Source organism: Arachis ipaensis, chromosome B2 (genome assembly GCF_059453495.1).
Source record: "Arachis ipaensis isolate K30076 ecotype BB chromosome B2, ASM5945349v1, whole genome shotgun sequence".
Classification (NCBI taxonomy): domain Eukaryota; kingdom Viridiplantae; phylum Streptophyta; class Magnoliopsida; order Fabales; family Fabaceae; genus Arachis; species Arachis ipaensis.
Window position 1 is genome coordinate 63,157,750 of NC_142437.1, and position 72,089 is coordinate 63,229,838.

The window sequence follows — 72,089 nt, forward strand, 5'->3', positions numbered from 1 at the left end:
CATTCTTCTCATCATTGTTAGAGACATCAAATTGATACTGGCCCCTAAGTCACACAAGGCCTTCTCCACCATGACTTCTCCTATGATGCAGGGGATTTGGAAACTGCCTGGATCCTTCAATTTCTGAGGCAATTTGTGCTGAATGATGGCACTGCATTCTTCAGTTAACAACACAGTTTCCTCATTTCTCCAGCTTCTCTTCTTGGTCATTAATTCCTTTAAGAATTTTGCATAGAGTGGCATTTGCTCTATTGCCTCAGCAAACGGAATGTTGATTTGAAGCTTCTTAAAAATCTCCAAGAATCTGGAGAATTGGCCATCCTTTTCACTTTTCATCAAACGTTGAGGATATGGTGCTTTAGGTGTATAAGGCTTCAGGACCTCTTTTTCTTTTTCTTTTGTTGCAGACGGTGTAAAAGATTGTCCTTGTTCCTTGTCTCTCGCATTTTCCTTTGCTTCATCCTCTGTGGTTTCCTTTGAGATCTCCTTTAGATTCTTTCCACTTCTGAGGGTTATGGCCTTACATTCTTCCCTTGCAATAGCCTTGGCAGCATGAGAAACGCTTGGCCCAGGGGTTTGCTTAGACAAATACACAATTTGATTTTCTAGCTTCTGGATGGCAGCTCCTTGGTTTTGCAGGTTAGAGTTTACTTCTTCCTTAAAGGCTTTCAATTCGGTTATGTCTTGACTCATGGTTGCTAGCATTCCCTCTATCCTGTTTAATTGATCTTGAAATTGTTGGTTCGGATTAGGTTGGGTAGGTTGATTATTTTGGCCATGATATGATGGTTGGGAGTAAGTGTTTTGTGTGGCTTGGTATGATCTTTGGTTGGAGTTTTGGTATGTGGACTTGTTATGTTGGTTTTGCTAGTTTCCCCACCCAAAGTTTGGGTGGTTTTTCCATCCTGGGTTGTAAGTGTTGGAATGTGGATCATATGATTGCCTTTGTTGGTTTCCCACATAGTTGGCCTCTTCCCAATCACCTCCTTCAGTGCTTACTTCCTCTTGATCTTGTGTGTGTATTGCAGCCACTTGCTTTGTTTCTAATTTCCTGGTGAGCTCTGCTAGTTGCTTGGCAAACACCTTGTTTTGGGCTAAAATTGTATCAACATGGCTCAGCTCCATGACTCCCTTAGTGTTGTGTCTCTCTGAAGCATAGTAGTACTCATTCTCAGCCACTGTCTCAATCACTTCAATGGCTTCTTCCACAGTCTTTTTCCTGTTCAATGAACCTCCTGATGAATGGTCTACAGCCTTCCTTGATTCATAAGAAAGTCCATCATAGAAAATATGCAATTGCACCCAGTCATGGAACATGTCTGGTGGGCATTTCCTTGTTAAATCCTTGAATCTCTCCCATGCCTCGTAGAGAGTTTCACCATCTTGTTGTCTAAACGTCTGAACCTCAGATCGAAGCCTATTGACCTTTTGTGGGGGGTAGAAACGTGCTAGAAACTTGCTTTCCACCTCATCCCAGGTTGTTAGGCTCCCCCTTGGGAATGATTCCAGCCACTTAGCTGCCTTGTCCCTAAGTGAAAATGGGAACAAGAGCAGTTTATAGGTATCTTCCTGGACTCCATTGGACTTCACAGTGTCGCAAATTCTCAGAAATTTTGTGAGATGTTGGTTTGGATCTTCATTAGCACTCCCACCAAATGAACAATGATTCTCCACAAGTGATATTAGCTGTGGTTTGAGTTCAAAATTGTTGGCCTGAATGGGTGGTTTCTGAATGCTGCTACCACAATTCCCAGAGGTTGGGTTTATGTATGAACTAAGAACCCTCCTCTCGGGAATGGCATTGTTTCCATCAGCTCTCTCATGGTTGTGAACTTCTCTATCCATGTTGAGATCTAGAGCTTCCTCAAAATTGTCCTCAGATTCTCCTTCAGATTCCTCTTCTCTCAGTACTCTCTTCCCTCTTGCTTCCCTTCTAAGTCTATGAAGGGTCCTCTCTGGTTCAGTATATGGAGGGGTTGATGTCTCTTCTCTCCTACCTGTCATACAAGAACACAGCACAGGCAACAAACAAGTGAAATACTCTTGGTTAATGGAAGAGTATGGTTAGAGTAGTTGAGGAATTAATTCAAATAGTTAGTGAGTCAGTGAGTTAGTTGCTTGAATTTAAAGGCATAAAGAAAGAAAGCATGTAACAGAGTGCAGAAATTAAAACTCAACAAGTAACTTGAACTGAATTAACAAAGCAAGAAAAATGCTCAATCTAGTTAACTTCCAATTTGAGAATTGTCAATCGAAAACCAATCCCCGGCAACGGCGCCATAAACTTGATGCGCATAAACTTGTTATGCTACGATTTAGGAAATTGCACAATCGGCAAAATTCCTTCTGGCAAGTGCACCGGTTATCGTCAAGTAAAAACTCACAATAGAGTGAGGTCGAATCCCACAAGGATTGGTTGAATGAGCAATTCGGATTAGAAGTGTGTCTAGTTGAGCGGAATCAAGAATTAGATGAGAGTTGCGGAATGTAAAATTGGCGGGAAACGTAAATGGCAAGAAATTGAAATTGCGGAATCTTAAATTGCATGAATTAAAGAGCGAGAAGCTAAATTGCTGAAATTAAAAGGGAATACGGGTGATTGCATGAATTGAATTGCAGAATGTAAAGAGAAAGTGGAAATCGGAGATGGGGAATTCATTGGGTTTTAGGAGATATTGAGATCTCCGAATCAAAACATTTTTATCTCTTCCTCAACCAATGCGTTCATTGAATTTTTGCTTGGCAATCTTATATGATTGGATCCCAATCCCTTGGTTCACCAATTCTCTCTAAAAACAAACAAATTTCCAATCCCTTGGCTTAAATGTTCATAAGAAGAGATGATGCTCGATCACTGATTATACCACACAGTTTCATGAACCACAATTTGGTAGGATTACATGTCACAATATCCATCCAAACCCCAATCCAATTCACTGTGAGAAAGCTTCTCTAGCATGAATCCTCCATTCCTTTCCCAAGGTTCCGAAGGATTCCAATTATGGGTAGTTTCTTTCCCAAGACAACTACCCAATGGAATTAGATCGAGAAGCTTTCTAACAAAATTCAAGAGAAAAGATTGAAGAAGAAGATAAAACTATTATTGATTCATTGAATTACAATAGAGCTCCCTAACCCAATGAAAGGGGGTTTAGTGAGTCATAGCTCTGAATTCAATTACAAAAGTATGAAAACTTCCAAAATGAAAAGGTAAAAAAAAGTGCCTCTAACTTAAATTCTATCCTATTTATACACTTTCTTCATTGAGCTTCTGTTGTGTTTCTTGGGCTTTGAGGCCTCTCCCTGCTTTCTTTTTGCTTTGGGTTTATGATCCATAATCTTGATGAGGCTGCTGATCCAAATTCTGTAACATTCATTGAGCCAACTTAGTGATAATCAAGTAATGACACATGACTCAACAAATTGAAATTCCAGACTCATCAATCCTTCAGGCCCAATCCCATAAACCATGATATTCAATTGGGTTTCATACCAGAGTAAGTTTAAGTTAATGTTTGTGCTCAAATGCTAACTTAAACTGCAATATTTTTGGCCCAGAAACCTTTTCCAAGAGTGGCGTTTAAGTTGCAGTTTAAGCTTAAACTGCAGCTTAAACGCCAGACACTTCCAGTGATGCCTTTTGTGGAAGCACGTTTAAGCTTCAGTTTAAGGTTAAACTGAAGCTTAAACGTGGAGATAGGAAAAGCAGCCCTGGAGGTCGAACACGTTTAAGCTCCAGTTTAAGGTTAAACTGGAGCTTAAACGTGGAAATAGAGAAAGCCATCCTGGAGGTCGAACACGTTTAAGCTCCAGTTTAAGGTTAAACTGGAGCTTAAACGTGGAAGCGGAGAAAGCAACCCCTGGAGGTCGAACACGTTTAAGCTCCAGTTTAGGGTTAAACTGGAGCTTAAACGTGGAAATGGAGAAAGCAACCCTGGAGGAGAAAACTTGGTCGAACACGTTTAAGCTCCAGTTTAAGGTTAAACTGGAGCTTAAACGTGGAAATGGCTCCCTGGTGCATTTTCCATTTCTGGCGTTTAACTTCCAGTTTAAGGTTAAACTGGAGGTTAAACGCCACTTTCACCCTTTCCTCAGCTTTTATGATTTTGGCCGTTTAAGTTCCAGTTTAAGCTTAAACTGGAACTTAAACTCCACATGTGATATTCAAGCTTCCTTTATTGATTTTTGTTGCTTCCTTGCCTAGCCTCTTCTTTCCTGAAATCATCCAAACAACTGCATCAAAGTCTTGCAAATTTTCATGAGAATCTTCCATTCATAGCATTCAAGTAATATAACTAAAAACTCATGAAATTTGCATAAAAATCATACTGTTTGGATGGTTCATTGCTTTTTTATTCTTTTAACCATTCTTGGTTACTTTAAGCTCAAGAAAGTGCATAAAACAACTAAAACTAACAGAAAAATGCTAGTGAAACTAGCCTAAGATGCCTTGGCATCACAACACCAAACTTAATACTTGCTTGTCCCTAAGCAAGTCCTGAGTTATTTGAGAAGTATGAAACAGAAAGCAATTACATTGGCTATATTAGCAAGCATTTGAAGTTCATCAGAAGGGTTTTATGCAGAAAGTTGCAGCATCACTTTTTCATTCTTATCAGGTAAGATTATCACTTTTTCATTGCATCCATCAAACACTGCTATGGCCTCTTGTTATTCTTATGTCCTTGGCACTTTTCTCTTCTTTGTTTTTCTTTTCTTTTTCTTAGAGCTCCTTTGCTCCTTGTTTGCTTAGTGTCATGTGTTGCACAAGCCTTTGGCATTTTCTTTTTCTTATCAGTGCACTACACATATCCACTCCAGGCATTTTAGTTCACATTTCTTCTTGAGACATTGGTGTCCAACACCTCTTTATGTGACTAAATGTTTTGTATTTAGGTTGCTCTTGATAATGGACTTTTGGTTGATAATCCCGGGTTAGTTAACCCAAGTTACCAAGTGTTGAAACACTCCTCAGAACCTATTCATCCAAGCATATCCTTAATACATAAACACCACAGACATTTGTCTCAGAAGTTCAAACCATTGGTGCCTAGCTTATTTTCTCAATTTTTTTGCTTTTTGGTTGCCCTTTTTTTTCAGTGGCTTTTTCTTCTTCTTTTTCTTTCTTTTTCATGGCCAAAGACATTTATTCCTCAAGATCCATAGACAGTTTTCAAATTCTACACAAAAAATGATAATTCTACACTTTATTTCCAGTGATCTTACTAAACAATCAAGCATGCATACCACCACTTAATTCTACTTGATTTGTCACTAATTGAGCCAAGTTACTTTTGTTCAAACTTTTCTTTTATTTTTGGAAACAGAACAAGCATGGCAAGCATTTGTTTAAGAAGGTGAAGTTATATCCAAACATCTAGGCATTCACTTTATTCAAAGCATTAAACAGACAAACATACTAGAAACTTTACATTCCAGAAAGATTCAACAATTTCAGTTTATACCAGAACAAGCATGCTTTTGTTTGCCCTTTTTAAAGAATTGTCAAGGAACAGCACCAACTTGTGAAATTTCTTGTTTTCTCTTTGTTGCCAGGAACAATTTGATTTCTCCTTCTTCTCCTAGTTGTTGCTTCATGTTCTTTCTAAGATCCTTGTTTCCTTTCCTGCAAAGAGTGATGAAGTTGCTTGCTTCTCAAGCACTTGAGTGGTTAGCTCAACTATGTATGGACAAGTGTCTGAGTCTTAAGTTGGTGTGTGAACACCAAACTTAGTCTCCTACTTACTTCTCTGTTCTTTGAATCCTTGAGTTCTCCTTGGAATGAAGTTGCTACTAAGGATTTTAAGCATTTCTGTGATTGCTTAGAATGGTTGTTCCTTTCATATAATTCAAAGGTTGTTGTGTTCAGTTGATCTTTATGGTGGAACACCAAACTTAGAGTCACACATTCCCCTTTGAATTATTGATCCACGAATTCATTGTTTGGTGTGAAACACCAAACTTAATTCTTTGCAATGCACAGAAACTACTTCACCCTTTTTATTGAAACAAATAAAAGAAACAGCAAAGGGATATTACCTCAGGTTGGGTTGCCTCCCAACAAGCGCTTCTTTAACGTCATTAGCTTGACGGTTGTCTTCCTCAGTTGAGGTGATATTTAACCTTGTCTTTCTCCTCCACATCTCCCAAGTAATGTTTGAGTCTTTGACCGTTCACAGTGAAGGTTCGTTGTGACTTTTCTTCCATGATTTCTACTTGTCCATATTGGGAGACCTTGGTGACAAGGAATGGTCCAGACCACCTTGATTTTAGCTTCCCTGGGAATAGCTTCAGCCTAGAATTGTAGAGCAATACTTTTTGTCCTTCTTCAAATTTCCTTGGGGCTATGTTGCTGTCATGCTTCTTCTTTGCTCTTTCTTTGTAAATTTTGGCATTCTCATAAGCTTCAGCTCTGAATTCTTCCAACTCTTGAATTTGCAACATCCTTCTTTCTCCAGCAGCTTTGCTGTCCAAGTTCAAAAGTTTCAAGGCCCAGTATGCCTTGTGCTCCAACTCCAGTGGCAAATGGCAAGCTTTTCCATATACTAGTTGGTAAGGAGACATTCCAATTGGTGTTTTGAAAGCTGTCCTATATGCCCAAAGAGCATCATCTAGCTTAATCGACCAGTCCTTTCTTGAAGTTCCCACAGTCTTTTCCAGGATTCTTTTGAGTTCCCTATTAGATATTTCGGCTTGCCCACTTGTCTGTGGATGGTATGGTGTGGCTACCTTGTGTTTGACTCCATATTTTAGAAGCAATGTCTCTAATGGTTTGTTGCAGAAGTGGCTTCCTCCATCACTGATGATTGTTCTTGGAACCCCAAAACGGCAAAAAATGTGTTTTCTGAGGAAGTTCATGACTACCTTATTATCATTGGTTGGAGTTGCTATTGCTTCAACCCATTTGGAGACATAATCTACTGCCACAAGAATGTAGTTATTTGAGTATGAGGTGGGAAAGGGTCCCATGAAATCTATCCCCCAAACATCAAACAATTCAAGTTCCAGAATGAATTGTTGTGGCATTTCATTTCTTCTTGGCAGGTTCCCCGCTTTCTGGCATTCATGGCAGTGCTTCACTAGTTCCTTTGCATCTTTGAAGATAGTGGGCCAATAAAAACCACACTGCAACACCTTAGCTGCTGTTCTTTCTCCTGCAAAATGTCCTCCATAAGTGGAGCCATGGCAGTCCCATAAGACTTCCCTTCCTTCTTCCTCTTTCACTCTCTCTGGCATGCTTGGCATGGTTGTTTCAGCAGCGTTGATGTCACTAACTTCAATATTCTTGGTGAACTCCTCCTCTGCCACTTCCTTTGTTGTTTCCTCAAAGGTTTCTTGTATTGCAATGTCCACTACATCCACCCTCATGCATTCCTTTAGTGATTCTGATGGATAGCTCATTGCCTTGAATACGTTAAACACCAATTTCTCGTCATGTAGTCTAAGAGTGAGTTCACCCTTTTGTACATCTATGATGGCTCCAGCAGTAGCCAGGAAGGGTCTTCCCAGAATTATTGATGCTTTGGCTTCTTCCTCCATATCTAACACCACAAAATCAGCAGGAAATATAAAATCTCCCACTTTCACCAACAAATCCTCAACTATCCCATGAGGGAATTTAAAAGTTCGATCTGCCAATTGGAGGGCCATTCTTGTTGGTTTGGTTTCCTCAATCTTCATTCTTCTCATCATTGTTAGAGACATCAAATTGATACTGGCCCCTAAGTCACACAAGGCCTTCTCCACCATGACTTCTCCTATGATGCAGGGGATTTGGAAACTGCCTGGATCCTTCAATTTCTGAGGCAATTTGTGCTGAATGATGGCACTGCATTCTTCAGTTAACAACACAGTTTCCTCATTTCGCCAGCTTCTCTTCTTGGTCATTAATTCCTTTAAGAATTTTGCATAGAGTGGCATTTGCTCTATTGCCTCAGCAAACGGAATGTTGATTTGAAGCTTCTTAAAAATCTCCAAGAATCTGGAGAATTGGCCATCCTTTTCACTTTTCATCAAACGTTGAGGATATGGTGCTTTAGGTGTATAAGGCTTCAGGACCTCTTTTTCTTTTTCTTTTGTTGCAGACGGTGTAAAAGATTGTCCTTGTTCCTTGTCTCTCACATTTTCCTTTGCTTCATCCTCTGTGGTTTCCTTTGAGATCTCCTTTAGATTCTTTCCACTTCTGAGGGTTATGGCCTTACATTCTTCCCTTGCAATAGCCTTGGCAGCATGAGAAACGCTTGGCCCAGGGGTTTGCTTAGACAAATACACAATTTGATTTTCTAGCTTCTGGATGGCAGCTCCTTGGTTTTGCAGGTTAGAGTTTACTTCTTCCTTAAAGGCTTTCAATTCGGTTATGTCTTGACTCATGGTTGCTAGCATTCCCTCTATCCTGTTTAATTGATCTTGAAATTGTTGGTTCGGATTAGGTTGGGTAGGTTGATTATTTTGGCCATGATATGATGGTTGGGAGTAAGTGTTTTGTGTGGCTTGGTATGATCTTTAGTTGGAGTTTTGGTATGTGGACTTGTTATGTTGGTTTTGCTGGTTTCCCCACCCAAAGTTTGGGTGGTTTTTCCATCCTGGGTTGTAAGTGTTGGAATGTGGATCATATGATTGCCTTTGTTGGTTTCCCACATAGTTGGCCTCTTCCCAATCACCTCCTTCAGTGCTTACTTCCTCTTGATCTTGTGTGTGTATTGCAGCCACTTGCTTTGTTTCTAATTTCCTGGTGAGCTCTGCTAGTTGCTTGGCAAACACCTTGTTTTGGGCTAAAATTGTATCAACATGGCTCAGCTCCATGACTCCCTTAGTGTTGTGTCTCTCTGAAGCATAGTAGTACTCATTCTCAGCCACTGTCTCAATCACTTCAATGGCTTCTTCCACAGTATTTTTCCTGTTCAATGAACCTCCTGATGAATGGTCTACAGCCTTCCTTGATTCATAAGAAAGTCCATCATAGAAAATATGCAATTGCACCCAGTCATGGAACATGTCTGGTGGGCATTTCCTTGTTAAATCCTTGAATCTCTCCCATGCCTCGTAGAGAGTTTCACCATCTTGTTAAATCCTTGAATCTCTCAGATCGAAGCCTATTGACCTTTTGTGGGGGGTAGAAACGTGCCAGAAACTTGCTTTCCACCTCATCCCAGGTTGTTAGGCTCTCCCTTGGGAATGATTCCAGCCACTTAGCTGCCTTGTCCCTAAGTGAAAATGGGAACAAGAGCAGTTTATAGGTATCTTCCTGGACTCCATTGGACTTCACAGTGTCGCAAATTCTCAGAAATTTTGTGAGATGTTGGTTTGGATCTTCATTAGCACTCCCACCAAATGAACAATGATTCTCCACAAGTGATATTAGCTGTGGTTTGAGTTCAAAATTGTTGGCCTGAATGGGTGGTTTCTGAATGCTGCTACCACAATTCCCAGAGGTTGGGTTTATGTATGAACTAAGAACCCTCCTCTCAGGAATGGCATTGTTTCCATCAGCTCTCTCATGGTTGTGAACTTCTCTATCCATGTTGAGATCTAGAGCTTCCTCAAAATTGTCCTCAGATTCTCCTTCAGATTCCTCTTCTCTCAGTACTCTCTTCCCTCTTGCTTCCCTTCTAAGTCTATGAAGGGTCCTCTCTGGTTCAGTATATGGAGGGGTTGATGTCTCTTCTCTCCTACCTGTCATACAAGAACACAGCACAGGCAACAAACAAGTGAAATACTCTTGGTTAATGGAAGAGTATGGTTAGAGTAGTTGAGGAATTAATTCAAATAGTTAGTGAGTCAGTGAGTTAGTTGCTTGAATTTAAAGGCATAAAGAAAGAAAGCATGTAACAGAGTGCAGAAATTAAAATTCAACAAGTAACTTGAACTGAATTAACAAAGCAAGAAAAATGCTCAATCTAGTTAACTTCCAATTTGAGAATTGTCAATCAAAAACCAATCCCCGGAAACGGCGCCATAAACTTGATGCGCATAAACTTGTTATGCTACGATTTAGGAAATTGCACAATCGGCAAAATTCCTTCCGGCAAGTGCACCGGTTATCGTCAAGTAAAAACTCACAATAGAGTGAGGTCGAATCCCACAAGGATTGGTTCAATGAGCAATTCGGATTAGAAGTGTGTCTAGTTGAGCGGAATCAAGAATTAGATGAGAGTTGCGGAATGTAAAATTGGCGGGAAACGTAAATGGCAAGAAATTGAAATTGCGGAATCTTAAATTGCATGAATTAAAGAGCGAGAAGCTAAATTGCTGAAATTAAAAGGGAATAGGGGTGATTGCATGAATTGAATTGCAGAATGTAAAGAGAAAGTGGAAATCGGAGATGGGGAATTCATTGGGTTTTAGGAGATATTGAGATCTCCGAATCAAAACATTTTTATCTCTTCCTCAACCAATGCGTTCATTGAATTTTTGCTTGGCAATCTTATATGATTGGATCCCAATCCCTTGGTTCACCAATTCTCTCTAAAAACAAACAAATTTCCAATCCCTTGGCTTAAATGTTCATAAGAAGAGATGATGCTCGATCACTGATTATACCACACAGTTTCATGAACCACAATTTGGTAGGATTACATGTCACAATATCCATCCAAACCCCAATCCAATTCACTGTGAGAAAGCTTCTCTAGCATGAATCCTCCATTCCTTTCCCAAGGTTCCGAAGGATTCCAATTATGGGTAGTTTCTTTCCCAAGACAACTACCCAATGGAATTAGATCGAGAAGCTTTCTAACAAAATTCAAGAGAAAAGATTGAAGAAGAAGATAAAACTATTATTGATTCATTGAATTACAATAGAGCTCCCTAACCCAATGAAAGGGGGTTTAGTGAGTCATAGCTCTGAATTCAATTACAAAAGTATGAAAACTTCCAAAATGAAAAGGTAAAAAAAAGTGCCTCTAACTTAAATTCTATCCTATTTATACACTTTCTTCATTGAGCTTCTGTTGTGTTTCTTGGGCTTTGAGGCCTCTCCCTGCTTTCTTTTTGCTTTGGGTTTATGATCCATAATCTTGATGAGGCTGCTGATCCAAATTCTGTAACATTCATTGAGCCAACTTAGTGATAATCAAGTAATGACACATGACTCAACAAATTGAAATTCCAGACTCATCAATCCTTCAGGCCCAATCCCATAAACCATGATATTCAATTGGGTTTCATACCAGAGTAAGTTTAAGTTAATGTTTGTGCTCAAATGCTAACTTAAACTGCAATATTTTTGGCCCAGAAACCTTTTCCAAGAGTGGCGTTTAAGTTGCAGTTTAAGCTTAAACTGCAGCTTAAACGCCAGACACTTCCAGTGATGCCTTTTGTGGAAGCACGTTTAAGCTTCAGTTTAAGAAGCAGCCCTGGAGGTCGAACACGTTTAAGCTCCAGTTTAAGGTTAAACTGGAGCTTAAACGTGGAAATAGAGAAAGCCATCCTGGAGGTCGAACACGTTTAAGCTCCAGTTTAAGGTTAAACTGGAGCTTAAACGTGGAAGCGGAGAAAGCAACCCCTGGAGGTCGAACACGTTTAAGCTCCAGTTTAGGGTTAAACTGGAGCTTAAACGTGGAAATGGAGAAAGCAACCCTGGAGGAGAAAACTTGGTCGAACACGTTTAAGCTCCAGTTTAAGGTTAAATTGGAGCTTAAACGTGGAAATGGCTCCCTGGTGCATTTTCCATTTCTGGCGTTTAACTTCCAGTTTAAGGTTAAACTGGAGGTTAAACGCCACTTTCACCCTTTCCTCAGCTTTTATGATTTTGGCCGTTTAAGTTCCAGTTTAAGCTTAAACTGGAACTTAAACTCCACATGTGATATTCAAGCTTCCTTTATTGATTTTTGTTGCTTCCTTGCCTAGCCTCTTCTTTCCTGAAATCATCCAAACAACTGCATCAAAGTCTTGCAAATTTTCATGAGAATCTTCCATTCATAGCATTCAAGTAATATAACTAAAAACTCATGAAATTTGCATAAAAATCATACTGTTTGGATGGTTCATTGCTTTGTTATTCTTTTAACCATTCTTGGTTACTTTAAGCTCAAGAAAGTGCATAAAACAACTAAAACTAACAGAAAAATGCTAGTGAAACTAGCCTAAGATGCCTTGGCATCAGTGAGCATCTTTTCTATCTTTTCCTAGTGAATTTGCATTTGAATTACTATGTTTAATCAAGATTTGATTACTTTTAGCCACCATGAATGCTACTTTGAGTTGTGTGTAATTTCTGTTTATTTCAGGGAGTATTCGGATGGATTTGATGGAGTTTTGTAGCAGAAAAGGAAGAAAGCGAATGATGTTGTCAACCCCGACCTTCTTGCATTCAAATTGGAATAACTTGAGCTACAGAGTTCTAATTGACGTGATTTCAGTGGAATTGGAAAGCTAACTTCCAGAGCTTTCCAACAATATATAATTATGCACACTTCTTTCTAAAGTTTGGCGCCACACTCAAGTTTTCATGGAGAAATTTAATGCTAGCTGGTTGAAGCCAAACTTGAGAAACCTCAAGTTTGGCGCCAACCAAGAAGGAGTGAAGATTGCATTGCTGATTGGCCGAAACCAAACTCGAGAAAACTCAAGTTTGGCACCAAGCAAAGAGGAGTGAAGGTTGCACACGTACCACTTCACGCCAAACTTGAGGAGGCGCCACAATCAAGACTTCCAAGGAATGCATGCTGACCACTCCACGCCAAACTTGAAGAAGCTCAAGTTTGGCGCCAACATTGAATACTTAAAAGGGAAGCTTTTGGTTCTTTTCAAGCCAAACTTGGATTTTTCAAAGTTTGGCGCCACACATAGCAAAAGTGGTGGTCCCCATTCCTCTTTCAAGGCTGCACGAGATACATCAAATTTATCTTGATTTAAATTTTATTTTATTTTAAAATAGGAAAAGATATTATTTAGTTTTAGGAAATATAATTTACATTAATTAGGATTAGATATAAAAAGAAAAATAATCAAACCTTCGGGCTAATCTCTTCTCACCTACCTCATTCCGTAATTTTATAGTTTTCAGAATCCTAGTTTTCTCTCTGAACCATGAGCAACTAAACCTCCACTGTTAAGGTTAGGAGCTCTGTCTATTGTATGGATAGATACTATTATTTTTCTATTTTAATTCATGTATTGATTTTTATTTCAAGAATTGTTTTTGTTCTTTATCTTATGAATTTGGGTGGAACGGAAGTATGACCCTTGTTCTAATTGAGTTCTTATATAACTTGGAAAAGCTCTTTACTTGAACAACAGCTTGAATTTGGGTAATTAGGGTTTTTGTGGCATATAAACTAGAATTGAACTTCACCTTCTAATTGAATTAAGTGACCAAGGAATTGGCGGTTGATGAAGGTTAGAGGAGACTAAAAAGGTCTAAGGAATTAGGGTTTAGTACATATAGTTTGCCATGAATTGAATCTTGCATGATTAAAATAGTTGGTAAGAAAAGTCAATCCGGAAGATAGATATCTCTGAAACCTTAACTATTTCCTCCATATATTATTCTTATCAATTTACTGCTTGCTTTTCTGATTCTCTGAATTACTGTTTGATGCATTTGAACTTTCAAAACTCTTTTCTTCTTGTCTGACTAAGCCAATCACTCAATCATTGTTGCTTGATCCATCAATCCTCGTGGGATCGACCCTCATTCACTTGAGGTACTACTTGGTACGACCCGGTGCACTTGCCGGTTAGTTTGTGGATTGTAAATTCCGCACCAGACGACTGGTATATTTTGAATTACACATTGTATTTGCTATCAGTATGAGTCTCTAAACCTCCTAGGTTGAGGGGAGGAGCTCTGCTGAGTTTTATGGATTAATAAAGTATTACTATTTTATCTTCAATCCATGTTTGATTCTCTATTCTAAGATGTATCTTCGTTCTTCATCCTTATGAATGCGTTGAACTAGTATAAGGTTATCTCATTCTATATGGGTTCAAAGTGAGTCTTTCATCGGACAATGATGAACCACTATCTTGATTATACATCTCTTAGACAGCTAATCCACGACTTCGTTGGGGACATCTCGAGACACCAGTTCAGCCGAGGTATGGAGAGATTAGAGTCTTTGTGGTAGAGGCCAGAATCAAAGGCGCAGCATTCTCTGATCCAGAAGATTCGATCATGTCTGTAGTGTTTTGAGTAGGATCACTAAGGGGAATGGACTGCAGGAGCTTCACTCTCAATCAGACTAGATCTGCACTAACTCTGGGGTTAAGCACTGGAGGAGCATTGGCGACCTCTCAAGAAAGGCGTTGATCACATACAGCCTGTCATAGAAGAAATCATTCACAGTTGGAGGAGATAGTAAGACCGAATTGATTCAGAAGAGCAAAGCATCTCCGAAGCCTTAACCATCTTCTTATCATTACATTCACCATCAATTGAATAACATTTTCTTTATTTTCCTTTTATGCGTTGTAAACAATCAACCAACTTTTCTATTCGCCTGACTAAGATCTACAAGATAACCATAGCTTGCTTCAAATCACAATCCTTATGGGATCGACCCTGACTCACTCAGGTATTACTTGGACGACCCAGTGCACTTGCTGGTTTATTTGTGCGAAGTGTAATTCCACGCACCAAGTATTTGGCGCCGTTGCCAGGGATTGTTCGAGTTTGGACAACTAACGGATTGTCTTGTAGCTTAGATTAGGTATTGTTTTTTAATTTTGTTAGAGTCTTTTATTTTCTTTTTCTTTTTCGAAAAAAAATCAAAACTTTTTCAAAAACCTTTACTTTTCTTTATTAATCTTGATATTTGGTTTGAGTCTTTTGTTCTTGTTCTTGTTGATTTTTCGAATTTCTTGAGTCTTTTTCTAAAAATTTTCAAAATTACTGTCTTTTATTTAAATCTTTTGTCAATCTTTAAGTTTGGTGTCTTCTTGTATTTTTTCTTTTAAAATTTTTGAAATTTGTGTCTTTGGTTTTCAAAATTTTTGAGTTTGGTGTCCTTTGCATGTTCCTGTTTTCTTTGAATCTTTTGAGTTTTGTTCTTGGTATTTTTCTTGATCTTCTAAGTGTTCTTGTTTTTCTTCTTGCTTTGATCTTATAATTTTTAAGTTTGGTATCTCTTTGTATTTTTCTTTGCAATTTTTGAATTCTAGGTGTCTTAGATCTAAAAATTTTAAGTTTGGTATTTTTTTTGTTGTTTTTCTCTTTCTTCATTAAATTCAAAAAAAAATCTTTTCTTATCTTTATCTCAATTTTCGAAAATTACAACAAATTTTTCAAATTTTAATTTCAAAATCATTATCTTATCTTACCTTAGTTTTAAATTTAAAATTCAAATCTTTTCAAATTCAAATCTTTTCAAAAATCATATCTTTTTCAAATTACTAACTTATCTTTCTATCTTTCTTTAAAAATTCAAAAATCTTATCTTATCTTATTTCAAATTCAAATTTTAAAATTCAAAATCAAATATTTTTCAAAAATCAAATATCAAATCTTATCTCTCTTTTAAATCTTTTTCAAATTCTTATCTTATCTTTTCTAAATTCAAATTTTAAAATCAAATCTTTTTCAAATCTTTTCAACCTCTATCTTATCTTTTCTAATTTTAAATTGTAAATTCAAATCTTTTTCTAATCTTCTATCTTATCTTAATTTCAAATCTTTCTTAATTAGTTACTTGTTTTCTCTTTCTTCTTTTTCAAAACTTCTTAACTAATTCTTCTCTCTTCTAATTTTCGAAAACATCTTCTCTTTTTCTCTATCTTCTTTTTCGAAAATTCATCATTTAATTTTCAAATCTTTTTAGTTAATTAGCTTTAATTTTTGAATTTAATTAATAATTAAAAATAAAAACAAAAATACTTTCTCTTTTTACTTCTAATTTTCGAATTTCTATCCCTCTCTTTTCGAATTCTTTTTGTCTCTTATCTATCTTCATTCTTCTTTTCTTTCTTCTTCACATCTCATAGGGAGTCGTCTATTCTTGAACATAGAGCTCTCATTCTTCTTCTTTCTTATCTTCTTTTTCTTGTTTATGACCAGGAACAGAGATAAAGAGCCTCTCTTTAAACATGATCTTGAACCTGAGAAAACTCTAAGGAGGCGTTTACAACAAGTTAAAGCACAACACTCCGCAAGAAACCTCTCAGAAAATTTCGAACAAGAAGCTGAAGACATGGCAAACAATGCTAATAATGGAGGAGATACAAGAAAGGTACTTGGTGACTACACCATACCAACTTCTTATTTCTATGGAAGAAGTATTTCCATACCTGCCATTGGAGCTAACAACTTTGAACTTAAGCCTCAGTTAGTATCTCTAATGCAACAGAATTGCATATTCCATGGACTTCCACTGGAAGATCCACACCAATTTCTGTCGGAATTCTTGCAAATCTGTGACACTATTAAGACCATTGGAGTGGATCCTGAGGTCTATAGACTTATGCTATTTCCCTTTGCTATTAGAGACAGAGATAGGATATAGTTGGACTCTCAACCTAAAGAAAGCCTAGACTTTTGAGAGAAGCTGGTCAATGCTTTCTTGGCCAAATTATTCCCTCCTCAAAGAATGAGCAAAATTAGAGTGGAAGTTCAAACCTTCAGACAAAAAGAAGGTGAATCCCTTTATGAAGCTTGGGAAAGATACAAGTAACTGATCAGGAGGTGTCCTCCTGACACACTCTCAAAATGGTCTATCCTAGGTATCTTCTATGATGGTCTGTCTGAGATATCCAAAATATCATTGGACAGTTCTGCAGTTGGATCACTCCACTTGAAGAAAACACCTGAAGAGGCAAGAGGACTCATTGAGATGGTTGCAAACAACCAATCTATGTACACCTCTGAGAGAAATCCTGTGAACAATGGGATCCCTCAGAAGAAAGAAGTTCTTGAAGTTGACACTCTGAATGCCATATTGGCTCAGAACAAGATCTTGACCCAGCAGGTTAATATAATCTCTCAGCATTTGACTGGAATGCAAGCTGCAGCTGGCAGCACTCAAGAAGCTTCCTCTAAAGGAGAAGCTAATGATCCTGACCAACCCACCATGGAGGAGGTGAATTACATAGGATAACCCTATGGAAACACCTACAATCCCTCATGGAGGAATCATCATAACCCTTCATGGAAGGATTAATAGAAGCCTTAGCAAGGCTTCAACAATAATCAAGGTGGAAGAACCCAGAATAGGTTCAACAACCGACCACCATTCCCATCTTCTCAAGGGAATATGGAGACCCCTAAGCAGAGCCTTTCTAACTTGGTAACTATAGTCTCTAACTTCTCTAAGACCACTCATAGTTTTATAACTGAAATAAGGTCCTCCATCAGAAATTTGGAGGTACAAGTTGGTCAACTGAACAAGAGAATCCCTGAGATTCCTCCTGACACTCTTCCTAGTAACATTGAAATAAACCCAAGAGAAGAGTGCAAGGCCATCACCATTGAGGATGAGGCCGAATCTGGAGAAACTCAGATGGCATTGAATACTAGTGAGGAAGACCTCACTGGGCATTCAATGCCCAAGCTGGCACAGAAGCTGGCGTTGAACACTAGTGAGAAATACCTCACTGGGCATTCAACGCCCAAACAGGCATCAAAGCTGGCGTTGAACGCCAGTGAGGATGCCCTCAGTAGGCGTTGAACGCCCAAACTGGCATTAGAGCTGGCGTTGAACACCAGGAAGAAGGTCCTTCCTGGGCGTCCAACGCCCAACTTGGCAAAGGAACTGGCGTTAAACGCCAGTGAAGGGATGCATGATGGGTGTTCAACGCCCAAAGAACCATCAGAACTGGTGTTAAATGCCAGTAAGGGAATACCTATTGAGTGCTCAGCACCTACTGAAGAAATTCCTATCCAAGAATTAAAGGAAGCCAAAGCTCACATAGAGACCATAGAGGTTCCCTTGCATGCACTCCTGCGTGCATGAGTTCTGATGAACACTCATCCTTTGACGAGGATGAGGATACTAGGGAAGAGCAAGTTGCTCGATACCTAGGAGCTCTCATGAAGCTGAATGCTAAGTTATTTGGTACAAAACCTTTGGAGGAAGAACCTCCAGTGCTCACCAAAAAACTCAAAGCTTTGGTACAACAGAAGCTACCTCAGAAGCTTCCGGATACCAGACGCATCATAATTCCTTGCACCATAGGCACCATGACCTTTGAGAAGGCTCTGTGTGATCTAGGGTCAAGTATAAATCTCATGCCACTCTCTGTAATGGAGAAGTTGGGAATCTTCGAGGTACAAGCTGCAATCATCTCACTAGAGATGGTAGACAAAATCAATGAAGAAAGCATATGGCTTAGTAGAAGATGTATTAGTAAAGGTTGAAGACGTTTACTTCCCTGCAAACTTCATAATCTTATATACTGGGGAAGACGAAGATGAATCCGTCATCCTTGGAAGACCTTTCCTAGCCACTGCCAATGCTATCATTGATGTAGCTGAGGGAGAACTGATTTTACAACTAGGGGAGGATCACATCTTGTTCAAGATGCCTCACCCCAACTCTCCCTCTGAGAAAAGAGAGATAACTGTGCAACACGTAATGTTCCAACTATCTCTTTCATTGCAGCGCTTTACTAAGCCCCCAAACATCAATTCTAAGTTTGGTGTTGGACAGCCATCAACAAGCAATGAGAACAAAGGTGCTAAGAAGAAAGTACCTAAAGGTTGGAGGGACAAGAAAGTCCCTACTGAAGGCCTCTCACTTGGTATGAGAGTCGTCTTCACCAAGAAACCAGTCATACCACATACAGTGAGGCGTGTCCTGTCTCTAGAGCATGTGGAGCTCATCCATGAGAAGACAAGAAGAAAGTTCACTGTAAGGGACAAAATTCTGAGCTCATTTCCATCTCCGTAAGGAGCTAACCGTCAAGCTATTGACGTTAAAGAAGCGCTTGTTGGGAGGCAACCCAACCCTATTTAATTATTTCTATTTCCTTTTAATTCCTTAAATTTTTTTCTTTGGTATTTCTTTAGGTTCATGATCATGTGAAGCATTCAGAACAGAGACAAAAAGGTTCAGCAATGAAAATAGACCACTCTGGATAGAGTGTCTTGCTAACATTGAACGCCAGCTAGGGAGCACTGGCTGGGCGTTCAACGCCCAAAATGGCAGCCTTGTTGGCGTTTGAATGCCAACCCTGGGTAGAGCTCGGGCGTTCAACGCCCCAATTAGCAGCATAGCTGGCGTTGAACGCCAGCCCTAGGTAGACCCTGGGCGTTCAAACACCCATGAAGAAGGTAGGGAATCTGAATTCCCTAGCTTCTCAGAACCAGTAGGTCCCACAGCATCTTTACCTACCCCACTTTCTCTCTCTTCTTTTCACACTTCCCCATACACTCTTCCCTATAAACCCAAACCCAATCACATCCATATCACTTCCCCAAAACCATCATAACTCCCACCAACCCCCACCCACTTCAAAATCAAACTTCCCTCCCATTTACCCCACCCATAACCGAACCCTAACCTAGCCCACTCCTATAAATATCTCCTCTTACTAACCCTTCATACACACACCTCATACACTCTAAAGCCCCCTTAACCGAATTTCCTCTCTTCCTCCATCTTCATCTATTTTCTTCTTCTACTCCATTCTTCTCTTTTATTTATTTTTTCTCGAGGACAAGCAAACCTTTTAAGTTTGGTGTGGGAAAAGTGTTGCTTTTTGCCTTCCATTACCACTTATGGCATCCAAGGTTGGAGAACCCTCTAGAAAAAGTAAAGGAAAGGTCGTAGCCGTCACCTCCGAATCTTGGGAGATGGAGAGATTCATCACCAAAGTCCACCAAGACCACTTCTATGAAGTAGTGGCAAAGAAAAAGGTGATCCCTGAGGTCCCTTTTAGGCTTAAGAAGAATGAGTATCCAGAAATCCGAAGAGAGATCTGGAGAAGAGGTTAGGAAGTCCTAACCAATCCCATCCATAAGGTTAGGATCTTAATGGTGCAAGAGTTCTATTCTAATACATGGGTCACGAAAAACCATGACATTAGTGTGAATCCAAATCCCAAGAATTGGAGCACCATGGTCCGATGGAGAATCTTGGACTTTAGTCTAGAAAGTGTGAGGTTGGCGTTCAACTTGCCTTTGATGCAAGGAGACCTACATCCTTACGCTAAAAGAGTCAAATTTGATCAGAGACTAGATCAAGTGCTCTCAGACATCTGTGTGGAAGGAGCACGGTAGAAAAGGGATTCCCAAGGCAAGCCCATTCAACTAAGAAGGCTTGACCTCAAACCCTTAGCTAGAGGATGGTTGGAATTCATCCAACGCTCTATCATCCCCACTAGCAATCGGTCAGAAGTGACCATTGACAGAGCCATCATGATTTATTGCATCATGATTGGGAGTGAGGTGGAAGTACATGAGGTGATACCTCAAGAATTGTACAAGATAGCTGAAAAGCCTTCCACCAAAGCAAGGTTAGCTTTCCCTCACCTCATTTGTCACCTATGCAATTTAGCTGGAATTGTCATAGAGGGAGATATTTTCATTGAGGAGGACAATCTCATCACTAAGAAGAGGATAGAGCAAACTAGAGAGCATGCACATGAGCCTGTGCAACCGCCTCAGCAAGAAATCCCTGAGATGCCTCAAGGGATGTATTTTTCTCCTCAAAGCTATTGGGATCAATGGCATACTTCTACAAGAGAATTAAGCTCTAATATGAATTAGAGCGTCAAGAGCATTCCACCATCCTTAATGAAATTAGAGAAGATCAAAGAGCTATGAGGGAAGAACAACAGAGACAAGGGCGTGACATTGAAGAGATCAAGCACTACATTGGATCCTCAAGGAGGAGTAGTAGCCGCCATCATTAAGGTGGATTCGTTCTCTTAATCCCCTTTTCTGATGTTATTTTTCTGTTTTCTGTTATGTTTTATTGTCTGTTCTCTTGTTCTTGTTGCATGATCATTGATGAGCGGATATTTTATATGCTTTTTGGCATCACTTTCATATACCTTTTAGTGTGTTTTATTTAGTTTTTATTGAGTTAAATAGGTTTTAGTGTTAATTTCATATTTTTGGATTCTACTATGAGTTTTTGTATTTTTGGACAATTTCAGGTATTTTCTAGCTGAAATTGAGGAGTTGGAGCAGAAGTCTGATTCAGAGACAGAGAAAGCACTGCAAATGCTGTCTGGATCTTACATACCTGCATTCGGAAGAGCTTTTCTGGAGCTACAAAAGTCCAAATAGAGCACTCTCAACGGCTATGAAAATATGATTTCCAGAGCTTTTCAACAATATATAATAGTATATAGTTTACTTCGGATTAGAAGGCCTAAAACTAGCGTCCAACGCCAGCTTCTTGCCCCCTTCCAGGCGTCCAAGGCCCAAAGAGCAGAGACCAATGTACAAACGCCCAAAGAGGACCCCTTAGCTGGCGTTCTACACCCCAAAGACCTCATAGCACATGGATCTCATCAAAGCTCAGCCCAAACACTCACCAAGTGGGCCCCAGAAGTATATTTTAGCACTAAAAAGACTATTTTACCCTACTAGTTATCTGTTTAGTATTATTTTACATCTCTCATAGGGGAGACACATATCATTCAGCATTATTCATGTTTTTCACTTGTATTTTTACTTCAGTATGAGTTTCTAAACCCCCTAGGTTGAGGGGAGGAGCCCTGCTGAGTCCTATGAATTAATAAAAGTATTACTATTTCTCTTCGATCCGTGTTTGATTAATTCTAAGATGTATATTCGATCTTCATCGTGGTGAATAGGATGATCTAACAAATTAGCTCTGTTCATCACATTAAGACGAACATGCCTAACAAACACCCGCGTCTACTTGGGTTTAGAATACATCTTTCACTGGACAAGGACGAACCAACAGCTATGTTTATACATCTCTCAGACGGCTAATCCATGACTTCATTGGGGACTTCTCGAGACATTAGTTCAGCCAATTTCTGAGGAGATTAGGGTCTCTGTGGTAGAGGCTAGAACCCAAGGTGCAGCATTCTTTGATCCGGAAGATCTGACCTTGTCTGTGGCATTTTGAGTAGGATCATTAAGGAGAATGAACTGTATGAGCTTCACCCTCAATCAGAATGGATCCTCACTAAACCTGGGGTTCAGATCTGAAGGAGTATTGGCAGTTGCTCAAACTAGTGTCAATCACATATAGCCTGCCATTGAAGAAACCATTCACAAGCAAAGAGAGCAGTAATACCAGAGTTAATTCAGAAAGACAAAGCAACACTAATCCTCAAATTTATTCCCATTATTGATTCCATTTATTTTCTTATCCCTATTTACCTTTCAATATAACAAGTACTTATACAAAGTTTCAACAACTCCTTCTGATCTGTCTGACTAAGACCTGTAAGATAAACATAGCTTGCTTCAAGCCACAATCCTTGTGGGATCGACCATGACTCGCTCAGGTATTACTTGAACGACCCAGTGCACTTGCTGGTACTGCTGTACGAAGGTGTGGGGTTCGTGCGCACCAATCATCTATGTCTTAAAGCTATAAAATGTTTCATATATCTCTCACCTTACTTAAAAGAAAATTTTATTTGAAAAGAATTGAGAGATACATGAATTTCAAGTTCTATAATAAGAATAGTCAATTATTTTGATGTGGTGGCATTGCTTTTATTTTCTGAATGTATGAATGAACAGTGCATATTTGACATTGAAATTAAGAATGTTGGCTCTTGAAAGAATGATGAAAAAGAAAAGGTATTATTGGTAATCTAAAAAATCCATAAATTAATTCTTGAAGTAAGAAAAAGCAGCAAAATGAAAAAGGAAAAAGCATGTTGCAATAAAAGAAAAAAATGTATACATGCATGCAGAAAAAAATGAATGAAAAATAAAAAGCAGAAAAAGCCAATACTTAAAGCATATGCATCTCTTTTCAATGATAAAAGAAAAATCTTGGTGTACATATCTTGCAACTTAAAAAAAAAGAGAGAGAGAAAAAAAAAGTCTGTTGTGCGTACGCACATCTCTGTGCGCACGCACACTTCTTAATCCCCTCTCTGTTCAGAGCGTTCGCACACCCTTGTGCGTCCGCTCACCTTCCATTTTTTCATCTAGTGTGCGTGCGCACAAGTGCTGTTTTGGGCACATTTTTTATTGCTCTTTGAATTAAGTCCTAACGCACTTTCGCCCCCTCCATCACTCTCTTCTCTTGCTTTTCTCCTATTTTTCTACCTGTTTTACTTAGTTTTCATTGCATCTCATTTTTATTTTAGTAATTATATTAGTTTTGGTTTAGTTGTTTGTTAATTAAATAAATTGCAAGTGTTTGTTTGATGTTAATTGGGTTGCTTCTTGATTGGATTTCATCAATGTACTTATACTTTGCTTTAAATACTAGTTCCTAGTGGGTTTTATGATTCATGTTTTCATTGCATCCTAGCACAAGTTATTTATAAGTGTGTATTGAATATAAGTGAATTGAGTTGAAATTACTTGTTCATCATGATTTTCATATCAAATTTGTCACATAACAAGGCACTTGTTTGTTTTTAATGCTTTGCATTTGTTTGAGTAACTCAACTTGATTCTTATCAAGTGTGTCACTTTTTGCAACAAGTACCTTAATTATGTGACTATTGCATGATGTTGGGGATAAACAAGTAGTTTGCTTTTTATCATTGAATTGGTTATTGTTTATCGTGCCTCTATATTCATCTTGCGCTTTCATTTGCACAATTTCAATATCCAATATCTCAAATGTTCAATTCACTTTAGTTGTAGTTACCTAGGTTTGTTTGTACCTTCACTCTTGCTTATCTTTACTTGCAACCTAGACTACTTAATTGAGGAACACAAGCTATTTCTTTTAATTATGTGGTCACCGTTTTTATCCGGCCAATGTGTGTGTTCTAAACCGTACACACTTGAAATACACATTGTCTTTTATCATACCACACACATCTAATTTTTTCTTAATTCCTCTTTATTTGTTTTATACAGCAGCCCGAGCCCTAGTGCCCACCAGCTAAAGGTGGAGTCTCACATCTCTCCACCCCCGGATTATGTGCATGCACGGAGGACTGTGCAATATTTAAGTGTGGGAGAGGATCCGTAATTTTCGGGGCATAAATTTCTCTCTCTCAATACTTTGCACTATTTCTAGTTTTGATAGTTATGTTTTTGTGAATATTTGTTGGTATTTCATTGCATTTTGCTTAGTTTGCTTATATATCTTAGTTTGCTTATAGTTTTATTTTAGTTTGCTTATAGTTTTATTTACATGTTACCTAGTATAGGAAATAAGTTGGTAAAAATAACAAGAAATTTTTAAGAAATCTCTTTTAGGGCGTTCCATTGATTGAATTTGAAAATTTATTTTTCGACTTGCTTGAAGTATTTTTATGGAACATAGAAAAGAGTTTGAACAAAACACCTAGTGAGATTTGAGCTTTAATGGTGTGGTTGCACATTTTCGACCACAAAATTTTGTTCTTGTGTGTTATACTCCTTTTATGATTGTGATCTTAGATTTTCTTGAATCTTTATGTCCTATATTTGATGTTTTGAATGCATTTAGTATGATTGAGGCCATTTTTGAAATTAAACTCAGTAAACCATATGGCCAACCCTTACATCTACCTTTGTAACCCAATTTTGAGCCTTTAATTTCCTTTGTTCTAATTTTAAGCACATCTTTATCCCTAAGCGGAAAACCATTAATGTCCATGAATTGTACCTTTGATTAGCTTGGGTTGAGGAATGTGTGTTAATCAAGTGTGGGGAGAATTTGTGGGAAAATATTGGTAGAAAGTTACTTTGGGTGTTCATTAAGAATATTTGGAAAAATGGGTAAACACTCATGCATTCATTAATTAAAACATATGCATCTCTTTTTTATGGTAAAAGAAAAGAGAAATCTTGGTGTACATATGTTTCTTGCAAAAAAAAGAAAAGAAAAGAAAAAGGAATGGATGATAATAATAATGTAAATAAAGGATGCATATGTGTGTGAATTAGAAAGAAGATGCATGAGTGAATGTGAGAAATGGGATAAATAGGGAGTTAAGTTGGTTTCTTTGGTGTAAATAGGTTAATATAGGATTATGTGGGACACTTGAGCTAATCTAAGATCCAATCTACTAGCCCACTTAACCATATTAATCCTACTCTTATCCTAACCCCATTACAACCCTCCAAAGACCTCATGATATTTGTATTCATGCATCAAGTATGTGTTGATTGTTAGATGACTAGCAAATCTTAGAAAATATGATTGAAGGAAAATTGAGTGATTAAGCCCTAAACATTGAGCGATTAGAGTGAATACATATCCGGTGAGGGGTTTGATCGCTCAATTCTATGTTTCCATCCCTTATTTTGTGTTTTCTTGCAAGTTGTTGAAATTAATTTTTAAAACTTCAAATCAAATCTTTGGACATTGATCACATTGCGTTGATTCTTTGCCTTGGCCCTAAGGCTTGTTTTGGATTGATTAGAATTCTATTGTTTGTTTTTGCAAAACTCCATAGGAACCATATTATAGATAGAGGTAGTTAATATTTAGCATAGTTGCATGCATGTAAGTAGTTGCATTGAATAAGTTGCTTGTCCTTTTACCCTTCTCCTTTGATTGTGATTAGCATGAGGACATGCTATTATTTAAGTGTGGAGAAATTGATGAATCTATATTTGATGATAAATTTTGGATTGATTTGAGTGGATTTTATCATATAAACCCACATTTATTCATCTAAATAGCATGCTTTTGTGTTTTCTCTCTAAATTGCGCCTATTTTTTGCAAAAACATGCTATTTTGTGCTTAATTTGATCAATTTTATTCCACTTTCATTCTATTTGATGCCTTGATATTTTTTATGAGTGATTTCAGGTGTAATAGATTAGAATAGCTTGATAAGAATGGAAGAGAAGCATGCAATTGGGAGAAAACATTAAGAAAACAAAGGAGAAGCACACAGCTAAGTGTGCGTATGCACAGGTACCAGCGTGTGACTTCATTAATGAAGCACGTGGCTCGCGATTTTGGGGGCCTCCTGGCCTAGTTCTGGAAGGCTGAAGCTAAAATCAAAGTGCTATATGAAGGGGCAATAACACATATGAAAGGGAGCTCACTTTAGATTAGAAAAAAACACATAGTAGGAGTAGGAGTAGTGTAGCATACAAATTCTCTCTTAGGATTTTTATTAGGTTTTCAATATAGCATTTTATAGTTCAATTTTGGTCTTAGATTTTGCTATCTCATTGTAAGTATTCCTTAATTTTCTCTTTGATCACATTACTTGTTCTACACTTTCATATATTTTAATTTCCCTTGTCAATATATATATATAGTTTTGCAATTTTGTGTTTTGGTTAATGAATTTGATGTTTGATGGTTTTTATATTTTTATTGGATTATCATTGTTGATTTTGTTCTTTTGTGGTTCATAGTTTTCATCATTTTCCCAATTTTGCTATATTTTATGATTATGCCCTCCATGTGTTTGATGAAATGCCAATTTTGATTATAGGGTAGATTTTCACCCCTTGGCTTGAAGAAATAAGCTTATGGATTACTAGAGTCATAATGTCTGACATTTAGTGATAATTCTTGGGTTGTTAGTTGTTATTGTTTCCACTAACGCTAGTAACTTACAAAGGTAATTAGTAAGTTAGCTAAGATTTGTGGATTAATAACAATTATGCTCACTTGACTTACTCTTCGATGTTAAGAATTGACTTAGTGAGATTAATCCATCATAATTATAATAGTTATTGTTATGGTAAGGAAGGAATTCCATAACTCATCCCAAGTCCAGATTCCATTTATGTTTTGAACCACTTTTCCATCAATTTTGAGTCTTAGTTGTCCATATTACATACATAGTTCTTTTGTTCCTTTATTAGTTTATTAATTGCAATTTTGAACGTTCTTTTATCTCTTAATTGTTTCCTTTCATTATTGAAAACCCTCTTGACTCTCACAACTAATTTTGTGCGCTCTTAGGCATTAGTTCTTAGGGAAGAACGACTCGAGATTTGATTACTCTCGGTTAATTTGAATTAGAAATTTTAAACTTTGATTGGGAGGGTTACTTGTCGGTTTGGACTATACTACCGACAAAGAAATTGTTTTGCTAAATTTTTGAACCATCGTAATTCTCCACATCAGAGATTGAAATAATTTTCTGGCTTTTTCTCCAAGATTTCTCTCTTTGCCTTTTCTCTGAATGATTTTTTCTAATACCTCAACTAATGCATTTTTCCACTTGATAAGAAACAGAGAAAAATAAAACTGAAGAACAGAAAATTTAATGTAAGATCATGAAGGAGAAGAAGATTAAGCTCGAAAGCTATGAGAACTCAAACAGTGTGTCCATTCTCCTTGCATCAATTTCTGGTCGTTTACCTTTTTTAAAGAAGAGTAAAGCTTCCAAAATTTGAACTTGGTTGAATAGCTTTGACTTGTTCTTCTTTTCCAGAATATCAGAGTAGTAACGCAGAAAAGAGATGGGATAGCAGCAGTGATTAGAGTTGGCATGCATCTTTATCTATCTGCTTCTCTTTCTTTCTTTTTCTTTTGTCTTCAAGGATCTGAGCCATTCATCCATTCTTTGGCTCCAAATTTTATTTTTTACCTTTGATTTGTAGCAGTAATACATAATCTCTATTTTCTTCATCTTACCTGAATAGTGTATACAGGAGAAAGGCAACTTCAACAAGTTAGTATGGAAGCACAAAGATGGAAACTTGTTTTCTCTGATTTGTCTTTGATTCAAATCAGATTTGATTTTGCTTCTTAACTTCAACTTTTGACTTTTCTTCCTCTTTTCTTTTTATTAATTGGATTTGGTGATTATCTTTTTCACATTAATGGAGCCTTAATTTGAACAACCCTTTTTTGCTTGTGAAAGTTCTCTTTCTTCTTTAACTCAGGGATTAATCACGTGGGTTATGGTCACAAGAGAAAAGTAATTGTTCGGTTGGAGAGTTGAACATTTGGTTTACGGGCTAAAGAAGAGCGTAAGTGTTGTTGCAATTGGGCCATATAGGAGTAAAATGTTTGCAATTTTTCTTGGACCTTAATGATTTCTAGCTCATTAAACTTGGCCTATACAATAAACACACACATCACATATAAGTTTTAGCTTTCAGCCCAAGATTGTAATATTAGTCATCATCAAATTATTATTATTGTTTTTCTCAAACTCAATAATTGTATATATTTAAAAAATATATTTAAAATTTAATTCAAATATGATAACTAATTATTTAATTGTATAAAATATTATTAAAAAGGTCTACAAATATTAAAATCTTAAAGTATATTAAATGTACCTTCTATATAATATAATTATTGATTTGACATACATATTATAAAGTATAATTTGTGAATTTTTTATTACATTATATTTTTTAATTTATTTTACATTTAATTTTAGCCCTCTCATATGCCATTTTTGGTTCGGGAGTGGATTCTCTCCAATAAAAAAATTGGAAAATGTTTAGTGTTTAATCTTATCTTTTATTATTTTCTCTCTCATATTTATTTTTTATCTCATTTATAAAAATAAATGTGAGAAATAACACTTTATTCTCTCAAATAATAAAAAAACTGAAAAAGATCCATTTTCACCGCTACCACGCCGAAAAGGTTCAAAAGATTCTCTCTTCAACATTCAAAACCAATACGACAAGAGTCCATTCTTTATTGATCTCAACTAGATTGTGTTTGTTTTTGTTAGAAACCATCCAAAAACTAACCACCAAAAATAAAGTCTAGTTGGACTTTGCTTCAAGATCCAAATATTGGATCCAATTCCCACACGTCGAAAAGTAGTTTTTTTATTTATATATATATAATAAAACACTTATTCCAAAACATGCTAGCTATTGTAATTACAATATAATATAAAGGGGCCTTATAGTGTACAGATGTGGGTGTACAGATTTTTGTCTTTTTGTGGCTAAAAAGCGTGTCACTAAAAGTGTTGCTTAAAGAAAAAGTGTTACCCTTAATCGTTAACTTGGCTCTGATACCAATTTTTACTCTTCATATTTTACTTCGAATAAGTTTATAATTTGTATAGAATTGAAATATGTTACTTTTATAATTCTGATTTTTATAGTTTTTCAATCTTGTTTTAGTTTATAATAGTCTTTTTTGCATGGATTATTGTTTATAAAATTTTTTATCTGTTTGTCTTTTTCTTGAATATATTTTCTCAAATCTTCAACAACTTCTTTTATTTCTACACTTTCTGTTGTTTCTAAATATCTTTTTAATTTTTCAACCTCATTCTCCATTTTTTCTTTTAACAGCTTTAATTCTTTTAAGTCATAATATGGTTTTCCAGGCATTTATAAATTTTTTAAGTTTAACTCCAACTTGTTTATATTTATTCTTATTTCTATCCTTTTTATTATGAGGTCATCAATTTCGATCTGAAGATTATTTAATTCCCTTTTATACTCCTTTATTTTACTTTTTAAATTTTTCGCTCTTTTTCTTTTTATTTTATTTTCTGGTCTTTCAATCTTTGCATGCTTCATTATTTATTTTAGAATTTCTGCAAATTCTATCATCGCTTCATCACTATTTTCTAGAGATTCTATTAATTTTTCTAACTCTTCAACTTCTCTTTTTAACTTCTCATAGATTTTTTAGAGCTTCAAATGCTCTTTGATTTATTTCAGAAAATTGCAAATAATTCAAACGATTTTCTCTTTCAAAGAGCTCTTGTTTCTTATCTTGATAAGTTACATATATTTCTTCTTTATTTATTGTCATAATTTAGTATTTAGGGTTTCATTTAATTTTTCGACCTTTTTTGTTAATTCTTTTATTTCAGAATTTTCTTCTTTAATCTTTAACTTAGATAAACTTAAAGGACTATTAATTTTAGATTCTCTTATTTGAAAATTTGATGAAACTAATTTTTCTTATGGTTCTTTTAATAATAGAACTGAGTTTTCAATAGCTTTATATTTTGGTATTTCTGTTTTTACAATTTTCTGAAATAATTCATCGACATAAATTCTTTCTCTGTTTTTAAATATTATACTATGATGGCTATTTGTTAAAGCATAATTTATTGCATATGTAATTGAAAATGGTTCATCATCTTGTTCCATTAGATTCTTTCTATGAAATTTATAAGCCAAACTTATAGATCTCCCAAGATTTTCAGTTGATAAAGGTATAGCATATCCAAGATGGGCATTAAATTTAACATTTACGTTTGCCAAATTTCCGTGAACAATTCCGATTATTTGATCTATTGGGTCATCAGTAATTCTTTTGTCACAGATTGCTAAACTTATTGGTGAATTAATTCCTTTCATATATGTAGATTTGATTAAGACTTGTATAGTACTAATATGAATCCATCCAATTTTAGATCTTTTTTGTTGATCCTTAATTTTCTCAATCTGTTTACTCAATTCTTCATTATTTATCAAAGCTATTTCAAGTTCTCCATTGGCAGATTTTATTTTTATAGGAGCTTCAAGTTGAATTTTTCCATAGTATATTATATTTTTTCTATTAAAAACTTCTTTTAAAAGATTTTGTTTATTGAAATTTTCATTTGATTTGAGGTTTAATTCTGTTTTTAGAACAGCCTGCTTTTCATTATCTAATAAAGCATTTAATCTATAATAATCAGATTCTTCTGTTAATTCTAAACTTTCTAAATAATTCATAATTGAAAGACTAGAATGAAGATGTACCTTTCTGGAGAAAAACTTCCTTTATTTAGTATATTTTACATAAGGGGTTTTTATCTCCAGAGGGGAGATTGTAGATACTAACTCCAGAGGAGAGTTTAGAACTATTTTTCCCTTAAGGAAACTCTTCTTCAGACTATATAATCGCCTCGGCTGCTTCCTCCTTGCTCTCCTAGCATATGAGTACTCTTAGCCTCCTGCTTTCTATTTTCTGATGCTTCTACAATTGCCTAAGCAACCTATTTATAATGGTTGGGTCTGATGGACAATTCCCATCCTTACCCTTCTTATGACGTCATTGCTTACGTCATTGTTTATTATCTTGCACCAGCTACATTGTTGGTACTCTATGACCTAAGCGCTTACGTCACTATGCAATAATGTTGAGAGATGCTTCAGATGTGCTGTCTTCCTCTTTCATTATGTGACCTTCAGATGCGTTGTCTTCTTCCTTTATCATGTGGGTTGATTCCGTTTTATTATTGCTTTCTTCAGATAACTCTGAGACGCATAGCTGGTACTTGTGGTCTTCTCTGTCTTTTATCAAATAGCAGAGATTCCTCTTTATCCCTTCAGGGAGCTTTTCTAAGAGTTCAGATAAGTTGTAGAATGCTGATTCAAATTCCACTAAGAGTCTCATCTCTCTTTCTTCAATTTCATTCCTTTTACTAGACACAAGCAAAGTATTTCTTCTTTTATAATTAATTCTTGTGTGAGATTCTCTTCTTATCTTTTGAGTTCTTTCGAAGACCCTTGCTAGTGTGCTGGCTAGCCTTCCTTCATGACTGTAGATTGTTAAATCTTGAACTTGATCAATTGGTTGAAAATTTCCTGGGAAGACGGACATGAATATTACTTGGTGTGCTGGAACCAAGCATTCTTCTTCTTCATTAAAAATAGGTTGACTGTTCGTAAATTTTAGGGATATATCCCTTGGGTTTACGTTGTCAATCATCTTTTTAAATCTCTTCACTGCATCAACGAATCCTGCAGGAAACTCACTAATAATTTTTAGATCATTAAAAATTAAAATTGTATCAATTAATCCATACTGGAAAAACTGATAGATGTCCGATGGGGATGCATCTGGAAATATAACCAGCTTTGTTAGCTGTTCTTTGGCAATAGGATAATATCCCAAAATTGCTCTTTTTTCTTCAGTCCAGTTCAGGACTATATTAAGGGTTTCTCTGAGATTTGATCTACAGACCCTTTTCTTTTCTTTGATTTCAGCCCTTGTAGGAATGTTTCTTATTATCCCTGTTCTCTGGGTTTGAATTGGAGCTTTATCTGCTCTTTTTAGGGTTTGCTCTGGATGAAGAGCTTCATATTCCCTGAAAGATTCCTTTGCTTCTTCCAGTGTTAAAAACCCTCCTTTATGAATTATCCTTGATTGATGTGTAAATGGTGCTGCTTTTTCCCAGGCATCATATACTCCTTTCATGGGGCCATTATAAATTACATAATATTTTTTATCTTGGGTGGATTTTTTGATAATTTCAGCAATTGTTTTATTTTCTGGAATTTTTTCTTCACCTAATTTGTCCACCACGCTTAGCTGGTTGAGCTCTGATGGTTTTGGTTGTTGTGTTGATTTCATTGCTTCGATGGCCTTCTTGAGGGGTTGGATCTGTGTCCTTATTTGCTGACAATGCTTGCATTTTTCGAGTTCTTGTTCGTATTTCTGAATTTCTTGATCTAATGCGTTGTAGACGAACTCCATTCTCTTGTTAATGTATCTGCAATAACATTTTTGTCACCCTTAATATATTCAATTTTTATTGGATATTGTAACAAAAATAATTGCCATCTTACCAATCGTCCATGATTATAATCAACTTTTAAATTATATCGTATGAAACCTGTTAGGTAGCTTGAATCTGTCCTTAATGTAAATTCTCTGGGTAGTAAATCAATTTTCCATTTCTTAAGAGATTTAATTGCTGCTAGAGTTTCCTTTTCATGAGTGGTATATCTCTGTTCTGTTGGAGTAAAAGTCCCTGAAATATACCTGCAAAGTAATTCCTTTGGGGAATTTTTAGAATCTAGTGATTCTTTTCCTTGCTCCAAACTTTTTATAGCTTTCTTAGCTTTTAGACATCCTGACCAGGTTATGTCTGAAGCATCTGTTTCTACTATTAAGTAGTCATTTTCTTCTGGAATATAAAGTTCTGGAAGTTTTTCACATAATTCTTTAATCTTTTGAATTTGCATACTATCTTTTTCATCCCATTTCTATTCTTTTTTAGTACTTATTTTTGGAAATAAGATTTTAGTGTATTCTGTTATATTCTTTAAGAATCCTTGATTAGAAATATAATTTATACACCCTAAAAATCTTTGTAATTGTTTTCTATCTTCTATTTTATTAGGAAATAAATTTACCTTTTCTAGGACATTTGGCTGAAGTTTTAGCTTTCCTTGAGTGGATAGAATTAATCCAAGAAACTCTATTTCTTGTTTTGCTATTCTTGCTTTCTTTTTGCTAAGAACTAATCATTTTTCTTTACATCTTTCTAAAACTATTAATAATTTTTGAAGATGATCTTCTCTATCCTGTTTTGTAAAAATTAGTATATCATCAATGTACACTAAAACAAATTCATTTAACTCTTTTAGATTTTCTTCCATAAATCTTTGATAAATACCTGGAGCTTGTTTTAATTCGAATGGCAATACATTCCATTCATAGAGCAACACACTTGTTGATTCTTTTGTTGGACAAGTAAAAGCAGTTAATTTCTTTGTTTCTTCGTCTAAACGAAGTTGCCAATATCATGATTTTGCATCAAGAGATGAAAACCAAGTTGCTCCTTTGATTTTTTCTAAAATAGAATCTTTTCTTGGAAGTTTATGAGCATCACCAATAGTTGCTTCATTCATCTTCTTATAGTTAATAACCATTCTTCGTTTTCCCCTTTTAATTTCATTATTGTTTTCGACATAAAAGGCTGGAGCCGCATGAGGACTTTTACTTAATCTTATAATTCCTTTTTCCAAAAGATCTCTACATTCTAATGAAAATTCTTCTCTATCTCTTGCGGAATAAGGAATTTTATTTGGAACATTTATCTCTTTTGTCGGATCTTTTAATTTAATGCTTACTAATTCGTTATTTGTATTTTTAATATCTAAAGGATTTTCAGCACAAATTTCATCCAAAAGTTCTTCTATCTTTATTTCAAGATTATTTTTTGGGATATTTATTTGAAAGTATAAATTTAAATAACATGTCTCTAATATAGAAAATATTTTAAATTTTAAGATCTTATCTATAGTAGTAGTTGGTATTTTTATACGTTTTGATTTTTGATTTATTGAAGAATCGTGTGGAGCTTTTAAAACTATATATGTTAGTTCTTGAATGAATGGATGATATAGCTTTAAAAAGTTATTTCCTATAATAAAATCCATTCCAGAATCTAACATGTATATAGATGGAACAATGAACCTATAATTTTGAATAAAAATTTTAACCATCTCTGCTTTTTGGTCAATTTTATGTATTGATTTGTCAGCTATTCTAACTCTTAATGATTTCTTTAATTTTTTCCAATCAAGTTTTATATTTGAACTAGCAAAGCATTGTGTTGCTCCAGAATCTATGAAAGCATTTATAAATTTTTCTGTTATTTTTATAGTAATAAATGTAGCATTATTACTCAGTCTCTGAGTCTGTTTCCGAGACATATTCAAAAATATAATCTAAGTTATCATCAGATTCTTCTAAAGGTTCCATGAAACAAGACTTAGCAATTTCTATTTGTTTAGTAAGATCCTTTTTATCCTTCTTTTTCGGACATTCATTTGCATAGTGTCCTTCTTCTTGACAATACCAACACTTACAATTTTCTTTTTTATTTGGGCAATAATCACTTTTTTGTTTCTTATTTTTATTGTTATTTCTTTTTCTAAAATACCTCTTTTTTTTCCAGTTTGGATAGTATTTTCTTTTTCTAAATTGATATTTTCTTTTTCTTTGAAAATTTTTATTAAGACCATATTTTTGAGGTATCTCTTCATTATCCTGACAGCAAATTCTAATTATATTTGCAAATCTTTTTTGAGTTGCTTCTTGCATACAACGTTCTTTTATTTCCTCTCTTATTGCAGAGGTTGCTCCACCAAAATTATTTTCAATTGTTCCTCTATTTATTTCTCTTATAAATCTTCCCATAATAAATTCGTTAGCAGGATATGGAAGTTTTGTTATATATATACTAAGATAATGATTTTTATCTTCTTCTTTTAATTTGTAATAATGTATTCTATATTCACATATATAAGACTCCACATTACATAGATCATATATGTGAATGTTAGCTAAATGGTTTTTTGCTTCTTGATATTCTTTATTATAGACTTCTTGTTTATGATCTATAATATTTTTTCCAAAAAATTCTTTATATAGAATCATCATTATATATAATATCTTATCGTAAGCTGTTATTTTTGTTGCTAATTCTTCTATTATTTGGTTTTCTATTGATGTCATATAATCTCTTATAGCTCCTTTAGTATGAAACTCTATGTAATTCCAAATGTTTCTTCCAGATAATTCATTAAGTTTTGGATTAGTAAAGGCTTCTAATAAGAAGGAATTCAACCAGTTTTCGAAAATTTCTTTTTCATTTATTTTATAGTCTAAATCGAGCATTCTTTCTCCTTCCATTTCCTGGATTTTAGGAACGTATTTTGATGGTATTTTTGTATATTTTGAAATTTTTCTTCTTTTGGATTTTCTTTTTCCTTATTTCTTTGAAATTTTATGGATACTAGTATTTCTTCAAGCATATCTACTATAGAATTTAATTGTGGGTTAAAAGTATGATAAAGATGTGGGGAATCATTTCCATGATAACATTTCTTAGAAATTTCGTGTGAAAAATAAGTTTTTTCAGGTTTTTGAAGTCCTTCAATAAAGCTTATAGTAAAATAAAGATTTTGAGAAAAATCATTTTGTATTGATTTTAAGAATTCGGTGTCATTACAGTTAACATTAGTTAAAATCATTAATTTTTGATCTATTAATTTTGATAACTTAATTATTTCTTCTCTTAAATCTTCTAATTTACTTTTTTCCATTAGGTGACGCTTTTTTTTGTGAAGAGCTACGGTTTTAAGTGAAAAGTGTGGTTTTAGAAAGTGTGGTTTAAGTAAGCAAATCTTTAAATCTGTACAGATTTAGATCTGTACCATATAATTTTCTTAATATAAATCATCTGACTCTCAAATTATCACGCTGCACAGAAAAGCATGAATTGCGAAAGAAGTTCTTTCGGTTAAAACGCCGTGCGACTCAGAGGACATAAGACTTCTTGATCAGGCTGTCTTCCCATTCTCCTATCATCTTAGTCAGCGGAGATGCTTTCGATTCCATCCTAGCTGTCCCCGGACCGCATGCATACATACGTAAGTAACTTAGTAGTCACCTACAGTTTCTCTTAGACTCAGATGTATCACTACGATTCTACTGAGTAAATTCTTCACAAGCTAAAAAAAAAAATTAGTTTTCAACAACATAGAACTTCCCGAATTGGCATAATGATTTGTCTAGCAACTTGGGATAAGGTTCATCCAATTTTTGACAACTAATAAGATTTATTTAATCTATTATCTATTATGATCTCTAATTTTATAATAAAAAATGTGTTATATCTCATTTTTTTTATTATAATTAAAATTAAATATTTTCTTTTAAAATTAAAGAATTTTCTTCTTTTTCTTACTAATTTTACAACCAAAATATACATGTTCTCATTCTAATTAAAATTAAATCTTTTCTTCCAAAATTAAAAAATTCTTCCTTCATCTTTACTAATTTTACAACCAAAATGTATCACATATCACTCACTCATTGCAATTAAAATCAAATCTTTCTCTCCAAAATTAAAGAGTTCTCCCCTCATCCCTCTTCTTTTCTATGTTTCTCTCATTCATTCAATCACTCTATCTATTTTATATATCATTATCAATATCAATGACTAATTACTAATTTGACAATCAAAATATGCAACATGCCATTCTTTAATTGCATTAAAATTAAAATTGAAATATACCTATATTATATATCATATATTACTATCTAATTTAATAATCAAATGTGTCACATGACACTCTCTTATTAAAATTGAGAGAAAATATTTTTTTCAAAATTAATAAACTCCCTTTCTAAATTCTCTCATCTACCCCTCTCTATTTTTCTATTTCTCTCTACTATTTTTACTCTATATATAATTTATATTTTATGTTAGTAATTTGATAAATCAAAATATGTCATTTGATATTTTTTTACAATTAAAATAAAATTTGTTCTTCCAAAATTAACAAACTCCCACTCTCACTCTCATTCTTCATCTTTATCTTTCTCTCTCTTTTCTCTCATTCTCTATTTTTTTTATCTTTCTCTTCTACAGAAAATAAAATTAACAAAATAATATAATTTAAATAAAAATATTATTATTGTTATTATATACATAGGTTTTTTGTTTTTTATTTAGTTTTAAATTTTCACCGCTTATCTTTCTAATCTATATTTTCATTTCTCTTCTTTCAAATATTTATTACATATAATTTAAAAAGAATACTAATATTATAATTAAAAGTTAATTTTATAACTATCAGTATAATTTTTTTTGTTAATATCTAATTATATTTTTATATACATAGAGAGAAAAAATATTATTTTTAAATAACAAATATAAAAATTAATTATTTTCATTTGTGCAACGGACTTAATAGTTAACACCTAATTAAATGTAAAAGTATACACGTTAAATTATTTTGAATTTTAGATAACGAATGTTAAAATTAATTATTAATAAAAAATTAGACTTTTTTATATAAAAATAATAACTAAAAATTTTATTATTTGATTTTTTATCTACAGATACTTTGGTCTTCTTAGCCAGAGACTTTTGTCAATCTATGATTTTTTTTATAAAAGTAATTTGATTTTATAAATCTTTTGTGTCATGCATAATCTATACTGTCAAAATAAAGTGAACCGTAATTTTAAAAAATTTATATTCCCGTAATAATTACAGATAAAAATATTAGCTCCTAACAAAGAAAGAGTCAGCCGTTCAAGTTGCTTTCTTTTCCACATTTTTAATTTCAAATTTAATTTAATTTTTTACTTTTAATTTTAATTTAATAAGTTATCTTTTATACAGATTTTTTTTTGTCATCTAATTTAATACTCATCTGATTCAGGTGACAACTTGTACAGACCCGCTTCGGTAAGTTTAAGAAATTGGGGGAAAATGGAAGGTATCCTATGGAAATACACGAATTAAATTCAAAGAAGCACATTCATTGATAATAATTATTGATTAAGCTTATAAAATAATCGTCATATGAAACACGAAATCTCATATAGCATTGACTGCAATTTTCATCCCTCCCTCACAGTGGCCAGGAAAATTACAAATGAAGTAGTTCAATCCTTTGGTGAGCGTGATTCGATCGTTCCCTGACACATACACCGTGCTTCCTGGCGGAGTACTGCATGTCTGATAACCGGCTCTGTTCACTACTACCACGTTATGTGCTCCAACAGCATAGTTGAATACTGCATGTTGAAAATAATAATAGATAAAAATGATGAGTCATCTATGTAGTGCTAGAAAAGAGAAAATAAATCTTCGAAACCTCACTAATATTTTCCCAGGCAAATAGTAGTTACCCGAAAAGAGAAAGAAGTTAAAGAAAGAAAGAATTAAGAACTCTTCTGCATGAAAGGTGGAATTAGTTGATCTGTTTGGATTCATTAGATTACTAAGATGAAAAACATGCATTATGGTATCTATAAAAATGATATAAATAAATAAAGTTTATCTAATATGTGTTTTTAGAATGCATGTTAATATTATTATTAGTAGAAGTTTTTACATTATTATAGAAAGTTTAAATTTTATATGATTTTTATAAAAAAAAAAAAAAAAAGATGAAATTAGTTACCGAGTATATCGCCAGACATAAATTGCTTTCCGTTAGGCCAGTTGGTAACATGAAAAGTCCAACCAGCTGCATCTCCAACTCTATAGGTAGCTGCATAAGCCATATCAGAGTGAAGCACCAACATACACAGTAATAGCACTTTAGCCATTCTTGCACTGCCTATTCCCGGGGCCATATTTTGAGAGTTGCTTAGAAACAAAAAGAATGGAGCTAAGAAGACACCTATGGAAGTATTTGATTGAAACCGTCAATACCCCACTTGTTTAAATAGTACTAAAGGCCTTGGATTTGTGTGTCAAATAATTAATGTTGTCAACAGATATCTATCTATATGAAGACTAATTATGAGTTTCACATCTTTATATTCTCTCATTCATAAATAACTATTTTTTTTAAGATTTTGGCATACAATTAAAAATCAGTAATAATAGAGAAATAATAATTTAAAATTATTTTATTTACACTACAAGATTTATATATTTGTGAAAATTTTTTAAGGAGAATTTTTAAAAGTCTCCACAATATATTAATGTGACATTTTGATAAACTCTCACAGACTAACAATAAAACTCCTTTGTTAGAATTACCATATAATTAAAATTTTTACAAAATTCAATAAAAAAAACTCGAAAAAAGAGAGCTCACCGAAACCCTAAACTCGCGATAGACATCTCCACTGCCATCTTTGTTGTCGCCACTGCCGCCATTGTTGTTATCACCGCTGCTAGAGTTCATCTCCTTTCTACTTCTGCCTTAATGCTACTGAGATCAAGGCAAAACGCTTCTTTCATCAACGTATTTCCAGATCTAATTGCAACACCCAAACCTTTGAGATCTAGAGAAAGTGTCTCTTCGGTCAACTCTCCTCCGCCAATGATGCTCGTGTTTTTCATCGGCATTCTATCCCTTCTGTATGCTCTTCTTTCCACTCATTCTCAATTTCTGGTTCTCCTTCTCTTTTTTCTTTTTATTCGTTTTTTTTTTCATTCGCAGATTTTGAATGCTTTGCTATGTGATATAACATTCGATGAGTTTTATTATCTCTTAATGGATAACATTGTTTCAAATTCTATAGCACTCCAAGTGTTTGATGAATTGTTTATTTTCTTAATTAAAATCTTGATAAATTGATTTGCTAATTTTTAAATTTTGATTTCGTGACACTCTTTTAATTTGATACTAATATATATATATATATTTGAAATCCTTTTCTTCTTCTAAATAATCTTGTTATGTTACTTACGTTGCTTACTCTATTTTTTTATCATATAGATTCCTAAGGGCAAGAAAATTTGATATCGAGAAGAAAAAGCTAATGTATGCTAACATGCTCAAGTGGAGGAAGAAATTTGGTTCAAACACTATTGTAGAGATATTGCTTTGAATTCGTTAGATATGTCATATTATCATGATTAATTGTTATTTTAAGAGTTAGTGTATTGTTGTATAGGACTAATATATGTGTTGGTGAATTTGATTTGCTTTATAGAGATAGCAGTGCAAATTTACTTGATGACCTTGTTGAAATTCAAGTAGGCATTACCTTTCTCAAGTTGGAAACTAATTTTGTTTCAAATTGGATTTTTAGGCACTCGAATCTTGTTTGGAGTGAACCAGGAATCAAAAGAACCTTTGATGTGTATAGAAATAGTACCTTCTTTGTAACTGCATGGTGTCAGTGTTTGATATTATGCCACCAAGTCAATTCTCAATAAAGTTATATTCAAATGCGACTACTTATTAGATTTCACAACTAAATCGAGAGTGCCTTTTATGTTGCACCTGAGTAGAAATATATACAATTTTTCTAACCTCTCTGTTTTGCCGTGTGTTTCTTTCTTCAATCTTATGTGTTCAATCATCTCCTATAACAATAATATTTGAAACAAATGTGAACTGAAGATGTTATACTCCAGGATTCAAGGAATGATTTTCAGAATTATAGTTCAAAATGATGAACAAGTTGAGGTTTCGTTTACAAGAATGTGGGATCCTTCTCTTGAGACCTTAAACATTGACAAAAGGTCTTTGCTCAAGATTTTGTTTATTATTCATTACCTTCTTGAAATCCTAAGTTCAGGATTAATTATTGTGGGTGATCAATTTTAGATTCATACTACTTTGAGGTTCATCATGCTTCTACTCTTATAGAATTTATGAGCACTTAAGTGGATGGTCAGACTTTGATCTCAGTAAAATAAGGATCACTTTCAAGTTTAGAAAACACATGTAAAATTGTGCTTCTTATTCCATGTGTTTGCATATTGGCACAAAATGCTTCCACTTTATTTCTTAATTATTATGCTATCTTAATAAACAATTTTTTTGTATCTATAGAAATCTTTTATTGTTCATTGTCTCATATATGGGAAGTTGATTGAGCTGTTCTAACTATAATATCCAGCTATATTAGAACAGATTTGATTGTTGTTTTGGTTACCAATTTTGTTTTAACTTTATTGTTGTTTTGGATTCTAATTTTATTCTTTATTACTTCTCTTGCAATTATTCTTAACTGCTCTAGAATACTTAGCCAATTCTTAATTGCAAATGGCATTTAGTCTTTTTGTTGTTGAAAGATTAGATTCTTTTGTTTACCTTAAGTGTATACAAACCTTAGTAACTAGTTTATATTTAAAAGAATTTTTTTGTCTTGGATTTATCATTTCTCTCTTAGTAACCAATGCGTTTTTAGATCTGTATTTTATATTTTTATTCTCTGTTCCATAGTTTCTTTATTCTGTTTCTATGGTGATGTTGTACTGTCTTTTAAATTATTTTTAAATTATGCAAATTGAAGTATATATAATGTATTATGATTTTGGCTTATGAGAAATTAGCTCCCTCAGTTAAAACTTTTTGTGAACCTGGCCTTCCACTGGCGGGAATACACATCTTCTACTTCTCTCAAGAACACAATGAGCAGGTCAACTCTAACTTAACTACCCTAACCAACTTCTTTAACATGCTAAAAAAGCTGTTAAGCTTTTCAATTATGGAGTTGGATTTTGAATCCAAAATAAGCTATAATCAAAGCAAGCATTTAATTGTTTATTTATTTGATTTGAATCTTTTTTTTTGTTTGTTTCAGGTCGCAGCGTCTTTGAAGAAAGATATGGATGGACAAATTCCTAATTATCCCAATCTTCCATCCAAGTTGTTGTGTCTCCTTCACAATGTTACTTTGCATGTATGAAAATTTTCCTTTTTTGTTTGGTTTTTGTATTAGTTTTGAGCCAAAGATCAATATGAAAAATCTGAAATTTTCTTATTTTGATTGTATGTTAATTTTTGGGGTTTTTTTTAGTAGGCTGACCTAGAAACTGATGAAGTTTATGTTCAGATGGCACTTCAACATGTGCCTTCTGTAAGCATCATTTTGGAATGTCTCAAATGCTTTATAATTCTATAATATTATAATATGCCAAACATCAATTTGTATAATACGAAATTTTTTATTAATTTGGAGTCTGACTGTAAAGAGAAAAGGCTTGAACCAATGGAGATTGAGTTTTTTTTACTGAGGGAGCTAATTCCTTAGAAAATGATGTTAGAATTTAATTGGCTACTCAAACATGGTAACCGTATTAGAATTCTTTGATATAAAACATGTTCATTATCATGTGTAATTAATAGTGTAACTATTGGAAAAATTGGATGATTTTATAGAAACAGAAATAGTAAAATAAAGAGGGAAGGTATGAGAAAGAGAGTGAGTCACATGGGGTGGGGTAGCGATGAAGACTTGAATGAAAATTTTTACAAAATAACGAAAATAATTCCTATTTATTTTGTTCTTCATACCTTCAAAAACTAATTGAATGAAAAATTTTCTACTGTATCTTTATTTCAAGGTGAACTTGAGTTGCCATTTCTAGCACTTCTATTGGTCATCCTTTCTCCTTATGAGGTCATGAGATTTAGGTAAGCAAATCCATGGAATTTGATTTATCAAGCTATTGCCACTTCTTCATAAAACGATTCAATGTTATTGTCTCTGTCCTGGACACAAAAGAAGGTGCTATCGTTTCATTATTGATTGCAGTGTATTTGGCTTACTAGCATTTTTCAAGAACAAATTTACAGAAATAACTTTATCAAGGTTCAATTGTTGCCTGTTGTTTGTATCACTATTGCATTTTTGTTGCTTCTAATCTGAGTTGCTTTAGAATGATGTATACTCATAATATGTTGTACATAATAATGCTTGGCAGTGATGATCATTGTGTAATATATCATATCTGAATTCTGTGCTTTTTCTATTAATTATTGCTGATTCAAATAAAGAGGTTAGCTTTATTTTGTGATAGAAATTGACATTCGGAGAATGATTTTATATATAGAGTTATTTCTTATATTGAGGAATTGTGTTATAAAAAATTTAGTTTTTAAATTTTCATATTAAAAAATAAAATTTTAATTTGAGAATATGTAAATGACATGAGATTAATGAATGAATTAAAATTAAAAATAAATAAATAATTACAAGATTTGTGGAAGTTTAAAAATCTCACAAAATAGTTAATTTTGTTAAATTAAAATATCGATTTGTGGGGGTTTTAAACTGCCACAAAAGTGATTTAAAACTGACACAAAAGTCTAATATAAAACCCCTACTAAACACACATAAACCTCCCCCGCTCCCCCCGACTGAATAGATTATGGAGGTTTTTAAAAACCCCCACAAAAAACCTTGTGGCACCTCAAATTTTGGAGGTTTTAGAAATCCGCATAAACCATCTGGTGGGGGTTATAAACCTTCACAAATAAGAGAAAAAATTCTCACAAATAAACAAAAACATTGTAGTATACTTAATTAACTTAATATCTATGATTTTATATACATAAATATGTATAAGGTTTAATTACTCTGTTAGTCCCTATAGTTTCGCAAAATTTTCAATTAGGTCCCTATATTTTTTTCCTTTTAATTGAGTCCTTGTACCAAATTTTTTTTAATTGGGTCCCTATACTTTTTTTTCTTTTTTATTTGGGTCGCTGCACCAATTTTTTTTTAGTTGGGTCCCTATAAAATTAAGAAAATTACTGCTAAGGGAGACCTAATTGAAAAAAAATTGGTGCAGAGACCCAATTAAAAGGAAAAAAAGTATAGGGACTTCATTGAAAATTTTGTGAAACTATAGGGACCAATAGAGTAATTACTAATTAAACCTATTTATAATTATATCTACTTAATATACTAAAATTGAATTATCTCTCCAACTAATAAAAGTAAAATGTCAATTTCTCATGAACTCTTTTTTTCTCCAAATAAAAGTATTATTTTCTCTTCTAAATTTATTTTAGAAAAATATCTTTATTATAATTATATTACAATTATATTACAATTAGCATTAAATAAATAATACATGACTATACTAATTTAGAAAAATATTTTTATTATAATTATATAAAATCAATATTTAATGCATGAAAGTGAGGTGTCAATTCCTCATGAATTCATTTTTCCTACAAAATAAAAGCACTATTTTCTCTTTTAAATTTATTTTATATTACAATATTACAATTATATTATAATTAGCAATTAATGAATAATACATAATTATATTAATTTAGAAAAATATCTTTATTATAATTATATAAAATTAATATTTAATGCATTATTAAACTAATTATCAATCGAAATTATTTTTAATCATTTTAATTATATTGATACATTTATAATTTTCATTCATCATACAATAATTTTATTAGTAGTAAGTTATTAAGTTAATAGTGACCCATTTATATTGATATCAATTGATGATGATGATGATGATAATAATAATATATAACAGCAATAATAATAATAATAACAATAATAATAATAATAATAATAATAATAATAATAACAATAATAGTGACCCATTTATAATAATAATAATAATAATAATAATAATAATAATAATAATAATAATAATAATAAGTGTTAAGTACGATTTTGGTCCCTAAGATAGGGATTGAAAATTGTTTTCGTCTCTGGCATTTTTTTTGCTATAAAATGGTTCCGAAAGTTTCAGTTTATTTTAAAATCGTCCTTTTTACTAAATATTTTATTTTTATTACCATTTTACTCTTAACTAAAAAAATTATAAAATAAAACAAAAAAAAAGAAAGGTAGCGCCACCCCCTATGATGGAGAGTGGAGAATCTCCACGCCGTCGCCGACGCCGCTGCTCCTTTCTTCCTCAGCACACACCCACGTCGCCGCCGCCACCGCATCGCTATTCTCTTCGCAATTCGCGGCGTCACCACCACTGCCGCAGCCCTTTCCACGTGATCCGCCACCACCATCGCATCTCTCCTCCCCTCGCGATTTGCAGTTCACCGCCGCAGCCCCTCCTCCCCAACCACTGCCGCAGCCCTTTTTTCTTTAATTTTTCTGGTTTTGCTTTTGGTTTTGTTTGATTTTATTATCCCTTGTTGTTGTTGGTATTGTTCTTCTAGTTATTGTTGTTTCATTGTTGTTGTTGCTTCACTTCTGCTTTGTGCTTCCACATTCTGCTTCTGCATGCTGCTCCTGCGTTCTACTTCTGTTTCTGCATTCTGGAAAAAGAGGGGGAATGACATTTTTGTTCGAAGAACGATTTTAAAACAAACTAAAATCTTTGGGATAATTTTGTAGCGAAAAAAAGGTCGGGAACGAAAAAAATTTTCAACCCCTACCTTAGGTACGAAAATCGTAGTTAACCCTACTACTACTACTACTACTACTACTAATAATAATAATAATAATAATAATAATAATAATAATAATAATAATAATAATAGTAGTAGTAGTAGATATCAATAATTAAATGCTAAAATAATTGTCAAACATTATCTACCTAGCTTCAATTAGTTAACAAATTTAAATTTAGTTGCTATGTTTTATTTTTTACATAATTATGTTAATCAACTATGTAAAATTTATTTTAATCAATTATGTTTTATTTTTTAATACAAGGTCATGAACACTTGTAATTCTAGAGTCCTTCTCAAATCTAGTGGTCGTGAAACCACTTTGTTCGTCACAAACATGACAAAGGCCAACGTCACGGTCTCAAGGCTCATAAAGTGGGATGAAATTGACCTTCTCCAGTCATGGTCAATTGATAGAGCCATTCCAACACAACTTAGACAAGCACCTCTCTTACGAGAGATAAAACAGGATGAATCAGGAAGAGTAGAGATTTTCTTCGACAGACGAAACTCTTTTTCTTTCAGATCTGAAGCAAGAACATCTAATGATTTTGCTTCAACGAGAAAATTTTTTTCTGTGACTTCACAATCTCAATTTTCAAGTAAAATTCCCAGATCTGTAAATTCTGGAATTAATATTTCAGGGGTACAAAATAATTCAAACATTTCTCAACCATTTTATCAAACTGATGATGATGTTGATTTACAATCTATTCAATCTCCAACATATTCTTCTATGAATGATGATGCCCATGAGTAGCACAGAATTTGTTATAAACAAAGAAGCCTTACGTAAAAATCTTTACTCTAAGGAGTATGATCTCCATAGAGGATGGTATTTACGTACATATACAGCTTTCCAAATCTCATCATTTAAAGAAAAGTATTACAGTTTTCTCAATGATGTCAGAATGCATTCCTTTTGTTGAAACCATCTCAAGATAAAATCAAAAGTCTTTTAAACCAAATTGAAAAGTCTATCTGTTCAGATTTGCCTCATGCCTTCTGGAAAAGAAAAGAACACATTGTTGATCTTCCTTATGAAAAAGATTTCAAAGAATCATAAATCCCTACAAAAGCTCACCCCATTCTTCTTCCAATTCTCTTACTGAGAAAGTAACTCGGCCTGAGGAACTTTCTCCCAAACGCAATATCTTCGAAGAAGAAGTTTGCTTCGAAGATATCAACCAAGCCATAGACAATTGGAAAATATCCAAAATCCCTCAAGATGAGTATATATATATATATATATATATATATATATATATTAAGACCTTTGTGCATCACAAAATTTCAATATGATTTACTCAATCAAAAATTTTTTATCTGAGTTGATTACAAATCGGCCAAAGAAGTCTTACAAAAAGATGTTAAAAATCTTGCATCAAAACAAATTTTTGCCAGATGGCAAGCTATCTTAAGCATTTTTTATTTTGAAATTGAGCACATCAAGGGCAACTCAAACTCTCTCCCTGACTTTCTCACACGTGAATATTTGTAGGGAATCAAGTAAGATCAAGATGCCTAAAAAGCCAATTATCGCCTCTTCAAGAGGCAGAGGCAAAGGCATTCGCTTAGCCCTCTCAGGGCCATCCAAGCAATCTCAATCTGATTATGAATCTGGGTCTTCTATCCAACAACCCTCCAAAAAATCAACCCAACAATCTAGTGAACCAGCTACTAATCAAGCCAAACAAACTAAGGCAGATTAAGCCTTCCCAATCCAAACCCTTTTGGCCTTACAAGACCAAGGTGTCACCAAAATTAACAAAAAATCTTGGGCTGACATATGCAGTGAGTCAGATGAAGAACTTGACCTGACCCAACTCATATCCCAAGCAGCCAAACAAAAAATAATCGCACATAAACCAAAAGAAAAAGCCATAGCCCTAACACCACAAACATCCTCAATCACAACAAAAACACAAAAATCCCAAGCCAATTATATCCCCACAAAAAATTCAAACATTATCCAAATGGAGCCTGAATTTTGGGATGAATCGCCAAACAAAGTTATCCCAAAAATCTTTCCTACCGGATTCCATTTCAAACCAATCTCACCCAATAAAACTTGCCAATTTTATGAGTTTATTTTAGTAGATACTGACTCAGTGTCTATTAAACACTACAAGGACAAAACCAATTCTGAACTCATAACCCATTCAACAATCCAAATCCTCAAAGTCCTGACCCCAAAGTAATTTGGGAACAATCTAAATAAAAATCAAAAGTTTTCTCAAAACTATGACCCAATAGGCTTTAATTATTGGGACTACATGGAAGCCTGGACTAAAGTATTTTGGTTTCAAAATACTCAGTACAGACATTCATGTTTAATTTATTTTAAAAGAAATTCAAACTATGTTTTTCCAAATTAGTTCTACCAATGGTGGGACTTCTTTGGGCCAATCCCAGAAACCTTACCCTCACCTACCGATGAAGGGTATAAACTATTTCAATCAAAATTTGACAATAAGGAAACATGTGTTCCTGTAATGTTAAAATTTTTCTCAATTTTCTCATTATCCTGGGTCTTCTCGTGGCAATACCAATATACAAAACCAGACCATCCTAAAGCATTCCCAATTTTCCAAGGCATGTTTATGTCAAATGGTGGTCTCAATTTGATTCATCAATGGCATATCCAGAAAAGGTCAGAGAATGGTTCAAAACCAATCCCAAGAGTCAGAAGATCTCAAATCTAGAAATGGCCTCGTTTCTCAATCAAAAGGCAGAAATTCAGGCAGCCCTTGCAGCCTCACAATCGAAGCAATCAATCAAAGGAAAGCTTCAACAGATCCTTCACTTGCTTCAAGAAGATGAAGAGTCCTCATCTAAAGAAGAAAGTGATGAAGAAGGTAAAGACAGTCAAGTTGAGGAAGATTGTCTCGAAGTTTGTCTAGCTGATGATTAAAATCAATCAATCTTGTAATAATGCCAAGACAATTACCGGAACTATTTGAAACCGGTACTGTGGCTATAGTCTAGGTCATGTTTACCTGTACTGTAGAAACAGTAAAATTTTCAATTATAAAAGGAGGCCTCGTTCTCATTGTGAGGCACGCTTCATTTTTACACAATCATAGAGAGAGGTTAGAGAGAGAAGCTCTGAGAGTTTCCTTGTAAGCTCTCCAGCTCTTCTTCTTCTCCCTTCTTCTTATCAATCATATTTCCACTTCAAGAAAGATTTTTCAGTTCTTCAATTTCGTGTTCATTTAAGCTTTTGCATTTGCATATGTGTGTGGACTACCGCCACATCTAATTTCATACTAACTTGCATATGCGTGCGGACTACTGCCGCATCTAACTTCATACCGCATCTAAATTTATATTTACTTCCTTGTCTCTGCATCATTCTTACGTTACTGCATTTTATCTTTTGTTACGCCTTCTTCCCCTTTCCCTCCTAATCTGTTTTGGGCCATCTAGTATCAGAGCCTGATGGAAAAGTAAGAATATTATTATTATCATTAAACTATCTCTGAGGTTCATGAATCTGGAAATTATGTTTACTGTTCATGTTCTTATTTACTATTCATGTTCTTAACCTCTGTACATATGATGCAAAACTATTCTTTAAATCTGGAAGTACAGGCTATTTAATCTTATCACTTAAAGGGACTGTAGCAGTAAAACCCTTGTTGTGGGGCAGTAAGGCTAATTTGACAATGTTTTTGAAGGTGATAAGATCCGAACGTAAGAATTCCTGGTGGCTATGGATTTAAAGATTGTGAAAAGAAAAAGAGTTATAATCCCCAGATTCAAAAATTTGAGTGATAGTTTAATGATAATATAATAAACCACTATTTTATGGTTTATCTTGTACTCAATTGAGTGGTTTTTATCAACTCTTTAGCCACTTATTCATACTATTTGCATGATTTTACATTTGCCTTCCTAATTATGTGCTTTGATTGAAAACATGCTTCTTTGGCCTTAAGTTCCCTATGTTTAAATCCTCTCTTATTACCATTAGATGCCTTGATATGTGTGTTAAGTGATTTCAGAGATTACAGGGCAGGAATGGCTCAGAGGATGGAAAGGAAGCATGCAAAAGTGGAAGGAATACAAGAAGTTGGAGAAATTGCTAAGCTGTCCAGCTTGACCTCTTCGCACTCAAACGGCTATAACATTAGCTACAGAGGTCCAAACGATGCGGTTCTAGTTGCGTTGGAAAGCTAACATTCAGAGCTTCGATTTGATATATAATATGTTATAGTTGCCCTAACGCTAGGCGATGTGAATGCGCGCTCCACGCGGACGCGTCGCAGTTCCGAAAATCAACGTGGCAGTTTTCTTCTCCAGCGATTTCTGGGCTATTTTTGACCCAGTTTTCGACCCAGAAAATACAGATTAGAGGCTATAAAGTGGGAGAATCCATTCATTCATAAGAACTGGCTCATAATTCATAATTTTTAGTTTTAGATGTAGTTTTTAGAGAGAGAGGTTCTCTCCTCTCTCTTAGGATTTAGTTTTAGGATTTAGGATTGTTTCTTCTTCATCATAGGTTCAATGTTCCTCTTATTTATTTTCTACTTTTATTATATACCTTTAATTATTATTTATCTTTTCAATTTGGCTTATGCTACATTCATGTTATGATTTTCTTAATTAATATTATTTGAGGTATTTCAGATTTAAGATTGCTTTGCTTTATTTATATTGATGCTTTTGATTTAATTTAGATATTTTCTCCCTTTTGGCTTGAGTTAAGTAATTGGTAACGCTTGAGCTGTCAAATAAAGCAGTGGTTGAAATTGGGAGTTGCTCCAATAACTCTAGTCTTTCCATAGGAATTGACTAGGACATGAGGATTAAGCTAATTAATTCACTTGATTTACCTTCATAGTTAGAGGTTAACAAAGTGGGATTAAAATCCAATTCTCATCACAATTGATAAGGATAGGACTTCCAGTTCTAATACCTTGCCAAGAGTTTATTTTATTATTTCTATTTTATTTTTCTTATCATTTAACATACTGGTTTCTTACTTTCAAAGACCCCAATTTACAATCTTCATAACCAATAATAAGAACATACTTCCCTGCAGTTCCTTGAGAAGACGACCCGATGTTTAAATACTCGATTATCAATTTTAAAGGGGTTTGTTACTTGTGACAACCAAAACGTTTGTAAGAAAGGTTGATTGCTTGGTTTAGTAACTATACTTGCAACGAGAGTTTACTATAACTTCTAAACCATCAATCTTCAGTTCTTCAAAATGGCGCCGTTGCCGGGGAATTGTAAACGTGTGCCTTATTATTGGTTATTGTAAATATTTGCTTTTTGCTTGTTTATTTATTTTTATTTTTTTTTTCGTAAATTAAGAGGTTATTGGTTTTTATTTAGTTATTAATTTTTTTTTTCAAAAATTTGTTCTTGATGTTCATCTTGATCTTCAAGTTGTTCTTCGTGTTCATCTTGACCTTCAAGTTGTTCTTAGTTGTTTTCTTCATTTTGATTTAAAAATTTTAAGTTTAGTGTCATTTTATTGTTTTTCTCTTTCCTCATTAAATTCAAATATTCAAAATTTAAAACTCAAATTTCAAATTTCAAATTTCAATTTTCAAAATTCAAATTAAAAAAAAATTAAAATTCAAATATCAAATTTCAAAATTTAAAATTTCAAATTTAAATTTCAAAATTCAAATATTTTTCAAAAAAATCATATCTTTTTCAAAAAAAAAAAAAATCAAATTTCAAAATTCAATATTTAAATTTCAAATTTCAAATTTCAAATTTCAATTTTCAAATTTCAAAAAAAAAATCAAATTTCAAAAATTTAAAATTCAAAGTTTCAAATTTCAAATTTTAAAATTTAATTTTCAAATTCAAAATTTAAATTTCAATAACCTTTTAATTTAAAATTTGTTTTTATTTTCGTTTTTAATTTTTATTTACTATTATGAGTTCTCACCCCTCTCGCTTTGAGTTTGGTTCCAATGCTGTTGCAAAGAATGGAAATTATAACAGGAACATGCATCAAGGTCAAAACAATCAGAGATGGAAGGAGCCATGAGGATCTGATAAACTCTTTAGGCAACAACACCCTCCAAGATACCATGGACCACGACCATTCAACAACGCATGTCAAGACAATAGTTATAGTGGACCCCTTCGTGACAACCATCACCCACCAAATCACTATGGTCAAAAACCATTCCGAGGTGCATACCAAGATGATAGATATGATGGACCCCCATCATATGCTTATGAACCACCTCCCCAACATACCTTTGAACCACCAAACTCACAAGCCCCTTTACACCATTTACCTCCATATGACCCTAACCCACATCCACCATACCAACCACCCTATGAACCAAATGAACCATACATAGATCCACCCCAACCTCCATTGGATAACAATACACTCATCTCTAATATCATTGGTCTCACCTCTACACTCCAAAATCTTATATACCGCATGAACCAACCCTCTACCTCCAATATTCAACCCTCAAGCTCTAGTGCACTTCCTTTTCAACCACATAATGATCTTTTCATTCCATCACCACCTTCCATGGGAGAGCACCCACATCCATCAATCCAAGAGCAAGATGATCCCAATTATGCTATTGATATGGAACAGGAAAGAGGAATCATCTTCGCGAATCCATACTTCATAAGGATCTTGATAAACCTATATTTTATGATATATTTTGTGCCTAATTTAAGTGATTTATTCAATTCTTCACTCACTTATTCATATAAATTGCATGGTTTTACTTTCCCTTCCTTATTATGTGATGTATGTGAAAAACATATTTCCTACGCTTTAAAAGTAATTATTTTAATTACCCTTTATTTCCATTCAATGCCGTGATTCATGTGCTGAGTAGTTTCAGATCTTCTAAGGCAGGAATGACTTAAAGGATGGAAAGGAAACATACAAAATTGGAAGGAAAGCATAAAACAGAGTTTTTGAAGAAACTGGCAGTGACGCGACCGCGTGATTGACGTGATCGCGTGCCTTGAGCAAAATGCATATGGCGCGGACGCATGACTGAAGCAACCAAGTGGTAAGGAAAACTCCAATTGACGCGACCGCGTGACCCACGCGGACGCGTGACAGAGGCCACACACCAGAAATTACAGAAAACGTCCCTAGCGATTTCTGAAGCCCTTTTTGGCCCAAATCCAAGTCCAGAAGGCACAGATCAGAGGTTATGAAGTGGGAGAATGCATCCATTCAGAAGGAGAGTCTCCAATTAGTTACTTTTCATGATTTAGAAGTAGTTTTGAGGGAGAGGTTCTCTCCTCTCTCTTTTAGGATTTAGATTTAGGATTTTATTCGCTTTCAGGATTATCTCTTTTTATCAGGTTCAATATTCCCTTTTTATTTATCTTCTCAATTTAATTTATGAATTCTTCTATGTTACAGATTATTCTTTGAATTAATGTTATTTGAGGTATTTCAGTTTATGATTGCTTTCCTTTATTTATGTTACTATTGCTTCCAATCTGAAGATATTTTTATTCCGGTAGATTTACCTTTTCCCCTTTTGGTCTTGGTTAAGAAATCAGTAACTCAGGAGTTATCAAACTCAAACATGATTGATAATTGTTATCTTTGCTAATTGAATTGAACTTCAATAATCCCAATCTTTCCTTAGGGATTAACTAGGATTTGAAGATCAAACTAATTAGTCACTTGACCTTTCTTTACTTTAAGTAAAGGCTAACTAAGTGGAATTAAGATTCAATTTTCATCATCATTGATAAGGATAACTAGGATAGGAATTCCAATTTCTGATACCTTGCCAAAAGTGTGTTTTACAGTTATTTATTTATTTTACAGTCTTTTACTTATTTTGATTGCACTTTAAATTACTTGTCCCTCATCTTAAAAACTCCAATTTACAATCTTCATAACCAATAATAAGAACATACTTCTCTGCAGTTCCTTGAGAAGACGACCCGAGGTTTAAATACTTCGGTTATCAATTTATTTAGGGGTTTGTTACGTGTGACAACCAAAACGTTTGTACGAAGGGATTTCTGTTGGTTTAAAAACTATACCTACAACGCGACTATTTTTATAAAATTCTTTACTGGCAAAAATCCTAACGTCAAAATGGCGCCGTTGCCGGGGAACTGCAATCGTGTGCCTTATTATTGGTTATTGTAAATATTTTTCTTTTACTTGTTTATTTGTCTTTATTTTTCCCTTTTTATTTCTATTTAGCTACTATGAATTCTCACCCCTCTCGCTTTGAGTTTGGTTCTGATATTGTTGAAAGGAGTAAAAGTTATAACAGGAACATGCATCAAGGTCAGAGCAATCAAAGATGGATGGAGCCAAGAGGATATGATCAATCCTTTAGGCAACAACAACCTCCAAGATATCATGGACAAAGACCATTCTACAATGCATACCAAGCCAATAGACATGGTGGACAACCTTGTAGTTACCAACAAGCCCCACCTTGTGCTTATAGGCCATCCTCTCAACATAACTTCGAACCACTACACTCACAAGCTCCTTTTCACCATTCACCACCATATGATCCTCATTTACCCCAATTCCAATCCAATTACTCCCAAACACCACCACTTCCCCATGTACCACGTCCAAATCTATCACCCCAAGAATCAGAGGTTTGCCTCAAGGAAACAGTAGATCAACTCCAAACAACCCTTCATCAATTGGAGCAGGCAGTAAGTTTATTATCTTCTAGACGTTTAAACATTCAAGGACCTCCCACAGCCCCATGTGGACAATATAAAGAAGAACGTAGCATGAAGAAGATACTAGAAACTCCAGTGGACAAGACAGAGCATGACTTCGTATTAGAACAAGTAGAGGAAGCTGTCATTATGAAAGAAGAGGAGTTTGTTGAAGACTTAGGAGATGCTGAACTTCCATGGTAATCGAAAGTTGTGGAGAATTCTGTTAAGAACGTTACAATTGATGCTAAGGAGGATAGTGCACAACTCCCACAGCAAATCTTTTATGAAGAACTAGACGGAATAATCCAAGAAGTAAGTTCCTTGATGATGATAATCTCAAGTTAAGTTCTCCCAGTAATGAACTTGCATCCGCGGGTGAATTCTCTGAGATCGAAGAATCTTCCCCAAGTGACTACGAAGATGATACGGAGGTAGATTTCTCTCAACCTCCCGTTTATGACTTAAGTGATGAGGAAGACACAGAAGGCTTTGATCAGGACATGGATGCATCTGAAGAATATTGCACAGAAGTGGAGAAATTCACAGAAGAGCACAAGGGAGTAGAACTCACAGAACCACTGGAAACACCTATCCCAAGGCCATTACCACCCAATACAAGCTTCAAATGGGTACAATCCTTAACCTTTAGCTTTATTTTCCCACTTGAATATGGTTTTCTTGAAACAGATGGCCAGCTTAGAGCTCTCTGCGGCTTTAAGAGTAAGAGGGAAATGGCTCGTACTCAGAGCTGGTGCACAAGGTTCAATAAGGTTCCACGCTTCAACTTGAAGTACACGGATTGGCATCATGATCAATCGAATAGATCTAGGAAAACATTTGGTCACCTTGGTGAGAATCTAATTTCTAAACCACCCAGATGGAAAAATATAGATCAAGACGGAGGCGGATTTAAAAGCAAAGTTTGGGATCCTGGAATCTATTCTGACATTCGTCACCCCGGGAGCCTGAGAATCTGTTTGAAGCTGCTTAGAAGCTTTACATGCCTAGTTTGGGACCCCAGAGGCTGTTGGCATTCCAAGCATTGGTGGAGATTTCTGGATGAATTTAAGCATAAGTCGCCATAACAGGAAGCTCATCCAATGTCCAACTTAAGGACTTTAACTAAAAGTGCTAGGTGGGAGACAACCCACCATGGTATGGTCGTTTTTTTTCAATTTTATTTCGTGTTATTTATCTTTGTTTTCCTTTTCAATTGAACCTGAATATTATTCATTCGCATTGCATACTGCATAATTGCATACCTGTATAAAATAAAAGGGTGCGCGACGCGACCGCATCACTCATGCGATCGCGTCACTTGTGAAAAACACTCCCACGCGTCCGCGTCATTCACGCGGCCGCGTGATCTGGAGATCGGCATAAATCCCCAACGTCCAGAGAGTTAGGCTGGAATCATGTGACTGTTGTGTGTTTCGCATAAAATGACCCACGCGATTGCGTCCCTGACGCGATTGCATCACTTGCACAACACCAATTCCACACGACAGCGTGAGCGACGCGATCGCGTTGCGTGGATTGCACAACACCCCAAAGGAGACAGAGAGTTGCGCTGAAATGACGCTGGAATTGTGCGTTTAGCACAATTTCCAGCGACGCGGTCGCATGCCTCACGCGACCGCGTCATTAATCCTTTTTCCCATTTCATGCGATCGCGCCACCCACGCGATCGCGTCAACTCCCATTCCACCCCAGCCACGCGACCGCGTGGATTCAAATTTACTAACCCCCAGTCATGCGAACCCTACCCATTCGCGCCCCCCCAGCCCCTTCTCCTTCCTCTCCTCTCTGCAACCTTCCACCACTACCAACTCCCAGCCACAACCACCGACCACCGCCCTCCTTCGACCACCCAGAACCCACCGCCACGCCACCCCCCTTCCTCCTTCCCCCTCCTTCTTCTTCTTCTTTCCTCTTCTCCCTCCACCCCCGCTGCCCCACCTCCGCGACCACCACCTCACCACGCCGACGTCACCGCCGCGCCCCCCTACCGCCACCAACGCCCCCCTTTCCCTTCCTTTCCTTCCCCCTACCCACATTGCCCCCAAACCCCCTGCCTCCGAACAGCCCTCACCGCCGCCATGCCACCCTCCACCGCCGCATCAGCTGCCACCACCACCATCCCCTAGCCACCTCTCTACCCACCTTCTTTCCTACGCCTTCCAGGTTCCGCTGAACACCACCCTTCTATCAATTCATAGTTAATTACATATTTTTCTGTTTACCTTCATAATTAGACTAGTTAGATATGCATGTTGTAGTGGATTCTAGGTGGTTAGGTAGCCCAGGATGTGATTAGTGGATTTAGGCCTGATTAATTGCGCTGTTCTTGCTACCTGTTTCATTAATTTCGCAATTCTGCTGTTACTGTTAGTATTGTTCATATGCTATAATTTCTTATTTCCGGGAACATCCACTTTTAGCCGAAATGCTGCCCAATTTTCTGTAAACTGTTTTGTTTCCATTCATATCTTGGTTTTGGCACTTTGAACTTTGCTTTACTCTGCTTTTACCAAAACCAATTCATGAATACCAGGGCAAGTTTTCTTATTCTTTTTAATTTCCTGGTTCATAATCTGCATTTTTGATGTTTAGCTTCTAGTTTTTGATTCATCATCAACCTGATTCCCTTGTTTGGATATGAGTTAACTGTAGCTTCTAATTGAGAATGCTTGTTACTTAGAAATTGCTCATTATGCCACTTACTCTAACCCACTTTTTACTAATTCACTAATTTTAACTTCCTAAACTCTTTTTTCATTCCTAACCAACCTAACCATTCAAAACATCTTTATTGGTTTTTCACTATTCTCTTTCACCTTCTAACCAAGGCATAATGATACATTTTCCTAATTAACATGATTTCTCATACATTTTGGATTGTGAATTTTTCTTCTCAGTTTTCTAATTCCTATACAATCCTTAATGCACATTTACTTAACTCATTTTCATTACTCCACTGCTCCTTTGCCATTATATGCTTATTTTGTGATTTGCCTATTTGTTTTTCTGTTTTTATTATATCCTGGTTTTCTATTTTTCAGGATGTCTGACACCCAAAGAAAGGGAAAAGGAAAGGCAACAACTGGCAAACGAAAAAAAAGAGAATCCTCCATGTCCATCCTAAACATCATGCATGATGACTCCTGGCGGGAGAAACACTTTACCCCGCAGGAGAAGGCTGACCAGCTACTCCCTGCTACTGATCCCATTAAGTTTACAAACCGATACTATGAGCTGAAGTATCTAGTGTTTGCAACCTCCAGGAACCTGTACCTGGAGAGGACTCTGAAGATCCCAGAAGAACTCCAACAATACACCTCTGATCAGATCAAACAAAGAGGCTAGTTCTTCCTGGAGAGAAACCTGACTGAGGTCAATGCATCTTGGGTACGGGAATTTTACTGCAATTACTTCAAAACTTCCCTAGATGCAGTCAACCTAAGAGGGAAGCAGATACTGGTCACTAAAGAGGCCATAGAGGATGTTCTGAAGCTCCTGCCTAAATCCGATCAGCCAGATGGTTATCAACAGGCTGAGGAGGACATGCGCTTCATGAAGTTTGACTGGGATGCCGTCAAGGCACGGATAGCCCTTGACCCTACTGTTCCATGGGTCATGGGTCAGAACACCACCACGCCTAAGGGAATCAAGCGGGCATACTTGAACGATGAGGCTCGGCTATGGCATCAGATCCTAAGCAACTTTATTATGCTGAGTACTCACGAGACGGAGCTACCTGCCGCTATGATCACCCTCCTATGGTGTGTGATGGAGGGTAAGGACCTGTACCTACCACGCTTTATTCGGTACTACATGGCCAGGGTCCACGTCCGAGGCACTCTCCCCTTTCCATATCTGATTACACAGCTTGGCCGTCGAGCTGACGTGCCTTGAGAGGATGCTGATGAGAAGCCACCTGCTGCAGAATGTAAGAAAATTATCCCTCACAGCAGAAACTTTCTGGCTTTGGGCTACAAACCTCCATTCTTCACTCTTACTGATGAGACAACCACACCATCTGCCGGCCCCTCTTCCTCTACAGCTACCCCTGCTACCACCACTGCACCTCCACCTGCCTCAGAGCTGGTTTATCACTTAGTGCACCGCCTGTTTTGGCAGCTAGACCAGATGGAGCGCCACAACCGACGGCGATACGAGAGATCTGAGCATCGCAGCAAGCGACGCTATGAGCACCTGAAGCTGATGATCCGTTCTAGCAGCGACATCCCCTCCGAGCCTGACACCCCATCAGAGCCATCTGAGGAGGAGGCGGATGACCACGAGGCAGAGACCCATCCACAGAGAGAGGCTGCGCAGGCAGGCACAGAGCAGGCTGCATCACATCAGGAGGCCCCGCATCAGATTCAGGCTGCAAACCCTGAGGTTCCTATTCAGTCAGCACCTCCTCTGCAGCAGGCAGATCCTCCGACCACCACCACAGAGACCCCAGCTACCCATCCTTCCAGTGATGACACCCCTTCACACCTTGCTTGAGTGAGCATCAGGGACGATGCTTCATTTTAAGTGTGGAGAGGTCGCCATCTCTGGCGTATTTTTTGGTGAACCACTACAGACCCTTTTTTATTTTATTTTGTTCTTTTTCTGTATTTTGATCTTTATTTTTATTTCTCAGCACTTATACATTGCTATTTTCATGTATTTTTACTATATTTCTGTATTTTGCACTTTAGTTCATATTTTAGCCATTTAGTTTAGTTGCAATTCTAACTTATTAGTTATAGAAAATGTGGATTGATTAGTATAGTTTACCCTTTTTAGCATAAGATAACTTAGTTTAAATTAAAAATATAAAAAGAAAGTAAACTAGAGACTTGAATAGAATAAAAACAACCCACACCTTGTATATAGCATTAGATGTTAGTTAGTTAACAACATTTCATCAAGGAGAAACACTAGAACTTTAAAGCCACCTTAAGATTTACATTGAGAATAATGGGAACTCTTAATTTTTACTTGCTTGAAATATATAACTGATATATGATTTTTGAGTTAGAGAGCACACAGCCTATGAGTTTTGAGCTTAATTGCATGGTTACATTTAAACCATCATATTTTATTCCTGTGTGTTCCGCCCTTCTTATTTATTCTGGTGTTCTTTACTTTGTTTTAATCTATATGTCTGATTATAGAATATAGATACATACCAAGAAAGTGATTGATGCCATTGTTTGATTCTAGCTCACTATTTCCAAATTAGCCTACCTTTTACATCACCCTTGTTAGCCCCCTTGAGCCTTTAATCCCCTCTTATTTTATAACCACATTACAAGCCTTAAGCAGAAAAACAAAATAAAAATCCCAAGTTGAATCCTTGGTTAGCTTAAGATAGAAATTGTGTGTTGTGTAAGCAGGGAAACCTATTGGGAACATGGATGATAAAAACAAAGGGTAGAAAGTTAAAAAGAATAACATAATTCAAAATAAAAATTTTGGGAAGCATGCTCATGTAAAATCAAAATAATTGAATTACCATGTGCATTAAAAAAAAAGTTTCAGTATTTGAATAAAGGGGATACAAAAGAATTCCCTAAATGCAAAAAGCAATGCACATGGGGTAAAAATAAATAAAAATTAAATACGAGCATGTAACATGAAAAGTGGGAAAAATATGGGAAAATAGGTAAAGAAGCTTTGCTTTACAAAACATGTATGTTAGGTGAGATCTTAGACTAATCAAGGATTCACTTAATTAGCTCACTTAGCCTTATACATATACCCTTACCTTTACCTTGGCCCCATTACAACCTTAATTAAAGACCTCATGATTTTTGTATGCCTATATTCTATAATTGTTGATTGGTTAGATGAAGAACAAAGTTATAGAAAGTAAGGATAAAAAGAAGAAAAGAGTGATTAACCCAATAAACACTGAGTGGCTAGAGAGTAAACAAAAAATCTAGTGAGGGTTCAATAACTCATCAACATATATCTCTGCTTAAATTGCTAATTGTCTTGCAAGTTTGTAAAATATTTTTCTTTCCCATCTCAATTGTAAAAGTGCTTCATCATTATCCAAGGTTTGGCTATGCATATATGATTCCTTGAGAATGTGAATTAATTTAACTACATGTATGTTTTATATACAAGTGAATAAAAAAAAATTAGAATTGCATGATTCATTTAGGTAGTTGTATTTAGAATAGATTGCATTGCATGAGATTCCACCACTTCAACCTTACCTTACTCTTTATCTTGGATTTAGCATGAGGACATGCTATTGTTTAAGTGTGGGGAGGTTGATAAACCCATATTTTATGATATATTTTGTGCCTAATTTAAGTGATTTATTCAATCCTTCACTCACTTATTCATATAAATTGCATGGTTTTACTTTCCCTTCCTTATTATGTGATGTATGTGAAAAACATGTTTCCTACGCTTTAAAAGTAATTATTTTAATTACCCTTTATTTCCATTCGATGCCGTGATTCGTGTGTTAAGTAGTTTCAGATCTTCTAAGGCAGGAATGACTTAAAGGATGGAAAGGAAACATACAAAATTGGAAGGAAAGCATAAAATGGAGTTTTTGAAGAAACTGGCAGTGATGCGATCGCATGGGCGACACGGCTGCATGCCAGCACGAAATGGTAGTGACGCGACCGCGTGATTGACGCGATCGCGTGCCTTGAGTGAAATGCATATGGCGCGGACGCATGACTGAAGCGACTGCGTGGCAAGGAAAACTCCAATTGACGCGACCGCGTGACCCACGCGGACGCGTGACAGAGGCCACACACCAGAAATTACAGAAAATGCCCCCAGCGATTTCTGAAGCCCTTTTTGGCCCAAATCCAAGTCCAGAAGGCACAGATCAGAGGTTATGAAGTGGGGGAATGCATCCATTCAGAAGGAGAGTCTCCAATTAGTTACTTTTCATGATTTAGAAGTAGTTTTGAGGGAGAGGTTCTCTCCTCTCTCTTTTAGGATTTAGATTTAGGATTTTATTCGCTTTCAGGGTTATCTCTTTTTATCAGGTTCAATATTCCCTTTTTATTTATCTTCTCAATTTAATTTATGAATTCTTCTATGTTACAGATTATTCTTTGAATTAATATTATTTGAGGTATTTCAGTTTATGATTGCTTTCCTTTATTTATGTTACTGTTGCTTCCAATCTGAAGACATTTTTATTCCGGTAGATTTACCTTTTCCCCTTTTGGTCTTGGTTAAGAAATTAGTAACTCAGGAGTTATCAAACTCAAACATGATTGATAATTGTTATCTTTGCTAATTGAATTGAACTTCAATAATCCCAATCTTTCCTTAGGGATTAACTAGGATTTGAAGATCAAACTAATTAGTTACTTGACCTTTCTTTACTTTAAGTAAAGGCTAACTAAGCGGAATTAAGATTCAATTTTCATCATCATTGATAAGGATAACAAGGATTGGACTTCCAATTTCTCATACCTTACCAAAAGTGTATTTTACAGTTATTTATTTATTTTACAGTCTTTTACTTATTTTGATTGCACTTTAAATTACTTGTCCCTCATCTTAAAAACCCCAATTTACAATCTTCATAACCAATAATAAGAACATACTTCCCTGCAGTTCCTTGAGAAGACGACCCGAGGTTTAAATACTTCGGTTATCAATTTATTTAGGGGTTTGTTACATGTGACAACCAAAACATTTGTACGAAGGGATTTCTGTTGGTTTAGAAACTATACCTACAACGCGACTATTTTTATAAAATTCTTTACTGGCAAAAATCCTAACGTCAGAGCTAGAGGAGGTCCTACGGGTAAAGGTAGGAGAGACCCTTGAAGATGAAGGAGTAGTTGAAAGGAGTTGTCATGAAAAGAAAATCATCGAGGATGAGTATGGTCTTATAATTAAACAACTGGACAAAGCAACAATTATTAAAAAGGAAGAAGTGGTTGAAGACTTGGGAGATGCTGAACCTCCATGGGAAAGTCAAGACATAGAACCTCCTTCCAAGACGGTTGCATTTGATGTTGAGGAGGGTGTACAACCTCCAAGGCATATCATAGTTGAAGACTTGGAAGAGGTTGGTCAAGAGATGGAGATTACAGAAGAAGAAGCACAGCCTCCCATGCCCTTGGTGAGCAATAAAGAAGAGATTGAATTGGAAGAAAGCTACCAAGAGGAAGACTTACAAGGAGGTAGAAGTTGACAAGGAAGAACTCAAGGGACTGGAGCTGGAAATCACCTTGCCAATGCTGTTGGAGACCTCTCCCCCAAAGCCATCACCATCCATTCCTTCATTCAAGTGGGTAAATCTTTCATCTCTAAGCTTAATTAGCTCACTTGAATATGCTTTACTTGAAACAGATGGTCAGCTTAGAGCTCTTTGTGGCATTAAGCATAAAAGGAAGATGGTTAGTAGTTGGAGTTGTCATGCAAGGTTCAACATGGTTGTGTGCTCAAAGTTTAAATGCAAGGGTTGGTGTAGAGCTCAATCGAATGGGTCTAGGAAGTTGTTTGGACGCTTCAGTGAGAATTCTAAAGCTGAACCACCCAGATGGAATCATGATAATCAACTTGAAGACGGGTGTAGAAACAAGATTTGGGATCCAGGAATATATGAAGATCAACTCTGGGAGCTCAAAGCTTGTGAAGAACTCCATCAAAGCTTGAGGAATTTACTTGGTATTGATTGAGCTTATTGGAAGTCCAAGCATTGGTGGAAGTTTCAAGACGAGTTCAAGCACAAGCCACCATAACAAAGGACTCTCCAAATGTCCAACTTAAGGACAATAACTAAAAGTGCTAGGTGGGAGACAACCCACCATGGTATGATCGTTCCTTTTTCATTTTTTATTTAGTTTTATTTGTTTTCGAGTTTTATTTTATTTTATTGTATTGAACCTGAAGTTTTGCGTAACATTCATATTAGCATTGCATTCTGCATACTGCATTATAAAAAAAATCACGCACGCGATGCGGCAGCGTCGCTGACGCGTCCGCGTCACCAGTGCGTTGTGAAGAAAAGAAAGTAAACAAAAAGTCACGTGAAAGCGTGGCTGGAGGCGCGCTTTAGGCTCAAACATGCCCATGCGTCCGTGTGACCCACGCGGCCGTGTCATTTGGAAAATAGCCTCCCACGCGTCCGCGACGCCCACGCGAACGCGTGCTCCAACAGATCGACGTAAAAGGGGTGCATGGCCGAAAGTTTTGTTGGAGTAGGGCTGGACTCGTGCTAGAAGCCCAAGTCCTCCCACGCGAACGCGTCACCCACGAGTCCGCGTCATATTAGAAATAAGGTCAACCACGCGATCGCGTCCACCACGCGAACGCGTCACCTTGAAAATTAGCACAAAGAGTTTAAAACAGAGAGTTGCGCGAACGCGAGGCTGCACTCGCGCCAATCGCACAAATCAGGCCACGCGATCGCGTGACCCACGCATCCGCGTCACCTGACCTTATCGCGCACCATGCGACCGCGTCACTCACGCGTTCGCGTCGCCTGCGCCGCACAACTTATCCAGATCAGCGCCAATTATCTTATCTTTTCTTTTCTAATCCTAATTTCCTCTATCTTTTCTTCTTTCTTTCTTACTTTATTTCTTTCACTTCTTACTCCTTTTCATCTTCATTCTATTTTACTTAATTTATTTGAATATTTCATTCATTGCATCTTAATTTTGTGCATATTTTTCTTTTCTTTTCTAAATTCATTATTTTTCCTTTGGTGTTAATTTTCTTATTTAACTGTTGCATCTTTTCTTGAATTTTTTTGGGTGCTTAGTGACTTGTTTCATTATGGATAGGTAATATTATTTATATCAATGTCAATCTTTTATACCTGTATTACTTTTACATTGACATGAATTTATATTATCTCTCCTTTCCCACACTCTCTTCCCTATTTTTGCAAATTTTTGCACTCTTGATTTGCCATGTACTTCTACTGTTTTCTCATTTGCATGTTGTAACTACCATGTAATTGAGACCCTCATTATCTGGCATTAACCCAACTATATTTTATTTTATCTTTATTTCTGGGTTACTGTTCTTTTTTTTTTCTTCTTTCAGGCTAGCCACCGAAGACGAAAAAAGGGAGAAACTTCTAAAAGGGGAGACAAACAAGTCCATCTACACAATCCTTGAAGAAAAGCATCAGTTGGAACAACCCGTCCACCTGCACATCTCAGCATGCACCGAGGACGGTGCAATCTTTAAGTGTGGGGAGGTCGATATCGATCTCCATAGGTTAGTTACTCTTCTATCTCAACACCAATGGTTTATTTTCCTTGTTAGTTGTTGCATTTGCATGTTTGATTGCATAATTATTTGAATTTGTGCATATTTTACCACTTGGTTGAAGTAATATTTTCTTTTTCAAGAAACCTTTTAGACCATTTCACTAATTTGAATAAAATTTAATGTTAAACTTGTTTGAAGAAATATTATACTGGAACATGGGCTAGAACTTGAACACACAAAACCTGTGAGATTTTGAGCCTATTTGATTGGTTGCATTTTATCAACTAATATTTTATTTTTGGTGTGTGTTTTTCTCTCTAAAATTGTGATCTTTGTCTTGCTTAATTCTATATTTCCATGGTTTGATGTATGCATACACTTACATGATTGAGGCCTTTGTTTCACTGAGCTTACATACCCATATGGCCTTACCCTTTCATTATTCTTTGCAAACCAATGTTGAGCCTATTATACCCCTTTGTTCTTTACTTTAGCACATCATTAACTCTAAGCGGAAAACAATAATGTCCTTAATTTGAATTCTTGGTTAGCTTAGACTAGTGAGAGTGCTCATGAATTAAGTGTGGGAAAGTTGAATTTGAAAACATTTGGTTTGAGAATTGAGTATGTTAGAATTTTCTGAAAATGTGAAAAAAATGTTTAGGACATGATTCATGCATCCAATAATTTAATCATATGCATTGAGAAAAATAAAAGAAAAAAATATATATATAAAATAAAAAAAATTGAGAAAAAAGAAAAGAAAAAAAAAGAGAGCAATTAAGCAAAAAGGGGACAAAATGCCCCAAAGTAAGTGGTGAAAGCAATGCATATGTACTGTACTTGAAATTAAAATGCATGAATATGTGGAAAAGATGGTTAATGGATAGTTAGATGTGGTATTATGATTACATGAATTGTCTAAATTTAGGTGGAAAGTTTAAGTTAATTAAGGATTCAGATTTTAGTCCACTTGGCCAAATACATTCCTACCTTGACCCTAACCCCATTACAACCCTTAAAAGACATCTTGATATTGTATCTGTGCATTAAATTTATGTTGATTGTTAGATGAAGAGCAAGCCTTAGAAAGCAAGGTTAGTAGAGAATTGAGAGAATCAAACCTAAGACACTTGAGTGATTAGAGTGCATACACTTCCAGTGAGGGTTCGATGCTCGATTCTATGTTCCCTGCTTTCATGAGCTATCTTCTTACAAGTTTACTTGTCTTTTATTGTGTAATTTGAATTAGTGGAATTTGATTCATATTTATTCTTGGAGAATTTATTTACTTTTAACCAAGTAGGTACAAACATTTTACATGTAGTTACATTCATATAGATAGGATTGCATTTCATACATTTTACCATTCCCCTTCACTCTTTTAGTTCTCTTGAGCTTAGCATGAGGACATGCTATTGTTTAAGTGTGGGGAGGTTGATAAACCACTAATTTATGGTTTATCTTGTCCTCAATTGAGTGGTTTTTATCAACTCTTTACCCACTTATTCATACTATTTGCATGGTTTTACATTTGCCTTCCTAATTATGTGCTTTGATTGAAAACAGACTTCTTTGGCCTTAAGTTCCCTATGTTTAAATCCTCTCTTATTACCATTAGATGCCTTGATATGTGTGTTAAGTGATTTCAAATATTACAGGGCAGGAATGGCTCAGAGGATGGAAAGGAAGCATGCAAAAGTGGAAAGAATACAAGAAGTTGGAGAAATTGCTAAGATGTCCAGCTTGACCTCTTCGCACTCAAATGGCTATAACTTTAGCTATAGAAGTCCAAACGATGCGGTTCTAGTTGCGTTGGAAAGATAACATCCAGAGATTCGATTTGATATATAATATGCCATAGTTGCCCTAACGCTAGGTGATGCGAATGCGCGCTCCACGCGGAACCGTCGCAGTTCCAAAAATCAGCGTGGCCGTTTTCTTCTCCAGCGATTTCTGGGCTGTTTTCGACCCAGTTTTCGGCCCAGAAAACACATATTAGAGGCTATAAAGTGGGGGAATCTATTCATTCATAAGAACCGGCTCATAAATCATAATTTTTAGTTTTAGATGTAGTTACTCTCTCTTAGGATTTAGTTTTAGGATTTAGGATTATTTCTTCTTCATCACAGGTTCAATGTTCCTCTTATTTATTTTCTACTTTTATTATATACCTTTAATTATTATTTATCTTTTCAATTTGGCTTATGCTACATTTATGTTATGATTTTCTTAATTAATATTATTTGAGGTATTTCAGATTTAAGATTTCTTTGCTTTATTTATATTGATGCTTTTGATTTAATTTAGATATTTTCTCCCTTTTGGCTTGGGTTAAGTAATTGGTAACGCTTGAGCTGTCAAATAAAGCAGTGGTTGAAATTGGGAGTTTCTCCAATAACTCTAGTCTTTCCATAGGAATCGACTAGGACCTAAGGATTAAGCTAATTAATCCACTTGATTTACCTTCATAGTTAGAGGTTAACAAAGTGAGATTAAAATCCAATTCTCATCACAATTGATAAGGATAGGACTTCCAGTTCTAATACCTTACCAAGAGTTTATTTTATTATTTCTATTTTATTTTTCTTATCATTTAACATACTGGTTTCATACTTTCAAAGACCCCAATTTACAATCTTCATAACCAATAATAAGAACATACTTCCCTGCAGTTCCTTGAGAAGACGACCCGAGGTTTAAATATTCGGTTATCAATTTTAAAGGGGTTTGTTACTTGTGACAACCAAAACGTTTGTAAGAAAGGTTGATTGCTTGGTTTAGTAACTATACTTGCAACGAGAGTTTACTATAACTTCTAAACCATCAATCTTCAGTTCTTCATAATATAAATATTCTGTTTGAACCAATGGAGGGCAATGATATCAGATTCTTTTTAATATGTCTAAGCTCTTCCGCTCACTCTCTAGACGTCTCTCCATTAGGAGATCTTCTCCGTCTTCTTCCTCCACCCCTTTACCCCATTCTTCTTCCAATCCTCTTATTGAGAAAGTAACTCGGCCTGAGAAACTTTCTCCCAATCACAATATCTTCGAAGAAGAAGTTTGCTTCGAAGATATCAATCAAGTCATAGACAATTGGAAAATACCCAAAATCCCTCAAGATGAGTTATATGTCCCTGATGACAACAAAAGAAAATCAGATTACATTATCAAAACTACTAAAAACAATATTCCTTTAGGACCTGACTCTAGCGAGGAATTCCATCTTTTAGATATTAATCAAGCAAGCAAAAAGGAATAAAAAAAATATAAGAACATTCCAAACGTAATTACCGCTAATCCTTTTTTCTTTAGTTTTCAAATATGTTATTTATTTTATTTATTTAGAATAATGACTAAATTTATTATAATTGTAGTACAACTATCTTTCAATTATTAGTATTATTGGTATATTTTTAAAAATATTGATATATTATTAGTATATATAATAAAAAATAGTGAATCTTTCTCATGTTTATCATTTAAAAAATTTAGAATTTCGATATAGTCCTTATTCTATTTTTTTTCATACCAAATGGCTATTGTCTACGATCTTATCAATAGTATTACCTATAGTAGATTATACCAAGAGAAAGTCTGGAAAATAAAGACAAAAATTATAAGATTATAGAAAGTCACATCCAAATTTGACAAGATAAGACAACTTACATAAAAATAGTTCTAATAGATGATAAGATTATTTGATTCTTTTACTAAAGTTTTTCAAGTAATGCTAACTTCATTTTATAAATATAGTTTAATTTTGATGCACTAACAGTATAAAGCGTTTTACACAGTCATGCAATCACATCCGTTCTTTTGAATGACCATGTGTCATTATGTAATTGGATGCACCTGTAAAACTGCTTTACACTGTTAGTAGATCAAAATTAAATTTTTATAAATATTTCTAGTTTGTATTTTAAGTTAATTTTATAAGTACACCATTCAACAAGTCAGAGATAATTCTTTTTAATAAATTTGTAGATGCTAATAGCTTTTATATTTAATTTGTTTTGTAGTACGATAAAATTCACTATTCAATCAAGAATTATTTGACAAAAATATTTGGTAGAAAGGAAGGTCTTCTCAAATTTTGAGATTGAGGAATCAAGTGGAATATATCTTCTGACTTCATACACGTGCAAAATATATTTTAAGAAAGAATCACGTATAATACGTATGGTCGATAATCGTAAAATTTCGGATAATCATTTTAATTTTTCTGCCTATGCTGATATATTGAAACAAACAAATGAACTATTCTACTTATTTGGTAGATAGTTAATTTATATTAAGCCACACAAAATCATTTTTCTTTTAATTTTAAGTTTTGCCAAGAAATTGTATAATAGCATCATTTTATCGATAATAAAAATTTTAACAGTTTATTCATGAAAATATTTAAAATTATATTGTGACTTTTTTTAAAGGTATATCCTTTTATTAATATAATACTTTTAGTTTTATTGTTTAACATAAAATAAATCAGTGAATTCTCTTTATTTTATACACGTACAAAGTTATAATTTCTTATATTATTCACTCATTTGTCCTTAATTTGGTACTTTTAATTCAATTTTTTTTGTTCAATTAGATATTATTGGACTCTTGACTAAAAAAGAAAAACTTATATCATGGTCAAAAATAGGGAGAAGTGACCAGTACATTGTGATTGATCTTTATGATTTGTAATATGTAAAATTTTAATATTTTAATATGACTATTTATTTTGGTAATAATTATGTGTTGTGGTGCAAAATCTTTTTTTTCTTTATTGGGCTCGCGGAGTTTAAGCCGGCTAGCTATATACAGACAATACCGAAATCTAAAGTTTAAAACAGTTTATACAAGTTTTTCTCTCAAAGTAAGCCTCTACGAAAAAGTAAATACAAAAGATGAGAGATATAAACAAAATAAACAAAAAGACTCCAAAATATATCCAAGATTCTCTACTCTTTCACCATCGAGACAACTCACCGAGGTGGGTTGCAACCTGCATCTGAAAAATAATAACAGAATATGGTATGAGAACCGGAGGTTCTCAGTATGGTAACAGTGCCCAGTGATATAAGATATAAGACTCCGAGACTCCAGAGGCAATCCTAGAACTCCATATCCATCACAAGATTCATCTTAAAGCATAACTAAAACCTTAACATAATAAAAGGGGTAATCTATCTTAAGGAATTTCTAATCTAATAGTTCTCCGCTGTCCCATAGCCTTCACCAAACTATCCTCCATGTGATCCCATCGCCATAGCCTTCCGAGCCTCCTCAATCCCAGTAAAAAATATAATTAATTACAATGCAAGTAAAACACAAGTATAGACATATATATCAAGTAATTCAAATAGGCAAGTAAGCATGTTATACAATTAGGCAAGTAATTTCAAGTCGGCAAAGCATACAAACAGATAGAAGATGCACATGATGAATGCCTGTCCTACTGGCTGTGATATCACATTGTTGGTTCAACTGCCAACCCGACACATCTTCATGGAGATGTCGCTGTTCAGAATCATAATTGGGAACCCCTGAGATATGGTGCTCGGAACACCGTCCAGGATTTTGTGCCTACACACTCTAGTGATCCAAAGGGATGCGAGTGGGATGCTATTGTCATGGACCTCAAATCTCAACACAAGCGGGACGAACCACCGCCCTTACACCGCCACCGCTACCTCGACAGGCGGGATCTAACCACCGTCCCTGCCGGGCGCATAGCGTCTCAACAATCTCAGTATAAAATAGTGATACAGTGGTTTTCAAAAAATATTTTCAGTATATCATGGATCCATCATTCCATTCCGAGTCCTCGACTCATCTCAACCACTGCCAATTCAACATTTCCATTCCGAACTCATTAGTTCATCAGTTTCTCAATTCATATGCCATTCTTCCTTGTCACTCCACCAAACTCATCCTCAGTACACCAGAAACCTAATCCTCCGTTCTCTAACTTTTCAAAGAAAATACCAAATAATTCTACCCAAAACTTTTTCTATGTTTTAACAATCTGAAAACAAGCCAAAAAGTCTTAAATAGGTGTCACAGAAGTTTACAAGCTTGTTGGGAAGGTGAAACAGTTAAAAATAAAGTTTTGTTGGAAAACAGGGCATGTGCGTACGCACAGGGGTGTGCGTGCGCACGCCTAAGGAGATTTTCAAAAAGTGTGCGTACGCATAGAGGTGTGCGTACGCACAAGTACAAAATTTTACAATTCTGTTCACTCGCACAAGGCGTGCAAACGCCCTCAATAGAATGCACCTTCCAACGTGTGCGTGCCCACAGGTCTGTGCGTGCGCACAACTTGCAGAACTTCGTTGGTTATGTGTGCGCACAGGGCGTGCTAGCGCTCCCATCAGTAAGCCTTCCCCTGTGTCTATGTACGCACAAGGATGTGCATGCGCACAGGTCCAAAAACTCACAGGGGTGTGCGTGCGCATACAAACCAAAAAACACAAAATTCTGTAACATTGCATAATTCAGATTTTGACAGCAAACTTTGAGTGATCATAACTTGCTCTATAAAAATCTAAATTTTACAAACTTTATATCAATTCGAAGATCTTTCAATGAAGTTTAATTCTAAATAGATTTCAACAAATTTTGAAAATTGAGGCACAAGTTATGACCCGTCAAAGTTCACTAAAAAGCATTTTTTACCAAAATTCACAAGATTCTCAATTTTCCAATTTTCACAATCAAAACCAACCCAAAACCACATTATCTCCATCCCACATCAGATTTTACCTTTTTTCATATCTCAATTCACCAATCCACCTTATGAAATCATCAATTCCCATTATCCATTATATAATAATACATTCATATTTCAACCAACACATTAATCAAATATCATTTCACCCTTACCAACAATCATTGTGCTCAATTTCAACCTCAACCTTCAATACCACACTATGAACATCAACATTTCAATTCATCAACAACCCAAATCATCAAATCATCATACATCAGCATACAACAATTCCAACAACCAATTTAATTCAATCCTATCTTATGGGTCACTAGCCTAAGTGTCCAGAAATATTATATATTACATAGAGAAAATCAAAACCATACCTTGGCCGATTCTCAATATGTACCAAAACTCCAATTGAGCACAAGTTAAGCTTCCAACCACAATCCAAGCCACCAATCAACTTCAACAAGCATCAACACTCACCAACAAGCTCCAATAATTGCCAATGACCACAACTTCAACCTATAATACACATAATTCATACCCAATCAACCTAGGGTTCAATTTAATCACAATTTCACAAGTTTTCAAGAATAACTTACCTTACCCAATAGTTTTGGAAGCAAAACCCAATGGTAATCAAGTGCTAGAGTGTACCTAAACACCCAAAATCACAAAATTTTACTCAATACAAAACCCTAAAAATTCGAAATTTTGAAAGGAAGAACTGAGAAAGATTTCGTGATTTTCTTACCAGTTTCTTGGGTGGATTTTGTAGAGTTCTTTACAAGGATCGCGTGGCCACAAACGGTGTGGCGATCGGAGCTCCGTAGCTCAAGTTATGAGCTTGAGAAAATGAGCATGAATAGTGACAATGGAGTTTTCTCTCTTCTTCCCATTTCAGCTGCAATATGTTGTGTTTAAGTGTGTTGTGTGATGAATTGGCCTTTAATGAGAGTATATATATGTTGGGCTTGGGCCCAACTTGGACCCGGTCTAACCTGTTAGTGTTTTTAGCCCGTTTGGCCCAACTTTGGACCAAACCTTTAAAATTAACGCCCGGTTTTTTACTTTAAATATTTTTCTAAGGTTTTCGACTGTTTTTAATTTTTCTTGCACAGTACCGGACAGACTTAAATCGGTTCGACCGGTTCGGCTGCCGGTTCGCGGTTTTTCTCAGTTTTTCACAGAAAATACATTTTCTGACTCAGA

The 72,089-nt window shown here is 35.2% G+C and overlaps 2 protein-coding genes, 2 non-coding genes and 1 pseudogene across 4 annotated transcripts; 2 read left to right on the forward strand and 3 right to left on the reverse strand.

Moving 5' to 3' along the window:
• Window positions 1-1,315: 1,315 nt before the first annotated feature.
• Window positions 1,316-1,419, forward strand: LOC148574127 (small nucleolar RNA R71). The gene has a single exon (XR_015906562.1). It is a non-coding gene; the product is annotated as a small nucleolar RNA R71 (small nucleolar RNA).
• Window positions 1,420-8,992: 7,573 nt separating this feature from the next.
• Window positions 8,993-9,094, forward strand: LOC148574128 (small nucleolar RNA R71; annotated as a pseudogene).
• A 7,435-nt stretch (window positions 9,095-16,529) lies between these two features.
• Window positions 16,530-16,636, reverse strand: LOC148574129 (small nucleolar RNA R71). The gene has a single exon (XR_015906469.1). It is a non-coding gene; the product is annotated as a small nucleolar RNA R71 (small nucleolar RNA).
• A 14,372-nt stretch (window positions 16,637-31,008) lies between these two features.
• Window positions 31,009-32,361, reverse strand: LOC148574130 (uncharacterized). The gene has a single exon (XM_088503449.1). The coding sequence runs from the start codon at window positions 32,359-32,361 to the stop codon at window positions 31,009-31,011; it is 1,353 nt and encodes a 450-aa protein (XP_088359575.1).
• Window positions 32,362-37,932: 5,571 nt separating this feature from the next.
• LOC107628334 (basic blue protein) lies at window positions 37,933-38,847 on the reverse strand. Its single transcript, XM_016331056.2, has 2 exons — window positions 38,601-38,847; window positions 37,933-38,211 (listed from the first exon to the last, which is right to left on the reverse strand). Exons 1-2 carry the CDS (start codon window positions 38,773-38,775, stop codon window positions 38,012-38,014), a joined length of 375 nt encoding a protein of 124 aa, XP_016186542.1. The 5' UTR covers window positions 38,776-38,847; the 3' UTR covers window positions 37,933-38,011.
• Window positions 38,848-72,089: the final 33,242 nt, after the last annotated feature.

Bases quoted from the DNA above. Each gene is read 5' to 3' on its own strand.
- LOC148574130 (XM_088503449.1), bottom strand. From the start codon at position 32,361: ATGGAGTTCGTCTACAACGCATTAGATCAAGAAATTCAGAAATACGAA.
- LOC107628334 (XM_016331056.2), bottom strand. From the start codon at position 38,775: ATGGCCCCGGGAATAGGCAGTGCAAGAATGGCTAAAGTGCTATTACTG. The intron at 38,212-38,600 runs GTAACTAATTTC...TTCAACATGCAG, and splicing joins TATGTCTGGCGATATACTCG to TATTCAACTATGCTGTTGGA.